Source organism: Sorex araneus, chromosome 9 (genome assembly GCF_027595985.1).
Source record: "Sorex araneus isolate mSorAra2 chromosome 9, mSorAra2.pri, whole genome shotgun sequence".
Taxonomy (NCBI): domain Eukaryota; kingdom Metazoa; phylum Chordata; class Mammalia; order Eulipotyphla; family Soricidae; genus Sorex; species Sorex araneus.
In genome coordinates, this window is record NC_073310.1 from 18,524,380 (window position 1) to 18,592,545 (window position 68,166).

A 68,166-nucleotide genomic window follows, 5' to 3' on the forward strand; every position below is an offset into this window, starting at 1 on the left:
TGCAAACTAAAAAAACAAGCAAAACAAACAAATAAACAAAACCAAACTGGGGCAAAGAGATATAGTAGAGCAGGGAAGGCACTTGATTTGCATAGGTTCAATCCTGGCTCCATATGATCCTGAGTACAGAGCCAGGAGAAAGCCCTGCACACAGCCTGGTATGCCAAACAAACAATCAAAAACAACAATTATATTCCCCTTTGCTTAACATAATCCAGCGAGAATACAGGCATTGCAAACAGAAGTTCTTTTTTTTTTTTTTTTTTTCTTTTTGGGTCACAACCTGGCAATGCACAGGAGTTACTCCTGGCTCTGCACTCAGGAATTACTCCTGGCGGTGCTCAGAGGACCATGTGGGATGCTGGGAATTGAACCCCGGTCAGCTGCGTGCAAGGCAAATGCCCTACCCGCTGTGCTATCGCTCTAGCCCCCAGAAGAGCTTTCTTTATCCCTCTTATTTTGCTCTCAGAGAGGGGAAGAGGGACTTCCTCAGCCCCACCCTTATCTCCCGGACTAGTTTTTCCAGCTCCCAGAATCTGGTTAGACCACCTGCTTCTTAAGGAAACCAGGGCCCTTTGGGAGAGAAGGAATCTTCTAATCAGTTCTCCTTCAACAACACAGAAGAGATCTTCAAACTTCTGCCCTGGGGACTCCTCGGGTCTCTCCATCTTTTCCCAGAAAGAGACCCGAGGCTCTTTTCTGGGCTCCATGCCCTTGTCATCCTCCCAAAACCCTAAATTGTCTTGTACCTCAATTAGCCGGTGAATAATTGCTCCCTAATTACAAACAAGGCTGATCCTTTACCCACTCCACCACACGCTGGGACTGCGCTCATCTCATGTCCTGCAACGGGTCTCGATCCACACACAGATTCTGCTCCAGGCCCCGGCACTCAGGGTAGGTGAGAGAGCTTGTCCCTTCCTGTCCTTTCCTGGGGGCTTACAGTCTAGCAGGCAATACAACAAAGAACTCGTTTTAGAAAATGACTGCTATGGGGGGGAAGGAGGATACTCTGAAGCTGCTCAGAGTTCTAGGGACGTTCCCAGTGGGTCTGTGGGAAACCTAGGGCTCCTGCATGCAAAGCCTGCCACTCTCCGGCCCATGGAGATATCCTCCTGGCTAAATATTAAAGGATAAATAACACAGAAGTGGGCTGGGCAGTTAGAACAGCAGGTAGGACACCTGCCTTGCACGTGGCCGACCTGGGTTCAATCCCCAGAAGCCCCTATCATTAGGAGTGATCCCTGAGAGTAGAGCCAGCAATAAACCCTGAGCACTGGCAGTTGTGACTCCAAAGCCACAACACCCAGCCCCCCCACCGCCCCCAAACACACACACACACACACACACACACACACATACAATACAGAGGAAAGCCTGGAGAGCGCCTGGCCTCCTGGTTGGGAAGGCCTTTTCATCTACAGAGCTGGCACCTGAACTAAGGCCAGAGTTATGGAAGGAGCCGAGTGATAGCAAGGCAGGCCAAGGGCTTGCCTTGCATGCAGCCTTCCCCTGGCACCACATATGGTCTCCTCTGGGGTGATCCCTAATATGTGGTGATCTGAGGTGTGGCCCAAAAAACAAACAAACAAAAAATACCTCAAAAATCTGACTGGCAATTCAGAGTCAGAGAGTGGATGATGAGAAAGAGCCTTCACAAAGAGGGCTCAGAGGGGGCTGGAGCGATAGCACAGCGGGTAGGGCGTTCGCCTTGCATGTGGCCTACTCAGGTTTGATTCCCAGCATCCCATATGGTCCTTGTTTGGTGGTGGGGAGGGAGACGGACCACACCCGCAGTGCTCAGGCCTTACTCCTGACTCTGTGCTCAGGGATCACTCCTGCCAGTGCTCAGGGAACCATATTGGGTGCCAGGGATCAAACCCAGATCAGCTGTGTGCAAAATAAGTCCTAAACCCACTGTACTATCTTTTCAGGCACAGAAGGGTTAATCTTTGCATTCACTCCACCCTAAGGTTCTGTATTGGTACCAAACACCCCTCTCTCCTCAGTTTGCCCTACCCACTAGAAAGTTCTTTTCTGATTGGTCAGTTATTTTCTGATGGGTCTTTGTTTGGGTTTTTGTTGTTGTTCTGTTTTGTTGTTTGGGGCCACACCCAAGCTGTGTTCAGGGCTTACTCCAGGCTCTGCACTCAGATCACTGCAGGCAGCTCTGGGCAGGGTGGAGGGAGTTTGTGGGAAGGCAAGGGTCAAACCTGGGCCCGCCGTGTGCCAGGCAAGCACCCTATCCACTGTAGCGCCCGATCTCTCTGGCCCTTTCCTGATGGGTCTGTGGCCAGAACTAGAGAGGGCCTGAACTCTATAGGCCTTCTGGGGGCTTCAGGCAGGAGCCCCTGGACAAGAGGGCTGCACTTGTCCAAGACCCAGGCCCAGGCTTGAGGTTTTTCGGAGAAATAAAATGCAGACTGCCATGTGCAGTGGCCTGCCTTCCCCAGTGGTAAAGACTAGTTTCTAAAGTTGTTTTGCTTTGTTTTTTTGCTTTTTGGGTCACAATCTGACAATGCACAGGGGTTACTCCTGGCTCTGCACTCAGGAATTACCCCTGGCGGTGCTCAGGGAACCATAGGGAATGCTGGGAATCGAACCCAGGTTGGCTGCATGCAAGGCAAACGCCCTACTCTCTGGGCTACCACTCCAGCCCCCTAGTTTCTAAAGTTTTAACACGCTGTGCAGGCCAAACACAACAAGTCCCTGGGCAGGACCTGGCCCACCGGCACCCCTGGGGTGTGGGGAAGTTGACTGACCGCCTGAGAAATACGGGGTGAGGAAGAAGAGGAGGATCCCAGAAGGACGCTCACTGCACCCTGGGTTCTGGAACCCCACCAGTCCTGGTGGAGAAACTGCCACAGAAAGAACCGCACTGGGGCTGGAGCTATAGCACAGCGGGTAGGGCGTTTGCCTTGCACGCGGCTGACCCGGGTTCGAATCCCAGCATCCCATATGGTCCCCTGAGCACGGCCAGGGGTAATTCCTGAGTGCAGAACCAGGAGTAACCCCTGTGCATTGCCAGGTGTGACCCAAAAAGCAAAAAAAAAAAAAAAAAGAAGAACCGCACTGTGCGTACATTCTGGGGGGACACAAAGCACCCGGAAGGCTGCACCTTCGTGGCGGAGGTGGGCCGACCTCAAGACACTCACGTTCCAGTCCCAGCTTGCCCTTCCGTAACTGCCGAGTCTTTGGGCTGCTTCTGTATCTCTGGGCACAGCCCTTGTTTACAGGAGCCAACCCAGGCCCCCCAGGGGCAGGTTAGGAAGAAGCCTGGGGTGTCTGGCTAAGGAGGCTGGGCGTGGGAACGGGGACAGGAGGGGAGTGACATTTTGAGTGAGATATTAGCGCAAGGAACCAGGCCTACTGTGCAGGGAGGAGAAGGTCACACACCCTCCCGGAGTGGTGAAGCGACTGAGGCTTGTACCAACCACACCTGACCCCTCCTCGCTCTCAGCCTTCTGTCGCTCCCCGGAGTTGTCACAGTAAACGTTCTTTGGCATTTATTTTTGTATTTATAAGCAAATTGTTGTTGTTGTTGTTGTTTTACTTTTGGGCTAGGGCTATAGCTAGTGATTCTCAGGGCTTACTCCGGGCTCTGCACTCAGGGATCACTCCTGGTGGTGCTCGGGGACCAGACGAAGGCCAGGGGTCAGACACATGCAAGGCAAATGCCCTACCTGCTGCACTATCTTTCCGGACCCACCGCTTTCTTTTTAAACTTTTATTTTCAGGTCCACACCTCAGTGGTTCTCGGGGCCTACTTTATTCAGGCATGTTGCTCCCAGCAGGCCTGGGGTTGGGGACAGGGACTGCCTGCTCCATGCTCAGGGGTCACTCCTGGTGGTGACTCTGGGGCTCTGGGGACCAAATGCACAGTGCCAGGGATCGGAAGCACACACACACACACACACACACACACACACACGCACATGCACACGCACACGCACACGCACACACACACACACACGGGCACATACAGTCCACACCCTCCCCTGCAGCTGTGTGCAAGGCCAGTGCATTACCCCTGAGCTCTCTCCCCACCCTGCACTTTGTCTTTCTGTGGCCCTCAGCAGGACCCCCTCCAGGGCGTGAGACGCCACATGGATGCTTTTCTTCTGTCATCTTGAAAATTCTTGATTTGGGGTAAGAGGTCTCACTTTGTTTTGTTTTGGGGCCACACCTGACAATGCTCAGGGCTGACTACTGGCTCTGCACTCAAGAATCACTCCTGGCCGGGCTCCGGGGATGCCAGGGAACGAACCCGGGTCGGCCACAAGTCAAGTGCCCTCCTCGCTGTACTATCACTCCAGCCCCAAGGGGTCTGACTTTTGTTCTGTACCGGACCCCACAAATCACTGCTAGAGCAATTGTGCTCTTTACCCTGGGGGGTCGGGGCTGGAGACTGCTCCCCTGTCAGAGCTGAGCGCGTGCACTAGCCCTGGGAGCCTTTTCTCTGGCCTGGAAACTTGGTTCTTGATTCCTCGAGGATCTGAGAATTATCTCCCGACACTTTCTCTGACCTCCCAGGATTATCTCTTAAAGACAGAACGTTATGGCTAATTTAAAGCAGGCCCCTGCTCTGTGTCCCTGTAGAAGCAGCCGGCTCTGCCCTCACAGAGCTCACTCACCACGTTGCAGAGTGAGAACTTCCTCTGGGGCTCTGTTTGTTGAGTCTGTCTCCCCCTCCAGACTGTGAGCTCCAGGAGGCCTCCCGGGGGCGGGGGGTGGGGGGGTCACAGGAAGCTCATAAAGCTCTGGCTCTAAGGGGGAGGCTCAGAGATACGAGAAATGGGGGAGTGGTGGAGAAATCTTTCCTTGGGGTGGGCAGAAATCTTGCAGAAGGGCCAGACCACACACCCAGCAGGGGGTCTGCTCCAGCCCAGGCCTTTTTCCAGCTGGAGCCCATGAGCTTCCATGGGCTTCCTGCTTCCTTCCCAGAACTGGACAAGTGGAGATCGGGAAGGGGCTATATTTCAGAGCCAAGCTTCAGTCCAAAGGCATCAATAATAGGGGCATTTCAGAACTCTGCCAGAACAGACACGGGTACTTGGGGCTGGTGATGTTCAGGGCTTACTCCTGGCTCTACACTCAGGAATTACCCCTGCCAGTGCATGGGAGTGGGGGGCTGGGAGGGAGACACAGGAGTAGTGGGTGGGGGCTGCATATGGGATCATATGGAATGCCAGGGATCGAACCCAGGTCAGCCACTGCAAGACAAGCCCCAAGGGTGGGGTCGTGGATTTGTGTTTAAAAAGGTTTGTTGGGGCTAGGCTCTGCACTCAGGAATTACTCCTGGCGGTGCTCAGGGGACCATATGGGATGCTTGGAATCGAACCCGGGTCAGCTGCATGTGAGGTAAACACCCTACCTGTTGTGCCATCACTCAGAACCAGGAGTAACCCCTGTGTATCGCCCAGTGTAACCCAATAATAAAATTTAAAAATAATAATAATGATAGCCATGCCACTGGCTCCGCGCCAGGCTGTTTTCACTCGGGGCGACCCAGAGTGAAAAGGGAGGGTGGGTGAAAACCCTTCCCACCCCAAAGGACCCAGCCCTGGCAGCTGACCTCTACTACCCAACTGCCACCACGCTCCAGGCTGCTTTTCAGACTGCGAGGCCGAGCCTCACGCATAAATGAAGTCCCACTTCCTACCCATTTTCTATAATTACCACACCATACTTTATATACATACATACACACACACACACACACACACACACACACACCCCTCTCAGAGAGCCCAGCAAGCTACCGAGAGTATCCTGCCCACAAGGGCAGAGCCTGGCAAGCTACTCGTGGCGTATCCGATATGCCAAAAACAGTAACAATAGGTCTCATTCCCCAAACCCTGAAAGAGCCTCCAATTGTTGGGAAAGATAAGTAAGGAGAGGCTGATAAAATCTCAGGAGGAATGGAGACATTACTGGTGCCCGCTCTAGTAAATCGACGAGCACGGGATGACAGTGATACAGTGACAGTGAATAATAATAAAATAAAATAAAAGGGTTTGTAGAGGGGTAGGGGTAAGACACGCAACTGACCCAAGTTGGATCTTGGGCACCCCTTATGGTTCTCCTGAGAGTAGGGTCTTGAGTAAGCCCTGAGTGTGGTCCCTACACCAAAAGATAACAATAATAAAAGAGGTTTGTTGAGGGACTAGGGGATCAGAAATAGGGGTTCAGGTACTGTCTTGCATGGAACTTACTCCAGATCAATCTCCAACACCACATATAGTCAACTGATCATAGCCAGGAGTGACCCCTGAGCACAGAGCCAAGAGTAACCCCTGAGCACCACAGGGTGTAACCTGTCTTCCCCACTCCAAAACAAAAAAAGCAGGCGGGTTTGCTGAGTGACTAATATGGGATCAAGGAATACATTTTCTTCTCAGGGGGCTGGAGCGATAGCACAGCGGGTAGGGCATTTGCCTTGCACGCGGCTGACCCGGGTTCGATTCCCAGCATCCCATATGGTCCCCTGAGCACCGCCAGGAGTAACCCCTGTGCATTGCCGGGTGTGACCCAAAAAAGCAAAAAAACAAAAAAACAAAAAAACATTTTCTTCTCTTAACCAAATGCCGTAAGTCACCATTTAATGTCCTTAAGAAGTTCCTGGAAACTGCAAGTTGAAGCAAAACATATAATGAAATCAGGTCTTCAAACAACACTAGTCAGACTTTTTCTCATTAATTTCATAACTAAACGACAGTGAATGAAACAACATTATTCAGCAACAACAACAAAAACCACACAAACTATTCACATCAGGGATTGGGGTAAGATTTGCATAAAATATAAGGGCCGCCCCGCCCCGGCCCCTCCCCCCACCCACCACCACTTGGCCAGATATGTTGATCCTTTGATCCTGGCCAGACAAGACCAGAAACAGCACCACCACTGCCAAGGGGCTCACATTCATTGTTTTTGTTTGGGGGCCATACCCAGAGGTGTCAGGGCTTACTCCGGCTCTGCTCTCAGAGATTATTTGGGGGACCATAGTGCCAGAGATTGAATAGGAGTTTGCTGAGTGCAAGGCAAAGGCTTTTCCCCCGTATGATCTCTCCAGCATGGGGTTCAAATTCATTAAACTGGCCTCATGTACCAGGATCTGAGCTAGACATGATCGATTCCAGATCTGTCCTGAGCCCTTCACTTGTACAAGACAGCTAAAGTGGCTCATCCTGGGGCTGGAGCGATCACACAGCGGGTAGGGCTTTTGCCTTGCACATGGCCAACCCGCGTTCGATTCCCGGCATCCCATATGGTCCCCTGAGCACCGCTAGGAGTAATTCCTGAGTGCAGAGCCAGGAGTAGATTGCCTGTGCATTGCTGGGTGTGACCCAAAAAGCAAACAAACAAACACAAAAAGTGGCTCATGCTGTGATTTAGGGGCAAATTCCCCAACTCGCTGAGTCTCAGATTCATTACCTTTAAACTGCCCTTGGATTATGCCACCCTGTGCTAGGTGCTGGAGCTGACTATTTCTTTAGCCTCGGCATTCTCTGCGAGGCCCTTCACGAGAGCCTGGGGAAGGAAGGGCTGTCAGAGGCAATATTCGCTCACCTGTCTCCCGGGCACAAACACAAAGGGCACATTCTTCCCCTCTCATCCTCTAGTCTCCCTTGCAGTTAGCAGAAACGTGTGTTTACGTTTGGCCAATGAAGTCATGACGCCCTTCAGCCTGGGCAGTTAAAAGTGGGCAAGCCTATTTGACTGTTTAGCTCCATTTGGACATGCAGAAAATTCAGGAACAAACTCCAGGCTCGCCCTGGGGAAACCACTGCTTGAAAAATAGTTGTCTTCCAAGAGAGATATGCATGGAGAGCCCTAAAATCTGACTTCATATAGTGAAAACTAAATACTGATTGGGTTAAGCCAATGAGTTTTTTGGTGTCATTAGACCGGTTACCAATAATTGCAGAAGAAAAATGTGTACCAGAGCAGATAGGACAGTTACCTTACACACGCCTGACCTGGGTTTGATCCTTGGTGCCAATTTGGTTCTCTCAAGCCTGCCAGGAGTGATCTCTGAGCCAAGAGCCAGGAGTAAGCCCTGAGTATAATCAGCGTGTCCTCCCCCGAAGAAAGAAAGAAAGAAAGAAAGAAAGAAAGAAAGAAAGAAAGAAAGAAAGAAAGAAAGAAAGAAAGAAAGAAAGAAAGAAAGAAAGAAAGAAAGAAAGAAAGAAAGAAAGAGAGAAAGATGTGTATCAGTTATCAATTATCGTAACAATGCTACATAACAAAGCACCCCAAAGCTTAGTGCCTGAAAACTTAGTGCCTGAAATTTATTTAGCTTATGATTTCACAGACTGATGATTTTAACTCAGATAGGCTGAAGGTTCTAGTCTCTGTTCAGGTTTATTCATCTATTTGCGATCAGCTGTCAGGTGATGACTGAGTAGCAAAGTCAACTGGACAATCTGTATCAGTTCCTGTGGTCTTTCCTCCTGGAGCAAGGCAGTACAGTCTTGTTCACCCGATACCTCAGAGGGTGTCAAGAGAATGAGCAGGAGCTACCAGATCACATAAGGTCCCTCCGGGGTTCTGAATTGGCAGTCTCACCTCTGCTGCATTCTGCTGGAGGAAATAAGGGGCATGATTGAGTCTTTGTAAAGATATGCGGGTCTCAAAGTCACACTGCAAAGGGGTCTGCATACAGGAAGAGGAAGGCAATTTAAAGTAATTTTTGTAAAGAGTCTACTATAGGAGGTGGCCCCCAAATCAAGGAAAGTGAGACTCAGGAAAGTGAAGTCACTGATGAAGGAATGAATCAGATTTAAGCAAAACCTGAAATTCTCTCCAATTCCTAGACTTCCCTCCTTGACCAGAAGGGATCTCCCTACCTCTGCTAGCTGAAACCAGAATCTAATACCTAGGCTTCCTGGGGAAGAGGCTATATATCATCGTCATCATCATCATCATCATCATCATCATCATCATCATCCCGTTGATCATTGATTTTTTCGAGTGGTCTCGCCCTAGCCCTGAGATTTTAGAAGCCTCTCTTTACTCGTCCTTCCCAACAGCACCACACTGTAGGCTCTTTCAAGGTCAGGAGAATGAGACCCATCATGTTACTGGTTTTGGCATCTGAATACGCCACGGGAAGTTTGCCAGGCTCTCCCATGCGGGCAGGAAATTCTTGGTAGCTTGCCAGGTTGTCAGGTTCTCCAAGGCTATAAGAGGCCCAGGCCCAGTCCCAATCTGAGCAGGCTTGGAGATCTCAGCCCCAGGTCCCACACACCTGGGTTCCTCTGCTGGTTCCTTCATGTGTGAGGCTTGTCCAAACGTGTGGAGAGGGGCCTTGAGCATGGCTATGGCTGGGTTCCTGAGGTCTTCGGCCTCGGGGGCTCTGCTCGGGGCAGGGAGGGAAACTCAACCCACCCCCTCCAAGGGGCCCCAGTGAAGACAGCCAGGCGCAGGGGCAAGAGACTCTGCGTGTATGAAGAGTAAGAAGAAGAAACTATACAGATGTAGCACTATAGCACTGTCCTCCCATTGTTCATCAATTTGCTTGAGTGGGAATGAGTAACGTCTCCATTGTGAGACTTGTTACTGTTGTTGGCATGTCGAATACGCCACAGGTAGCTTGCCAGGCTCTGCTGTGCAGGCGGGATATTCTCGGTAGCTTGCTGGGCTCTCTGAGAGGGATAGAGGAATCGAATCTGGGTCAGCCACGTGCAAGGCAAACGCCCTACCCGCTGTGCTATCGCTCCAGCCCAGACAGATGTAACAAAGAAAAATACCTTGGGGCTGGACTGAGAGTACAGGGGGTAGGATACCTGCCTCAGAAGTGGGCTATCCTGGGCTCAATCCCCAGCATCCCAAAGGGTCCCCTGAGTCCCACCAGGAGCAATCCCTGAGAGCAGAGCCCGCTGCACCTAAGCACCTCCAGCTATGTATATATGTACATATATAATACTTAATTAAATGTAAATACACACATTCAAATCTAGGGCTGGAGAGATAGTATAGTTAGTTAAGATATATAGTATAGATAGTATATAACTACCTATATAGTATAGATAGTTAAGATATTTGCCTTGCATCTGGCTGACCCAGGTTTGATCCCTGGCATCACATCTCCCAAGCACTATCAGGAGTGATCCCTGAGCACAGAGCCAGGAGTAAGCCCTGATCACTGCCAAGTGTTGCCCAAATTCCCACCCAAAATCTGGTTCTTATTCTGGCCTTTCAGACAACAGGGTAGTTTTCCAGACAGTCCAGGTGAGGGAACATCTGGAGCTCCAAGATGTAACTGCAGGGCCGTGGGGCTGGCAGACACTAGAAGGGTCAGTGTTGAGACCTACCTTGCTGTGTGACCTCAGCATAGCCCATACCCACCCTGTACTTTAGTACTTGTGAGTTCTGTGCTTGAGAGATAGGAGTTCGGGCTCTGGAACCTCAGCCCAGGGCCCAAGTCCTGACTCACTCGGCTGTTGATCCTGGGCAGAGTCTCATTTTTCTAGAGAACAGAAACAAAAGAAGCCCCACCTTTGGGTACACTGAGTAAGGGAACAGGCATGTGGCAGAGGTGAAGTGCCAAAAACTCACCCCCCCCTCGCCCCCAAGAGGGGCTTACTAGTGGCTGGAGATTTTAGAATTATCACAACCAAACCACTCATCTTTTCAAAGGAGAAAATAAAGTGTTGTGAACTATCAAAGCCGCAGCCAAGAAGCAGGGGAGCCGGCGGCCGGCTCACTTGCATCTCCTTCCTGCCCCTTGCAGGCTTGAAACCTTAGCAAGTCCTTTTTCTCTCTAGGTCTCATTTTTCCCATTTGGGGGCCAAACTCAGTGGTGCTCAGGGGCTACTCCGTGGAACTCCAGTCTCTGTCCCTGCAGTGCTGAGGGACAAGCCCTGACCTAGGTCTCCTCCCCACGTCACCCCCCACTCCACCATCTAATAAATAAGGACCTGGGGTCAGAGCAATAGTACAGTGGGTAGGGTGTTAACGTTGCACATTGCTGAGCTGGGTTCGATACCCTGAGCACCACCAGGAGTGATTCTTGAGTGCAGCACCAGGAATAACCCCTGAGCACTGCTGCGTGTGGCCCAAAGAGCAAAAAAAAAAAAAAAAAAAAAAAAACAACAAAGAAAGCAAAGAAAATGGAAAAAAGTGAATAAATAAGGATCTGGTGGGAGAGCGATAGTAACGGCAGGTAAGCCACTTACCTTGCATGCAGCCAAGCCTGGTTCATTACCTCCAGGTATGGTCTGCCAGCCCCACCAGGTGTGACCTAAAAACAAAAGTAAATAAGGATCCCCTAATCCTGGGGCGGTGAGTGGGAAAATGCATCCAAAGTGCTTATTTAGCACATGGCTCAGGGCAGATATTGTCCAAGCTCAGCAATTAGGGGTGAGTTGCTTAACTCTGCGCCTGCTTTTCTTCTAGCCATCAATCAAACAGGCCTAAGAACAGTTTTGGGGTTCTTTTTGTTTGTTTGTTTTTAGTGTTTGACGCCGCACCTGGCAATGCTCAGGAGTTACTCTTGGCTCTGCACTCAGGAATCACTCCTGGGGGGCCCAGGGGACCATATGGGGTGTCAGGTCAGCCGGGTGCAAGGCAAACACCCTACCCACTGTACTATCATTCTAGGAATGCTTATCACTATCATTATTTTGGTGTTTGGGCATACACCGGGCTGTGCTGGGTTACTCCTGTCCCTGCACTCAGGGATCACTCCTGGTGGGACCCAGGGAAACCTCCTACAGTGCCAGGGATCAAACCCGGGTCGGCCGCATGCAAGGCAAGTGCCCTTCCTGCTGTACTATCTCTTTGTGCCCCCTCCCCCCCAGACTAAGAACAGTCTCATGGGGTGGTTGGGGGTGGGGGTGAAAAGTGCTGCCTGGCACACAGGCATACTCCAGGAAGCGCTCCGGTATTTAGTTCCTGCCAGCACGAGACAATGGCGACCCCAGCCCCCTTCTGCCTGTCGCTTGCTCCAGGCACGGCCTCTGCTGCCACTCAGCTATTATTAGGCCCAGCGTCCTCATCTCAAATCCAGATGGGGAATGAGAGCCGGGTGGGCAGGGCTGGGCCCCGCTGGTGAATGGCTGGGAACCGGGCTGGGAGGCTGGGTTGGGGTTTGGGCCCCACCCCGCCTGCCCGCCCTCGCCGGCAGCGGGTCCAGCCGCCACGTCTACACTTGGCTCTGAGGCCTGCGCCGAGCACTCCCTCCCACCGTGGCCGCCTCCTCTGGGAAGATCCAGAGTGTTTCCACAGCCTCAGCACTTTCCTCTCCGCCTCGGGGAGGCCAGGCCTGCATGGAAATGCTGCACTGGATGCCGCAGCCTCCGGGGCCTGCAAAAGGCCGCCCACCCACTTAGTCACTGAGGCAAGGGTCCACCTGTCTGGGTTCACTCTCGAACTGTGCCACCAACATCGTGTCAGCATGGACAAATGAGCTCCTGCCTCTAAGCCTCAGTGTCTTAATCTGTACAATGGACACAGTCTCGGCACCTGCCACACAGAGCCGTGTTGGTGATTCAGTGGCTGAACCGCACACAGCACACCCTCGTTGTCAGCCACTTTGGGGGGTTGTTTCCTACTTGGACTTGCCAGGCCTTGAGACTGGACTTGGGAGATTGGGGCTATAGGAGACAGGGTGGTCCCACTTAAGCTGGCTCAGTGATTGAGCATCTGCCTCCCATGTGTGAGGTTCTGAGTTCGGTTCCTAGCACTGCCAGAAAAACAAACAAATCCTGCAACTTGCTATCAGCCCTAAAGCCTGACCCTTGCTTACTCTGGGAACCTCCCCAAGACGATGTACTTGGCCCACCATGTGGGCATCTAGAACTCTATGATGCCAAGATTCAGCTGCATGCGGGCAGAGTCCCAAAGGGCAGGCGGAGACTTAAGTGAGTGGGTGAAGCCAAGGTTTCTGGGTTCAGACCCCATGTGAGGCGTGGCCTCTCTGAGCCTGTTTCCGCATCTGTCGAATGATGGTCCCTCTTCTCGAGGCTTATGTTGTAAGGGTCAAAGGCACAGAAAAACTGCCACTCATGGGGCCGGGACCAGGAGATAGTACAGCAGTTAGGACACATGCAGGGCTTGTGTCCAACTTGCATTTGAGTCCTGGCACCACCTGGTCCCGGAGCAACGCTGGGTGCAGCCCTGATGTCTTTAGTACGACCGGGGTGGCCCTGGTCATGGCTGGCAGCACAGGGCCCAGGCCTCAAGGCACCCTCAAGCTCTTTTTTGTTTGCTTATTTTGTCATTGAACCACAACCAGCAGTGCTCAGGGCTTACTTCTGGCTCGGGGCTCAGGGATCACTCCAGGCAGTGCTTGGGGGACCATATGGGGTGCCAGGGACTGAACCCAGGTAGGCTGCACGCAAGGCAAGTGCCCTTCCCACTGTACTATCGCTCCAGCCCACTCTCAAGCTCCTGCACGGAACTGAAGGCCTGCGGGAATTGCCCATGGAGCGCTCAGGCCTCCTAAGCACACTTGGAAGCCGCCCCCCTCAAGTCCCCCAAACCTAAACATAAAACAAAACAAAAGCTAAAACAAATTGCCACTTGTGCATTAAACAAATTGCTACCCATGTATTGTCAGGGTATCTGGAGCCAGACTCCAGCCACGGCAGCAACTACTTGGGTCCTGGCCGAAGTCTAGCCCAGCGTTTCTCATCCTTCTTCCCACCGTCGCCCACTTCTCACCTTGGTTTTTTCCTGTGGCCCCCAAACTTACTACTTAGCCCCCTAGACTTATGCTGTCACCCCTTTCTCCATTTCCATGCTTTCTAGCTGTGGCCCCTGGAAGAGCGTGGGGCTCAGTTGAGAGACTCAGCCTAGACAGCATCAAGCATCTCAGAAGTGACAAGATATCCAGGCCAGTCCCCCCCAGGACCCTTCCCTTTGTCCACGAGGCCGGCGGCCTGTGGCTCCATACAGCCTGAGTGTGTGAGTGCTCTGTCTCCTTCACAAGGAGGGGAGCCCGATCCTTTCTTCCCAGGCCGGAAGTTTATCTGGCACTGTCACTCAGAGGATGCAGCAGCTGGGTGACATCATCAAGGAGCCAGCCTTGCCAAACTGGTTTCCCCGATAGATCCTCAACCCCACTCCAGGGGCTGCTGGTCATGACCTTGGGGGGCCTCCAGTTCTGTCCAGGAGGGGTAAAGCCCTTGGAGCCAACCAACCCTGCAAGAACCAGTTTTTTTCTTCTAGATCCTGTGTGTGCCCTGTCTCCCCTCCCCTGCCTCCATGCCGCCCTCCAGTCCTGCCTGCCTTGCGCTAGACTGTGTTAGGGCACATGCTGTCCTCAGCAGCCACCAGCAGCCACGCAGCAGCAAGCGACATCTCGCTCTCTACAATTTTAGGATCCAGATGCTGCCTCTCCTTCTACACCCCCTGGGGTGTCAGACACTAACAGCATGGCCGTCTCCCATCCATCTCAATCCCCCAATCTCTCTCTCTCCATGTCTGCCAGCCTCGGCTAACCTCAGCTACTCATGTGTCCTAAAGTGGAGTTAGAGAGTCTTGGAATTTTCTGTTGTCACGTCTAGGGATAGAGGGCTTAGCTCAGGCTAAAAATCTCCAGTGATGCAGATGAGGACACCAGGAATCCCAGGGGACTAACACTTGGGTTTTTTTTTTTCTTTTTCTTTTTTTTTTGGGGGGGGGGTACGGGGTGGGGATGGGGAGTCACACCCAGTGGTGCTTAGAGGCAAATCCAGCCTCAGTGCTTAAGGATTAGCCCTGATGCTGTGCACACGGGGTGTGCAAACCCGCTTGCAAAGCCTGAGCTCCCGTGCTCTGAGCTCTCTCCCGGCGCGTGGACCAACACAGCCCGGGGAGAAGCCAGGCTAAGACCCATGGCCCCTTTTTTTCTCCCGACCCCAGATCTGAGTTTTTTTTTTTTTCTGCAGGATCCTGGCTGGTAGAAGTCAGGGTGATTCAGGGCCTGGCACTGCCAGCTTGGTAAACTATTTTCAGACTTAGGCAGTGGAGCAAAATATTACCCTTGGCCCCTGAGCTGCTCTAGCCGCTCCCCGTGCTGCCAGTCACGACAGGACTGGAGGGATGCGGACCCTTCCAGAGACAGTCCCTGGTCCTGAGAGGCCTGACACAGGCCAGCTCAACCCTTCATTGTATAGGCTTTGGCCTCCCCAGGACCCACAAGAGGTTCACCCTACCCTGCTCCAGCACTCTGTACCTTTCCCAGATGAGACCGTCTCCATCTCCTACAGCCCAGCTCACCTCCTTTCCCCACCTCAGAACCTTCCAGACTTTCCTCACACCACACCCTCACCGCCTGTGCCCATCCCCCTCTTCTCCCTGAGGTGGATTTCTCTGCACCCTTCCTTCCTCAAGGATCAGTTTGCCCATCACCTCCTCTGGATTTCCTACCAGGATTTCCTACCCTCCAAGAGACAGCAAGGTCGAGAAAAGGGGCTTTGCGGTGGAATAGAAGTCCTCTCCCGTGTGTATCTGAAGCAATCCAAAGAGCCTTTACCTCCCTGGGCTTCAGCCTCCTGCGTAGAACCTGGGTAATACTTGCCTTTCACACTGGCCAACTTGCACTAGGACCGACCCTCTCGAGCACTCATCACACGCTCAGTGGATCCCAGGCCCTTTCTCGGGATGTTTACTTCTGAGCTGCAGCGGCAAGCTTCCAGCACTGCGGCCTACTGCCCTTTGATCTGTTTTACCACCACCATCTTCCCCGCCCCTTGAAGGAAGGGACAGAGGCAGGCAGTTAGGTCTGGTAGGGGGGCCCAGACCTAAGCAGGGCGGGACCCACGCCTCTCTTCGGTATCCAAAAATTGAGTATTTGAGTCCATTACGCCCCAAAGTAGGCACACCCAGGCCTCCTCAACCTCAGGGGGAGGGGCCAGCACAAGCTGGTTGTTCATTGGAGCACAGAGCTGTCACTCAGGAAGATCCAGGCGTTTAGCTATTCCCATCCTCTGGCGGCTGAGCCCCCAAAGAATGCATGACGTTTGAAGGAGGGCCAAGGTGCCTTGAAAGGTGCTGATCTTTGCTTTACTCATTTTTATTTCTTTGGGGGTGGGGCAGAGAGGGCTCTTGGCCAAACCACGCTGCGTTCAGGGCTTACTACTGGCTCTGTGTTCAGGGATCACTCCTGGCAGTGCTCAGGGGAGCACATATGGTATTCGGGATTGAATCCAGGTTGGCCGCATGAAGGCAAGTTCCTTCACCACTATACTCTCTCTAGCGCTGCTCCTTAGAGATTTTTAGAGATTAAAATTGCATCTAGGTAAAAAAAAAAAAAAAGAGAAAGAGAGAGAGCACCCTGAATGGGACCTACACGAAAGACAGGGACCTCAAACTAGGCTCTGGAAGCCCCTCCTTCCATATGACGTGAGCAAGTCTCTTCCTTCTCCGTGCCTCAGTTTTCCTATGTGCAAAATGGGACTGGCTCTCAGGGACATGGGGTTAAAATAATACATAGAAAAAGTAGGGTGAAAGCCAGAGAGATTGTGCGGGGGTTAAGGCACTGTCTTGCAAGTGGACCCCTGTTCAATCCCCAGCACTACATATGGTTCCTGAGCAGAACCAGGGGTCACTCCTGAGCAGAACCAGGAATAGCTCCTGAGCAACTGCGGTGGCTGGTTCCTGAGGAGACCCATGAGTGGTCCCTGATGACCACCAGATGTGGGAATCCCCTCCCCCCAAATAAAAAGAAAGGGTCTCAGAGTGGGTTCTTGTAATCTCCCTACATGAAAGTGTAGGGGAGAAACTGGGTGGGTGGCCATAAGAACCTGGACAGTGGTGGTGAGGGATTACCCAAAGGCAACAGATTGGAAGTACTTCCCCACAACCCACATCATTGTGGTTAGAATCAGATTTTGGATGCACAGTGCTGCTAAGAAGTAATAATTCCATTATCAGCTGTTGTATCTGTAAAATGGAGCAATAGTTTTGGCTGTGAGAGCATTTAACCTAACTACAAAATCTGGGGCTGGAACAATAGTACAGTGAGTAGGACATTTGCCTTGCACATGGCCAACCCGGGCACCCAATATAGTCCCCTGAGCTCCATCAGAGTAATCCCCAAGTGCAGAGCCAGAAGTAAGCCCTGAACACCACCAGCTGTGGTTCAAAATCCAAGAAAGAAAAAAGAAAAATTAGTTGGTGTTCTTTTTTTTTGCTTTTTGGGTCACACCCGGCAATGCACAGGGGTTACTCCTGGCTCATGCACTCAGGAATTACTCCTGGCGGTGCTCAGGGGGACCATACGGGATGCTGGGAATCAAACCCGGGTTGGCCTCGAGCAAGGCAAACGCCATACCCGCTGTGCTATTGCTCCAGCCCCGAGTTGGTGTTCTTATTATTGTGATGCTGGCTGTTCTTTCGACCACCAGGACCTGGTCCAGACCCCACCCTCTCAGGCCCCATGCCATTTGGTCTCCGGGAAGCCTGTGGAAGGCTCAAGGTACGCAGGTGGGCAAGTGGGGGGATGGTTTTCCCAGGTGAAAAGGAATTCTTAGGTCTTGAGACTCCCTGTCTGGTTTTGAGCACGTTGTTTCTGAATCTCAATTTCTCCCACTTGTGTGAGTATTCCTCTATCTGGGACTTTGACACTCCAAGAAACCCAGCCCCAGTGGCTTGGAAGGGGGAAATATGAGCAGAGGGAGGGCAACGTCTGTGCAAAAGGTGTGTCGTCTGGGGACGGGATGTTGCCTGACGGATCCGACTCTACCTGCGTCAGCCCCTGAAATGCTTCGACATAGGGTTAAGGTGCTGGCAGTGACTCAGTCTCCGCCAGGTGTCCCGAAAGCAGCCGAGGGGCAGCGGCCCAGCCGGGACCCTGACGCCAGGCGGGGGCGGAGTCGAGGGAGGGGACACGATCTCACGAACAAAGAGGAGGACGAAAAGGGGCTGTCCTGAAGGCCTCGGGACGCGATTTCGGGTCTCGAACCCCAGCTCGGGATCCCCTTTCTACTTCAGCACACCGCTCCGTCCTCCAGCCGACCGCCACTGGACCAAGAACCCGGGCGCAGCCACCGCGCGGCTACACTAGCCCTTATAACCTGGGCCCGCAGAGGCGGGGCTAAGCCGGTGGGAGGGCGTGGCAGACAAATTGAATTTTCCCAATGGGACGCGAGGGTGGGCGGGACCCTCTTTTGGATTGGAAGACGCTGCATCCAGAGCGGAGCCGGCCAGACTGCTGGCGGGGCTGGACGGGCGGCGCTTGCAGAATCCCGGGAACGGTTGCTGAACCGCCTGGGCTCCCGGTCGCTGCGCCTTCCGCCTGGCCGTCCGGAGTACGTCTGTCGGATCCCGAGCGAGCTAACCCGAGCCCGCGCCGCACCGGCGCGCCGGACTCAGAGGTGGGTGATCGGGTCGGCTGCGGCACCAGGGTCCCCGACGGATCCCGCACGGGGTGGAGGGCGGAATCCGAATCTCTGAACTGGGCACTCCCCACCCGTCTATGGGAACTCGGAGCCAGACGAAGTTCTGAGACCTCGGGGTGGAGGACGCTCAAGGACCCCCAGGGTGTAAATACCCTAGGGAAGCTCCATGTCCCCCCAGCCTCCCTCCGCGAGCCCCCAAAGGCCTCTCATAATCTCTTGGGACCCCAGACCGTGACAGGGAGGCATGAAACTGGAGGCTAGCAGCAGGAAACCTCGGAGAAAGAGCCCCTTGGATGTCTTAGACTATGCATTAAGCACCCCTGCTCTCCAGAGGCATGGGGCGGGGGATGAGGGGGGCCTGAGTACCTAAAACCTTGTGACTACTCATGGCCATGAGAAGGCAAGGACCCCAACACAAAGGTTGTGAGGTTGACACATGCTTTTGCCTACTAGAATGAGAAAACAAAACAAAACAGTGACTTGGACAAATAGGGTATGAAGAACCCCCTCAAACCCACTCACTGCTGGGGTGACTCGACAAGTGACTGCTCTGGGGACAAGGAGAGGGATGACTGGAGGGTGAATCGAAAGGGGGCCATCCTGGGGCCATTTCAGTCACACCAGACATTAAACATCAATGGCATGTCAGACCGCTGGGCCCTCAGATTGATTCCAAAAAAGACATCAGGTTACAAGAAGAAAAAGCTATGTTGGGAAGTATCGCTGTGCTGGGGCAAGAAATTTCTGGGGCCCCTGGGAGCACTTTGGAAGGAGGCTTCTGAAGCAGAGGTGGCCAGTCATTTTTTTTTTAATCCCTCCATATTTTCGGGGTCTTTGGGATTTCCTCTGATAAATCCCCAGCCCTCTCCAATCCTGTTTGCTTAAATCCAGCGGTTTGATGGCTCAGCTCTGGAGGAGCCGTCCCACCTAGGAAATAAATTCTGTGAGCTGACAGGAGGAGCTGGGTCCTAAACACAGAGGTCATGAGGTCAGGACGAGCAGCATCAAGGGAGGGCAGAGAGCGGCGAGGTGGAGAGGCTGGAAACAGAGGGCTTTCCCCGGGAGTTGAAACAGTGGGTGTAGCTTAAATTGCCTGGGAAGAGGCAGCAAGGCCCCAGACTGGAAGCTGAGCTTTCAGGGTGGATGGGCAGGTGGGCCAGGCAACCATGGAATCCGACGGGCACTCCCCTGGGGGTGGGCACAGCCTGCATGTGTGCACCCAGGTCTTGTCCATGTAGACTCTACCCTCCCTGGGGAGGGCCTCTCTGAGTCTTAAAGAGTTGACTGGATTGGAACCAGCGACTCCTACTCCAGGCTTGGTACTTTTTCTGGCACACCGCGCTGATATAAAGGTCAGTTCCCAGCCAGGAGTCATGTCACAGGAAACCAGGATGGGACTCCAAACGATGATCATCAGGGCTTGGAAACTGAGGCACGGCACCCAAGTGTCTCTGGTCGAGGTCCCAACAGGCCTGATTCCTGTCTATTCCCTGCAGAACCCCCTGAGTTGGTGTCAAGTGCTACGGGCACTTGGAGATCTCACCAGGAGGGGACAGACGGAGCTAGAGGCCAGCATGATGGCAGATGAGGCCTTCGCTGGACTGGATGAGGGAGCCCTGCGGAAGCTGGTAAGTGAGCCTCAGGTTCCCCCATGGAGGGGACAGGCAAGCCACCCAGGCAGGCAGGGCCTGTCCAGCAGTTCATGGGGGAGAGGGCAGGAGGAGGGCTCCGGCTAACAGGACTGGGCTGGTTCTGCGTGACTGGTGCAGAGGCCCCCATGGCATGTGCCTGTCCATGCCAGGTGCTGAGCCTAATTCTTCCCAGCCCCCCACTGCCACCACCTGTTTAAACAGTAACTGCTGAGGACTCGCCCATATGCAGCCACAGGTGTGGGAGGCTGCATTTGCCTCTGCCCGGCAACAGTCTGTGCCTACCCCTGGAGGCCAGGCCCATGATAACAGCAGCCACCGATGATACTGCCAGGGGCTGGACGCTGGGGCTCTCAAGGGGGCCGCGGGGACTGGGTACTTCAAGGCTGTAAGTCCTCATCTAGAAAGGGGCCCCTCTGGGACTCCCGGTTTGTCTTTATCTTACTCTGGAGTCCCTGGGAGGAAAGGAGACTGTGAACATCATTATCCAAGTCCTGGAGTTGCACGAGGATGGAATGAGATGTGGGCAAGGTGGAGGGAGGATACATCGGGCTCCATCCCCTTGCCCCAGCGTCTTCCTGAGTGTACACCCACCCCCTCCCGGCCCACAGTCCTGCACCAAGGCTGAGACCACACACCAGGGCAAGTATGTGCCCACTAGCAAGGCTGGAGTCCGCTGGACTGGAGGCCAGGCTAGGGCACCACTCCACCCCCATCCCGGCCCCTGACCCTTGTCCAGGGGGGAGATTAAAGATTTACCTTTCCCTTTGGGGGGGGGAAGAGTACGTGACGCACCCCACCCCCATATACCATTCTGGCGACTCTGGGTTGCTGCCACCACCACAGCTGGTTGCGTGCTGCCTGGAGGGGCGGGTTGGGTCTGGGTTTCCAAAAGTTCCCACCACGTCAGCTCAGCCTCCTCGCAGGAAATCAGAATCCGAATAGGGGGTGGGGGAGAGGCAAGAGCGTTCCAAAGAGCGCGAGATGGGTTCTCCTCCGCGCCTCGCGCTCTCCCAGGGTCTACCCTGCAGGGCCGGGGTCTCCGGCCGTGCGTCACCCCCGAGCCCCGTGCGGGGGTTCGGGCGCTGGGAAGGTTGATGGTTAAGTGGGCGCCCCACTCGCTCCCCCCGGTAAAGGACTAACGAAGACCCCGCGGCTTCTCCTGTCCGGAACCACTGGGTCGCCCGAGGCGTCCGCGGCCCCGGGCCGGGGGGTCGCTTCCCTCCACCGCCCCGTCTGCGCCCCGGCGTGGCCGAGGGTCCCGCCCCGGCGGCCCTCGTGGCAGGACGGGGGCGTCCCGCGCCGGGCTCCTCCCCGCGGGGGCCGCACCTTATAAGGAGAAGCTGGCCGGCGCCCCAGCATCGGGCCGATTCGGGGACCCGGGCAGCAGCTTCCGGCCGCGGCTCCCGCACATTCCTGAGGATGGGGCGGGGGGCTGCGCGGGATGGGGGCACCTGGGGACAGTCACGCCGACCGCGCGCCCTCGGAGTGCGGGGGCTTCCGTACTCACTGCCTGGCCGGCCCCGGGGGGCTGCTTGAGTTCCGTGGACGTCGCTTCCCCCCGCCCCCTCGGTGGCTGGGGCTGTCGGGGGAAGGGGGAAGGATGTGGGGTGTCCGGCCTGGGTCCCCCGCGGGCGCCTGGCGCGGGGCTGGCGAGGGGCGCGGGGTGGGCGGGGTGACCCTGGCGGCCGTCAGCGCCCCCTGGCGGGGCTGTGCTCCACCGCCGGCCGGTCCCGGCGCTGGGCCACTGGGCAACCCCTCGAAAGTCGCCTCCTCCGTGCTGGTGGGGAAACCGAGGCTCAGACAGATGCCGGCTAGGGCCCTCGACCCCCAGCAGCGAGAGGCAAGAGAACCCGGAGGCTTGGCCCCCCGGGAGGAGGAAGCGCCTTCTTTCCTCCCGGGAGAGTTTCCCTGGGCAGTTTCCGAAACCGCCCCATCCCTTTCCCCTTCCCCGCTGGCGGACAATGGCGCTTTGTACTTCCTTCCCTCCCTCCCACAGCCCCCTCCACCGGCCGCGGAGGGGCCGAGAGGGCGGGGAAGCTGGACACAGCTGACTCTGCGCCGATCATTGTCCCCGGACCCAAAGGGAAGGACTATGGTGGTGGGGGGGTGGTTTACCAGCCCTCAGCCCTGCCCCACCCACAGCGAGTGGGGGGAGTGGGACCAAGGCCCTTTGCAGAAGGGGGACACCAAAGGTCCCGGGTGCAGAGGTGGCGCCTCATGCACTAGCCTTTGTTTCAGGAACCCCCATCTCTGGATCTCTGGGAAGGGGAACCCAGGAGGTAGCGCTGAGTTCTTTACCTTCATCACAGCTGGAGGTGGACCAGCTGCCCTCTGTTTGCTTCTCCCACCCTGTCCTAGCATAACCCCACAGGGCTCGGGTTTGAGGAAGAACAGCGCTGGGGTGCAGTGGGGTAGTGAGTTACTTTCTCTTTTCCTCCTCCATAAGCTCACCTTGGTCCCAGCATATCTATAGTCCAGATAACAGGAGTCCCCACACAGGGGAGGGCTCGCCCCCACCACAGAACTACCCTCAGCCCAGGGCAAACCCAGGGGAGAAACCTGAGCTCAGAAACCGTTTGTGGGTTCCGAGCAATAGTACAGCGGGGAGGGCTGTACTATTGCCTTGCCTGCAGCCAACCCGGATTCTATTCCTGGCACCCCAGAGGGTCCCCCAAGCCCCACCAGGAGTGACCCCTGAGTGCAGAGCCAGGAGTAACCCCTGAGCATTGCTGGGTGTGGCTCCAAAACAAACAAAAAAACCACTTGACAGTGAACGTGTCTAGTAAGTGACCACCAAGGACAGATCACGTCTTCCTGGTTTCAGTTTCCTCATCTGCCAAATGGGCATAACCACAGGATTCCTAGATTAGGATGTGTTGGGGGGATTGGGTGGTTTCAACATAAGCATATTATACCTCATAAATACTCCTGATTCTTCGGGGTAGCTCATCAGCAATTACCTCCCCCCCCACCTCCCGGGTGGCAGGAACCAAGTTCAGGAATGATGCCAATGGCATCTACAACAACAGAGAAGGGGGACCTCCCAAAATCACTGCACCCATCCCTACTCACTGCCCTTTGATAGAGGCAAGTGTCCTATCTGGCAACGGCGAAACTCGACACAAGTTAGAGGGACAAGCCTCACCCCCAGGCCAGAGAGATCGAGTGCAACAGGTAGGGTGCTGGCCTTTCTTGCAGCAGACCTGGATTCAATCCCCGACACCTCATATGTCCCCTGAGCCTGCCCTGAGTGATGCCTGAGCACAGAGCCAGGACTAAGCTCTGAACACTGCTGCGTGTAGCCCAAAACAAAAATAAAAACAAAGAAAAGGAAAAGTCCCTGACCCGGCAGCTAGGACCAAACTGGAACCAGCTGGGGGTTCTGGCTTGACCAGCTCCTCAAGAATGTGGAATCTGAAGGAACAGCAGAGAGCTTAGCCCAGCCCACACTGCCCCCAGCCCCAGGCCTTACCCACTGGGACCAGTGAACTTATAGCTGAGTTGGGCCCACCCACATTCCCTGCTGAAACCTCCTCCCACACAGGCCTGCCCCCAGCAGGCAGGAATGATGGGGGGAGGAGGCCAAAAGCGGGTGGTAGTGGGTGCCTGGGCCCTACCCCCTAATGACTTGGAGGGTGTGGGCAGGGAACTTACCTTGCCCCTACTTGCTCTCCCCTGGCTCAGTCCCACACTGGAGGCTTTATCTTTGCCATTATCTTCCTGGGGGGCCCTGGGCCAACCTTCTCTCCCTGGAGCCCCAGAGACTTCGTGGGGGGTGGTGTGGGGAAAGCCACAGGACTGGCTGGCTCTGCCCAGAGAGGTGCCCTTGCCCGGACCAGCTCAGACCAGCCACCCCCGTTTCTCAGCGACCGAGGGGCTAAGGAGCTGGTAAGAGCGCGGGTCCTCCAAGGACACCCTCTTCTGGGCCCCGTTGGTCGTGGCTGCGGTGAGGTCCGCACGAGAAAGCTCGGACCCCCGAGTCTCTCTGCTCCTGCCTTGTCCATCTTCACCGTTTGGAAGAAGCTGCCACCTGCCAGCACGCTGTGGTGTTTCGGGGCTGGACTGTAGGCATCTCCCTGGTTCATAGGTCCTCCAGTTGTTGTAGAGTGTGTGTGAGTGTGTGTGTGTGTGTGTGTGCTGGACTGTAGGCATCTCCCTGGTTCATAGGACCTCCAGTTGCTGTAGAGTGTGTGTGTGTGTGTGTGTGTGTGTGTATGTGTGTGTGTGTGACCGGAGCTGGTGGATAGTCTTTTCCTCCCTCCTGCTTCATCTCCCTGGCTCATAGAGCCTCCAGTCGCTGTGGTGTGTGTGTGTGTGTGTGTGTGTGTGTGTGTGTGCTGGACTGTAGGCATCTCCCTGGTTCACAGGACCTCCAGTTGCTGTAGGATGTGTGTGTGTGTGTGTATGTGTGTGTGTTGGACCATAGGCATCTCCCTGGTTCATAGGACCTCCGGTTACCAGTGTATGTGTGTCTCTGTGTGGCCATGCACGAGTGTGTGTATGTGTGTGTGTGTGTGTGTGTGTGTGTGTGTGTGTGTGTGTGACCGGAGCTGGTGGATAGTCTTTTCCTCCCTCCTGCTTCATCTCTCTGGTTCATAGGGCCTCCAGTTGCCGTGGGATGTTTGTGTGTGTGTGTGTGTGTGTGTGTGTGTGTGTGAGAGAGAGAGAGAGAGAGAGAGAGAGAGAGAGAGAGAGAGCAGGGCCGGTGGATGGTGTTTCCCTCCCTCCTGCTTCACCTCCCTAGCTCATGGGGGTTTGGTTCGAATCCTGCAGTGCAGGACTAGTATCACTGGAAGGTGTGATGCTTGCCGCCTGGCACAGGTAGGCAGCTGCTGGCCACATGTGCAGTGGGCTGTCCAGAGGTCCTGGCTCCGGGCGCTGGGTCTCGCCCTGAGACCCTGGGTGGGCGGGCAGGCACGTGATGGGCTTGGCGCACAGGCAGGAGAGACAGACCGTTCATTGTGCCCCCAAAGCAGAGCAGTGGGCAGTGGGTGGCTGCCCTCCACCCCTGGCAGCCAGAATGACCTTCCCCTCGCCCCCGCCCGCCCCGCAGTTGGAGGGCACGGCTGATCTGGCCGAGCGGCGCCGCATCCGCTCTGCCATCCGGGAGCTGCAGCGGCAGGAGCTGGAGCGTGAGGAGGAGGCCCTGGCATCCAAGCGCTTCCGCGCGGAGCGGCAAGACAACAAGGAGAACTGGCTGCAGTGAGTGGTCGCAGGGGGTGGGCATGTTCGTGCTGGGTGTGCACGTTCAAGCTGGCTGTACACGTTCGTGCTGGCCATGCACTGGTGCGCCAGCTGCCCAGCTGGAGGTCCAAATGGCAGAACAGTGCCGGCATGCACCAGGAAGCCTGCGGGGCCTGGCTGTGCCCATGTGGTATGAGAGTAGCTAGGCTGAGCATTACTTTATATATTTAGGGGTGTTTTTTGGGGTGGGATGCACAAGCGGGACTCGGTATCTCTCCAAGCAGTGCTTGGGGGTGCTGGAATTGAAAGCAAGCGCCTTACACCCCCACCCCATCCCCACTGTCTCTTCAGTCCTCTATTTTGGGGGGGGTGGTGGCAGGGGTGGGGGATGTTGGATCACACCCAGAGTTTCTCAAGGGGCTACTCCCAACTAGATGCTGGCGGTCACTTACTCAGGGGATCGTGCAGTGCGGGGCTCAAACTGGATCCCCCTATGCAAAGCATGCACACCAGCCCTCTGCACCCTGTCCCCGCCCTCTGAGCCTGTACCAGGGTGTAGCCGGAGGCTTTGCACAGCGCCTCACCCCTCCTCAGGGTTCCGGAAACCCCAGGCCAGCCCCTCCCTCCAGCCACACCCTTTGGGACCAGGCCATTCAGTGCGGGGTGACGGTCCCCATGTCCCCCACAGCTCTCAGCAGCGGGAGGCCGAGCAGCGGGCTGCTCTGGCCCGCCTGGCCGCGCAGCTGGAGTCCATGAGTGATGTGGAGGAGTTAACTGTGCTGGTGAGGCCTGGACCGGGGCGGGAGTGGGGGGGGGCGCGGGGCAGGTGGAGCCCCCACCACCCTGACCGTCTGGCCTGCCTCTCCCGCACAGCTGCGAAGTGCCGGTGAGTACGAGGAGCGCAAACTGATTCGAGCCGCCATCCGCCGAATTCGCGCCCAGGAGATAGAAGGTATCTTCCAGCCTGGCTACCACCCCCGCCCCCCCGCCCCCCGCCCCCGTGCACCCCAGCGCCCCAGCCCTTTCCTGATCCTTTCCCTTCCTTGCAGCCGCCACCTTGGCGGGGAGATTGTGTAGCGGGCATCTGAACAGTGGCTCAAGAGAGGACAGCCAAGGCCGGGCAGCACGCAGGCTGGCACGGTGCGAGGTAAGAGGCATGGGCAGGATGGGAGAGGGTACCCCCGGTGCCAGAGCGCAGACTGCCTGCCTGCCTGTCTTTGCAAGATGGCTACTTGACCAAGGTTCGGAGCGGGGGACCCAGCTAGTGTTAGGCGGACACTGAGGTTCTGTCTCGAACCCTCTGCTCCCTCTCTTGGGCAAGCGCTGACTACTCTGCCCTGCTCCAGACTTAGTCTCTCTCTGCCTTCCACTCAAAGCCAGTGTGTCCACTGCTCCTGAATTTCTGTCAGACTCCCTTTCCCACCCTCGCTCACCTCCCTCCTGGCCTCATCACCTCCATCCCTTTTGGGGGGCTGGAGGGAGATGTTTGGGATCACATCTGGCTCTGTGATCAGGGGACCATGCCCATCAACCCCGGGTCCATTGCTTGTATAGTATGCGCTCCAGCCTGTTTGAATGACATCTGGGGCCCTTACCTCCTCTGTGCCTTGTACCCTAACCTTTACCACCCAGCCTCTGGTGAGCAGAAACGGATTGCTCTGAAATGCAGCCCCCTCCCCCCCCGCCCCAACCTTCCTGGGTTACACCACCCCATGGCATCTCTCCTGCTGCAGAGCGCCACCTCTTAAGCTCCCCCATCAGAAGGGGTCGAAACAGGCGGTGCAGGTTTCCCAAGTGGCCAGCAGGGGTCGCTGGGTCCCCACTCCTGGCAGGACTATCCCTCCATCACCCATCTGCCAGACCGAGGCCAGAGATCAGGGGCCTCCCTTGGCAGGGATCTGTCTCAGGGATCTATTAAGACAGGGATTCCCCCGCCACCCCCACTGGCTGGTTGGGATCTGAACTGCCCTGACAGACAGGGTGGGAAGCCAAGAGGACAAAAAGTGAAGCTTGTGGTGTGCCCACGCCCAGGCCTGTTCAGGTGTGCCCACAGGAAGCCATGCCCAGCCCCTCTCCTTTGCATGCCCTGCCTTGGGCACCTGCCAGCCTGGACCAAGGGCTGCATCCTATATGTCGCCAGCAGGTGCCTGAACGAGAGGAACAGGAGCAACAGCCTGAGGGCCCCAAGCCAAGCCCAGCTGCAGAGAGCACCAGCCAGAATGTGACCACGGTGACAGTCCTGCTACAGGCCCCACACGGGGCCACCCCCAGCCCACCTGCCTCACCCAAAACTTCACCTGCTTCTGCCTCCCCGGAGCCTCCACTGGAGCCCGCTAAGGCCCAGACCCCCGATGCAGAGACTCTGGGCAGCCCTGAGCTGCCCGCCAGCCTGCCCAGTGCCACCAGCCCTGAGTCCCAAGAGCTGCCAGCACCCCCCAGCACTGAGGAGCGGGTGGTCAACACGGTGAGTTTGGAGAAGGGGAGGGAGGCCTGGCCGATGAGCTCTTTGGTCTGGACGTCAGGCCCTAGTCACGCACTGTTCCCCCTGTAGCTCCTGCCTGGTCCCCCGGAGCCCCCTGCTGCCCATGGCCCCACCAGAAGTCTCTTGGACACAAAGAGAACAGGTGAGGGTCCAGCAGCGACAGCCCCCGGCATCTGCCTCCCTGTCCCTTCCTGGAGAAAGGCCTCTGGTGCCTGGCCAGCCCCGGCCTCCAGGTCCACTCCTCCCACTGCCCCTAGGTGTCCCCGCCCCCAGCCTGGCCCAGCCCCCCTCCGCCCACCCCCATGGCCAGAGGCCTCCCCGCAGCCTTGAAAGGCAACAGGCCTCAGGCACATTCTTTGTCCCAATAAGGGAGTGTACCCATCTCCCAGCATGGAGAGGGCAGCCTTGGCCGGGGGGTGTCCCCCAATCACAACGGTAGGGAGGCAGGGAGGCTCACGCCACCGCCACCACATGGCACGTCCTCCAGCTCAAGCCTAGCTCCAGCCCCCAAGAGAGTCCAGGGTACCCGGGCTCTGCCTGAAAAGAAGGCGGGGCGGCTGAATGGGGAGGCCCGGAGGCCGGGGTGGAGGGAGGGGGTGGAGGCTGAGGTGTGGAGGAGAGGACTGTCAACGGTGATTCCCCCCATATCCACTCTCCTTTCTCTTCCCCGCATGGCCCCCACATCCCCCCACCATAGGGCCAGACCTGGCTGGACCCCGTCCTTGCCAACGTTCCCTCTCTGTGCTCAGCCCCCGCCAGCTGCCTCAGAACCAAGGTACTGTCTGTTCTCACTTCCCCACGCTCGGGCAGTCTACTCATGCCCACCCCACCACTGACCGCCCTCCTGTCCCTTCTAGTGCCCACCACGCCTGGCAGCGGACCGTCCCCGTTCCACCGGGCTGGCTCGGTGCGGGACCGCGTGCGCACGTTCACCTCGGACTCTCCCAGGCCAGCTGGGCTCCAGCACGGCCCATCCCGGGTGGCCCCAGGCCCCTTGACCCCTGCCAGGCTCCCGGGCTCCTCCTTCGGCAGCACCACCCCTGCCTCCTCCTCCAGCGGCTCCTCCTCACGGGGAACCACTGATACCTCCTCCCGGTCCAGCAAGGAGAAGCCAGGAACAGCCCAGCCCCTGGCCCAGCTTCAGAGCTGCCCCCGGGAGGAGGGCCCCCGGGGGCGGGGCTTGGCTGCCAGGTCCCTTGAAAACGGAGCAGGGGGGGCCCGGGCCTGCTCAGAGGAGCCCAGTACCCCGCTGCCCGTGGCCGTGGGCACTGCCGAGCCAGGGGGCAGTATGAAGACGACGTTCACCATCGAGATCAAGGATGGCCGAGGCCAGACTGCCCCAAGCCGGGTGCTGCTGCCCACAGGCAGCCAGAGGGCAGGTAGGTCCCCTCACCGCTCGCCACCAGCACGGACACCTGCAGCTGCCAGCTCTGCCCAAGGGACAGGTGCTGTGGCCAGAGCACAGGCTGTCTCCAAAGAGCCCACTGGGAGCAGGGGGCACCGTTTACCTGGAGTGGCATCGCCTGTGACCTGCCCTCCCCATTCTGACCATATTCCTCCCCCTGGCAGAACTGACAATGGGGGTGCGGGCATCCCCCGCCATCCTGAGCACTGGTGGTAAAGGCAAGAGCTCCATCACCCAAACGGGCAACCCTGGGACCCCAAGCCGGCTGGGCAGTGTCACGCATGTCACCAGCTTCAGCCAAGCATCCCCTGGGAACCGGAGAGGCTGCAGCATTAAGGTGAGCCCCTCCCTGCACGGACACCCCTCCCCCCTCCAGCCTCTTCGTCCGTCTGGGGCTTCTAGGACCAACGGATTCCTCTGCTCCATTTCTCCCTCACTGTGCACGGGAGGGGGGCGGGGAGAAACTGAGGCTCAGAGAGAGAAGGTGGCTGCCCAATGCCCACCCCCAAAGGGTGACAGAACTAAGGGCAGACCCCCGCGATGCAGGCACTAGGTATGTGAGAAGTTAGTTGCCCCTGTTTCGTCTGGAAACTTCCCATGGGCTGATCTCTGGTGGTGGCTCCATGTTGGCTTAGCTGGCTCTCAACGCTCAGACTTGAGGTCCCCATGCAGAGAGGGGGGTTGGGTTTCATAGCCCCTCTTCCTGCGGCAGCCGCACTTACCTATTTCTACCCCACCTGGACCTCAGCCCTCAGCCTAGAAGATCAGCCTGGTCCCTTAGGAGATTGGAGATTAGCAATTAGCATCTGCGTCACATTGCAGTGGGAGAGGCAGGGAGGGATGAGCAGGAGTAGGGACACGGGGGGCCGACAGGTGGGGGGCTGACAGGTGGGGGGCTGGGAGGGGCACCAGGCAGGCGAGGCCACAGCTTAGCAGGTGCCACGGGAACTGAATCCTCCGCCTGCTTCCATTATTCATTCCTGAGCCCCATTCAGCCGGCTGGTAGCTCAGCCAGGGAAGGGATCCCAGCCGGCCACCCGGCCGCCCAGGTAATGCCCATCTACTACACCGGGGACCAGACAGGCCTTTGGCCAAGTTGAGATGATTCGGGCCCATGTTGGGGTTTCTTGGGGCGATGAGGAGAGGGGAAGGAAAGCCCCTTCTCCCCATTGCTTAGGACCTAACTGCTCTCTGCCAAGGATGAGTATGGGGGAGGGGAGCCGAGCCCTTGGGTGCACCCTGAGTGTTGGTGCCACCAACGCAGAGTCGGGGGAGGCAGATAAAGTGCCTGCAATGCTCTCCCTGGGTGGGTCTGGGCCCCCACGCCCCGGGCACGATGGAGGACCCTGATCTTGGAGCGAGATCCTGAGATCCTGGGCTCGCTTAGCACCAACCCTGCTTCCCCACATCTCTCTGCGTGTCTTCCATCTGTCCCTGGCCCCAGAGCACGCAGGCTGTGGAGCCTGGCCAGCCTGGCTCCTCACAGCAGACCCATTCGTCTCCCTGCCTCTTTCCCCAGCCCTCAGACAAGGAAGCCGGGCCTCAGTAATCCTTCAGCACCTCTGTAGCCTGGCTGGGCTGTGGGTCTATGATCTGCACAGGGCCAGGGCCAAGGCTAGGTCTGGGCCATCTGCAGGCCTGAGCGGGCCACCCCTCCCCCACGGCCCCTTTGCTGAGAGCCCAGAATAGGTTTCTATTTGGGCTGCAGCCCCAGCTGGCAGCCAGGGCGGGGCAGGCCCACTGCCCTTGCCTTCGCCCTCAGCTGCAAAGACTGACACCGGCAGCCAGAAGCCAGAGTCCCTGTCCCCCCGATCATACAGCCCCCCGCCCCCCGCCAAGCACCATGCCGGGGGTTCCAGGGCCTGGGTCCGAGCTGGCTACAGCCCTTGAGGAGCAGCTGGGCCGGGCACTGGAGGAGCTGCGAGCAGTGGCGGAGGCGGGCCGGGCAGCAGTGACCCAGGCAGCTGAGGCAGCTGCCTCCGCCGTGGAGCCAGTGGCCCGGGCCGCGGAAGAGCTGCGGGCAGAGACGGCCGTGCTGAGCCGGCGGCTGGACGCCCTGGGCAGGCAGGTGGAGGTGCTGAGCATGCGGCTGGGGGTCCCACTGGAGCCTGACCTTGAGCCTGAGCTGGAGCCCAGTGAGCTGCTCCTGGCCGCTGCCGACCCCGAGGCCCTCTTCCAAGCGGCTGAGGATGCCGGGACCCCCGTGGCCCACCCACCTGCCTTTAGCACCCGCCGCTCCTCCTCTGCTGGCCCTGCCCGCAGCAGCAGCCTTGTGAGTCCGTGTGGGGAGACGCGATGGGGTGGGGAGAGCGTCTGGGCCAGGTTCCGACTCGGCTCAGTGATCCGGGATATGCCACCACCTTCTCTGAGCCTCAGTGGCCTGTCTCTACAAGGGACAGGGATTCGAGAGCACCCGGGGCTGAGGCAAGAGGGTGCTAGGTCTCTGGCCCCGAAGCACATGTGACAGCTGCCCGAGCAGGGCCGGTGCCAGCCCAGTGTCACTCCCACCCCACTGGTCCCCCAGCCAGGCCTGGACTTCCCAAGACAGCTGCCTCTTCAGCTCTCCTTACCCTCCCCGCCGGCAGAGAGGCCCCGCCAGGAGGGGCCGGGCTGCGAGCAATGCAGGCAACGGCTCTATGGCTGCATGTCTGCAAGAGGCTGGAGAGATGGGCTGGGAGGGCTGGAGAGGCCTGGCTGGGGTTGTTTGGGGGGCCTTGCAGAGGAGGGCAGAGAGCAGGGGCTGGTGGTGGCATATGAGCTGCAGCTCTAGACAAACACCTGGTCATCAGGACCCTCTGTGTGTGTGTGTGTGTGTGTGTGTGTGTGTGTGTGTGTGTGTGTGTGTGTGTGTGTGAGTAAGGGGGTGCTGGCATAATGTGTGTGTGACCGTATCTCTGTGTGTATAGTCTGTGTGTGTTGAAAGGGATGCTGACCGTGTGTGTGTGTGTGTGCATGCACGTGTGTGCATGTGTGTAAGGGGGTGCTGGCATAATGTATTCTGTGTATAGTCTGTGTGTGTTGAAAGGGATGCTGACCGTGTGTGTGTGTGTGTGTGTGTGTGTGTGTGTGTGTGTGTGTGTTGGAGAGGGACTAAGATAACCCAGGACTTAGCAGAACAGAGCTCTGTCTACCTGGGCGTGGCCTGAGAAGGAAGCGCAGCAGGATCCCAGATACAAGAGTCTGATTACTTACAGCTGGGACCCCAGACTGCATTACACCAAAAGGACTAATGGGCAAGTCTTCCAGACTCTGAGCCTCACTTTTTCCTTCCGTGTAATGGATGCAGAAAACTCCCTGGTACCCCTGCAATGCTGCCCTGTTGGATGAACAGCCCCCACAAGGCCCCCACCCATTATGTCATCAGTCCCTGGATGCAGGGGATGCCCTCCAACAAGGCTAGCAGTGCTCAGAGCCCAGAGTGGCCATCCTGGACAAGCAGTTTGACTCCTGGTCATTTTCCCTGCACCCCCCCAGGGGGCATGTTGGTTTCATCGACACCCCTCCTTTACACTCAGGAACCACTCCTGTGGGTGCTCAGGGGACTATATGGGATGCTGGGAATCGAACCCCGGTTGGCTGCGTGCAAGGCAAATGCCCTACTCACTGGACTATCGCTCCAGCCCCGACACCCCTCCTCAAGGTCCTTGCCCTCTCTCTGCCCTCCAGATGGAGCCAGAGCCAGCAGAGGCCCCCGCCGCGGCAGCAGAAGTCGCCAACGACACTCAGCAGACCCTGGGGGACAAAGCCCCCGGGAGGCCGAGCCCGCTGAGCGCTGAGGAGCTGATGGCCATCGAGGATGAGGGCGTCCTGGACAAGATGGTATGGCAGATCGGGTGTGCACTGGGGCTTGGCAGGGGGCGGAGACCAAGAGCCCCCACCCACAGCCCCCCACCCCTGGGGAGTAACAACCAAGGATCTGTCCGCAGCTGGACCAGGCTACGGACTTCGAGGAGAGGAAGCTCATCCGGGCGGCACTGCGAGAGCTCCGGCAGAGGAAGAGAGGTTAGAGAGCCAGCCGTCCCCAATGGCCTCCATCCGGTGGCTCCATTTCCCCGCCACTCCCCCCAGGCTGGGGCCCTATGGGGAAGCTCCAGCCCACTAACTCCCTTACCCAGTTCTCCTCTAGCCCCAGCTGTTCCCCTGCCTCCTTCCCAGCCGGTCCTCGCTGCTGCTTCCCCTCGATGCTTTTCTCCCTCCTGGCCACCCCGGTTACTGTCCCCAACCAGCCCCTCTTGTCCTTCAGACCCAGTGACTCTCTCTCCCAGCTTCTCCTCCTTGGATCCATCCACTCGTTTCTCCAAGTACTGTCAACTACACCTTCCCGGAAGCCAGACCCTCCAGTTCCAAGGCTTCTCCCTCCTTGAAGTCCGCTGAGGAGCCCCTTAGCCTCCACCCCCACCAGCTTCCCCTTCCCTGGGCACTGCTACACCCTTTCCTAGACAGTTCCTCTCAGGACCCCGCTGACCTTTCCCTCCTGCTCGAGATGCCCTTGGCTTCTCCAGAAGCTCTCCACGTCCCTGTCTCTGAAACTAGCAATTTCCACGATGGCCCTGCCACTATCTTCACCATTCTTTTGTTTGTTTGTTTTGTTTTTGGACCACACCCAGCAGTGCTCAGGGCTTACTCCTGGCTCTGCGCTCCGAGATCACTCCTTGTGGACCCGGGAGAGCATATGGGATGGTGGGGATTGAACCAGGGTTGGCCGCATGCAAGAAAAGCATCCGACCTGCTGTGTTATGACTCTGGCCTGTCTCTACCACCTTCTTCTTTAGGGCCACTTCCCTGCTTAGTCAGCTTCTCTCTCAACTACCTAGATCAAATCCCTCTTCAAGGACCTCCAATTCCTCTCTCTCTTCTTTCTGAATCTAGAGATTCTTCCTCCAGCTGTTCTTGTCCCCACTAAGCCTAAGTGAAGGCCCCCTTGGCCTCTGCCCTCCTCACCCAGCTTCTCTCTGCCCAGAGCCTGCACTTTATCTCTGGATGCAGCCCTCGTTCCCATAGAAATTCCTTTCTGGGGTCGAAACAGCTCCCTTTGAGTCCGGTGCTTCCCTACCCCCTCATTCCTGCCTGCGTGTATTGCTAATCCCAACCCCCGCAGAAGGAGCCTCCTCCCTGCCAAGTTAGGGCTGTCCCCTGCCCCAACCCAGTCTTGCTCCCCCCTCGCCCCGTGTCATCAGTAAAGCTAGGGCTGTCCCCTGCCCCCTCCCCAGTCCTGCTCCTCCCTCCCCCATGTCATCAGTAGTTCTAACGGGTTGCCCTCCACCCCATCCTTGTGTGCCTGTACACCTGTGTTGTGTGGGTACTGGGTGGCCCCTCTGGGCACGCATGGGGCACCCCCTGCACAGACCAGCGAGACAAGGAGCGGGAGCGGCGGCTGCAAGAGGCCCGGGCCCGGCCCGGGGAGAGCCGAGGCAACACGGCGACCGAGACCACCACGCGGCACAGCCAGCGGGCTGCCGACGGCTCGGTCAGCACCATCACCAAGACAGAGCGGCTCGTCCAGTCCAGTAAGGGGCCGGGTGGGGCCGTGGCTGGGCGGAGGGTGCCCCTGTGGGCTTGCGTACCCCTCACCCTTTCCTCTCTCACCCTGCCTCCCTCCAGATGATGGCACTCGGACTGCCCGGTCCACCACAGTGCAGTCGAGCTTCGTGAGGCGCTCAGAGAGTAAGGCCGCCGGCGGTCGCCCTGTGCACGCCTGTCCGCTCAACCTCCTGCAGCTCTTCTCCAACTCTCCAAAGTCTCATCTGCGTGCCTCTGTCCAGCTGTCACTCTTATCTTCTCTGCCTATGGCTCCCACCTTCTTCGTCCCCCCCCCTCACCCCATGCCCCCTCACTGACATCCACCCCAGGCCCGTCTTAACTTCTCCCCGGCCCCTCTCTTTGCAGATGGTGGTGGCAGCACTGTGGTACAAACCAAGACCTTCTCCTCCTCCACTTCTTCCTCCTCAACCTCCTCCAAGAAGATGGGCAGGTGAGCACAGGTACCCACCCCTGTATCACAGAGGAGTTCTTAGAGTGTACCCATTTTATAGAGAGGCAAAACTGAGGCCTAGGAGGTGATAAACCGGCAGGGTGAAGGTCAAACCCCTCTTGTGCTCCTGGGTCCTCACCCTGGATCATCATCACTATGGATTCCGAGAGTTTTTCTCAGATCTCCTCCTGGCCACTTGGGATGGCATAGTCCTGGGGCCACAAGCCTCACATTGAAGCCTTGGTACCTGAGGGCAAGCTCTTTCCCTGTAGCAGGACCTGTCCGTGATTATTTGGGCCAGCTTCTCTGCCAGCTGCCTTGCCTGGTCTCTCCTTGCAGAGAGGCACAGTTACCCCATCCTTGCCCCAGGGAACTCACAGAACCTTCACCCTTGTGCTTGCAGGGCCCACCGATCCTCAGAGAGGACTCACTATCCCCTGGCATCCATTTCCCACTGTCTGTAAACCATGTCCCAGCATCGCAAAGCCCCAGAAGAGAGGGCTGCACCCCCAACTTACAGACAGTTTTTTGGGGGGCTGGAGTAATAGCATAGTGGGTAGGGCATTTGCCTTGCACGCGGCCGACCAGGGTTCGATTCCCAGCATCCCATATGGTCCCCCGAGCACTGCTAGGGGTAATTCCTGAGTGCAGAGCCAGGAGTGACCCCTGTGCATCGCCGGGTGTGATCCCCCCCCAAAAAAAAACCAGACAGTTTTGGGGATGTTGGAAAGTGGGGATAGGATAAGAATTTCGTCCAGGAACCAACAGGGGACTCAGAGCCAGAGAGACTTGAGTCAAGTTCCTGGGCTGTCTGCCCTCTTGCTCCCCATACCCTTGAAATCAGATGCCAGGGGTCTCTGTTCTTCATCAGCAGGATAAAGGGGACACCCCTTCTTTTGTGAAGTTTCAAATGGCACACCAAGAGATAGAAGAGTAGATAGGGTTCTTTTTTTTTTTTTCTGCTTTTTGAGTCACATCCAGCGGTGCTCAGGGGTTACTCCTGGCTTTGCACTCAGGAATTACTCCTGGCGGTGCTCGGGGGACCATATGGGATGGTGAGGATCGAACCCAGGTCGGCTGCGTGCAAGGCAAATGCCCTACCCACTGTGTTATAACTCTAGTCCCCGCAGATAGGATTCTTAACTTGCATGTTGTTCACCTAGGTTTGATCCCCAGCACCACATATGGTCCCCATCACCTGAACACAAAGCCAGGATTAAGTCCTAAACATGACTAGGTGCAACCTCCCCCAAAAAAAACATACAATAAAATGGCATCCTGGGAATACACAATAGAAACGACCTGTTCCTGTTCCTGTTATTCCTAACATGAAGATCATATGCACAGTGTCCAGAGCCTGAATTCACTCTGAACTTGACCCAGACAATGAGCCTGTTTGGAGAGCTCCTTGAGGAAAAGAGCTTGAATCCCAGTTTTTTTTTTTTTTTTGAGACCACACCAAGTGGTGCTGGGTGGGTGGATGGTGGGTGGGGGTGGGCCACATGGTGCAGAGAATGCAACTCTATAACTCTGGCCACCCCGGGGACTCAGCCCATAGCGCTGTCTCTCAATCTCAGCTTTTTGTCCTTTGAGCCTCAGTGTACTCCTCTGTAAAACGGGTGTACAGGCGCCTCCCTTGCAGGCTCTAGAGCTAACACAATGTGTACAGTCTGGAACACAGTACCTGTTCTTGGGGCCTGGAGGGATAGTGCAGCGAGTAAGGTGCTTGCTTTGCACACGGCTGACCAGGGTTCAATTCTCAGAATGCCATATGGTTCCCTGAGCCTCTCCAGTAGTGACCCCAGAGCACCGAGTCAGGAGTAAGCCCTGAAAACACAATACCCGCCCTTTGGGTATTGTTAGGTCTTCTGACCTGACAGCTACCTTCTCCCAACGTTAGTATCTTCGACCGCGAAGACGAGACCAGCCCGCGGCCAGGGAGCCTGGCGGCGCTCGAGAAACGCCAGGCAGAGAAGAAGAAAGAGCTGATGAAGGCACAGAGCCTGCCCAAGACCTCGGCCTCCCAGGCACGCAAGGCCATGATTGAGAAGCTGGAAAAGGAAGGCAACGCGGCTGGGTAAGGGGGAGGCGGGGGTGTAGCCCAATGAGTAAGCGGGACGGGGACCAATGAGCTCAAAGAGGCGGGGCTGAGCGGGGATCGGGGACCAATGAGTTCAAAGGGGGTGGGGCTGAGTGGTGGGAGGCGGGATTAATAAATTCAAGGGGGCAGAACTAAAACCCTTGATAGGGGTCGCGGTGGGTGGGGCCTGAGGGCTGGAGAAGGCGGGTCCCAAAGTGGGGGCGTCTGAGGCTACCAGCTCCTTAGTCTTGTGACCCCGTTCTTGCCCCCCCGCGGCCCCCCCCCACAGAAGCCCCGGCACTCCCCGTGCTGGCGTGCAGCGCTCCACCAGTTTTGGGGTCCCGAACGCCAACAGCATCAAACAGATGTTGCTTGACTGGTGCCGGGCGAAGACGCGTGGCTATGAGGTGAGTTCTACGTGACTCTACGTGGCACTGCTTGGCCGGCTGCCCAGCCACTCCCTTTCCCGCTTCGCGGGGGACACAGCTGGGCACCCCCAAGAGAACAGAACTCTTCTCCACCTTACGGGTTCCACAGCCTCGGTGCTGGGTGGGGAGATGGGAAGCCTTTGCGAATGCGCTCGATTCTAGAATAAGTCATGAGGTTCTAGAGCCTAGTAAGGGGCCCTTGTATGGGTACCTTTCTGTAAGTACGGAGGAGGAATGGGGGCAGGCGTGGGGCTTGACCCTAGGTGGTCTGGGGGCCTCTTGAGCTAACCTACCTAAGTAGCAGGCACAGGACTTGACAGACTTATTAGAGTAGAGTAGGCTCATGTTCTCACTACTCACCTGCTGTGCATTCTTTTTTTCTTTTTTCTTTTTTTTTTTTTTTTTGCTTTCGGGTCATACCTGGCGATGCACAGGGGTCACTCCTGGCTTTGCACTCTGGAATTACCCCTGGCAGTGCTCAGGGGACCATATGGGATGGTGAGGATCGAACCCGGGTCAGCCGCATGCAAGGCAAACTCCCTACCCCTGTGCTGTCACTCCAGCCCCCCTGCTGTGCATTCTTGAGCAAGTTACAGAGCCTCTCTGAGCTCAGTTACCTGCCAAAAGCTCTGGAGAACATGAGGCGGGGAGCAGGGGGGAAGAGAGAGAGGAGCTCAGTGATTTGCTTCCACTGCCGATCCTTTTCCCCACCAGCATGTGGACATTCAGAACTTTTCATCAAGTTGGAGCGATGGCATGGCCTTCTGTGCCCTGGTACACAACTTCTTCCCGGAGGCCTTCGACTACGGGCAGCTCAGCCCACAGAATCGGCGCCAGAACTTCGAGGTGGCCTTCTCATCTGCCGAGTAAGTGTGGCGTCTAGCCTTGATGGAGTCAGCCGAGTCTCTGGGGCCGGGCATCTGGGCCAGGCCCAGCTGCCCCAGGACACCCTGGAGCCGGCCAGCCGCACTGTCAGACTGAGACCCCGGCCCCCAGAAAGCCCCAGTCCTTCTCAGCCCTGCCCACCCGCTGCTGAGCGTGCCAGGCGCCCGCCGGAACGAAGGAGCCGCAGGCCCGCCTGCCAGCCCGGGCCAAGGCCTACCAGGTGGCCCTGTCCCTGTCCCCCTGTTCTCCTGCTCCCTTTTCTCTCTCTCTCTCCTCTTCTCTGTCCTGCTCTCCTCCCACCATCACCAGAGCTTCCTGCTCCCACGGGAATCCCGGCTGGAGATTCCAAAAGGAGGCTCCTGGCTGGCCCCTCCCGGGCCTGCCCCGCCTATATAGGCATTGCCGAGGCTTATATAGGACATCAGCAAGCCTTCCACTTTGGAATCGTTGCCCCGTCTGCTCACGTCACTCTTGGCACCCTCTTCCATCTGTCTTTCCTTTTCTCCCTTTCCCTTTCTAGTTCCCCTCCCCCTCGTCCCCCAGATTTCTACCTCTTCCCTTCTCCCCTCCCCCACCTCCTTTCACGCCTCCCTCACCCCCTCTCCCCGGGGCACAGCCCTCCTCTCCAACCTCGGCACCCATGCCATCGCCCCCCCTGAGTTCCTGCTTGCCCCAAGAGTTCTCTGCACCTGTGACTGGTCTGGCCCCCCCACCCCTGTCTGCATCGCACACCATTAGTGACGGGTAGTGAGCGGCACGTCCACGGTGGGGCGGGGGCATGCGGGGGCGGCTGGCAGACCGCAGCACCGAGGTCATAACTGAACTCATGTCTCTGTGTGTATGTGTGTGTCTCTCTGTTCTCCTCCCCTCTCTCTTCTCTGCCTCTTCCCCCTTCTTCCCCACCCGGGCCCCCACCACCCCCCCCACCTCGCCCCTTCCTGGACCCCCTCCCCTCCCCAGGACCCATGCGGACTGCCCGCAGCTCCTGGACACAGAGGACATGGTGCGGCTGCGAGAGCCTGACTGGAAGTGCGTGTACACGTACATCCAGGAGTTCTACCGCTGTCTGGTCCAGAAGGGGCTGGTAAAAACCAAAAAGTCCTAACCCCTGCTGGGGCCCCACGGTGAGAAACGTCGCCTTGCCTGCCCGCCCTGTTTTGCTGGAAGCTGCTCAGCAATGCACAGAGAGGCCCAGGCGTTGGTGGTGGGGATGCCGGGAGTGGGGGGGGCGGGGGGGACCCTGGGAAGAACCCCAGGGAGCCAGACCTGGCCAGATCCTACAGTTGCGCACAGCAGAGTCAGGGAAACGGTGCCCTAAACTGGCCAAGGTAGACCCAGGTGGGCAGGGCTGAGGTGGAGGAATTGGGGGAGGCCATGGAAACCCAGGAGGAGCACCTGAGCCTGCTGGCAAGGCCATGATGGCTCTCTGGAAAAGTTGCTGACTAAGCTGAATGGCAAGTTGAGGCTCCAGGTGGGCGGGGGGGTGGGGTCAGTCTAAGTCGAAGTATGAGGGTGAGAGAGAGGGAGAACCTGGCCTACACAGGAGGCAAAAGTCTGTGCTGGAGAGGAACGGGCCATGAGGAGATGGTATCCCCTTTCTGAGAACGAGGTGTGAAAGGTTTCCGGAGGTTCATTCCTAGAAGGTTTCTAAACATTCCTTGGATGAGGGATGGGTAGGGAAGGGATGGAGTTGAGTGTTAGAGCGACTTAAGCAGTAGCGGGACTGGCTTCTAGATGGGTCCAGCTTGGGGAGGGTCACAGAAGCCACCCAGACCCCCTGTTTGGGTCCTGAGAACGGTTGGGGAGCTCAGAGGGAGGATCCCCATTTCAACAGGGCCGTAATAGCAACTCTCGATCCTGAGCTGGCTGCCCGAGAAGCTGCGAGGGGGCAGGTGGGCTCAGAGTGTCCCGAAGTTTCCGTTCAAATTGAGGCCAGAACTGTAATTCCCCACTCCCCCTGCTGCCCTCTCAGTGAGTCTTCTCCTTGCGCCATTCGCTTTCCCACTCTTTTTTTGCAGAGATTAAAATAGAGGCCTAGAGGGAGCAACGAGATTACCCAAAGTAGTCAAAGTCAGGGCCAGAGCTTGGGGTGCAGCTCAGATGCCCCGTAGGGCCTGCAGCCAGGCCCTACAGGTGAGGGAGGATGGGCCGGGTGCTGTCTCCAGGTCATATATGGACTTGGAGCCGCTGCCCAGCAGGCCGGTCTGGAGGGAGAAGGGCCGAGCCGGCCCCAATCCAGTTGGAAAGTGTGACTCAACCGTGCTGGGCGCTGATGCTCGAGTTGCTCTAGGATTGCCTGCTGTTTGGCCTGTCACTGGGGCAGCCAGAGCCCAGCGCTGTGAGCCCCAGTGTAAATAATGGCTTTATAAGGTCTCCAGGGAAGACACCAGGGGTGGGAGGAAGCTCCAGATCGTGGGAGGGAGGCCGGCATCCCGGGGGAGATAGCCACGGCTAGAAGAAACAGAGAGAGGAAGAAACAGCAGAGAGAGGCCGATTCTTGGCAGGAGAAACGTGCCCTGGAGGGGAGGGATGCCCGTCAGGGCATGGGTGCATCTGCAGAGTCAAGAGCCTCTTCCTTGGGGCTGGAGCAATAGCACAGCAGGTAGGGAGTTTGCCTTGCACACGGCCGACCCAGGTTCAAATCCCAGCATCCCATATGGTCCCCCGAGCACACTGTGTGGAATTACCAGGAGTAATTCCTGAGTGCATGAGCCAGGAGTAACCCCTGAGCATCACCAGGTGTGACCCAAAAACCCAAAAAAGAAAAAAGAGCCTCTTCCTTGTCTGACGTGTGTCCAAGGTCTCAAAAGAGCAGAGGAGGGCTGGAGCGATAGCACAGCGGGTAGGGTGTTTCCCTTGCAGGAGGCCGACCCAGGTTCGGTCCCCAGCATCCCATATGGTCCCCCAAGCACCACCAGGAGTAATTTCTGAGTGCATGAGCTAAGAGTAACCCCTGTGCATCACCAGGTATGACCCAAAAGGAGAAAAAAAAAACAAAAAACAGAGGATGACTAGGCTGTTGATGGAAGGATGGGGAAACTGAGTCACCAAACAGGGCAGGGCTTTGAGGATGCTTTTGGCATCCATGGAGGTGAAGAGTAGAGTATGGCCTGAAACAGCCCACCTGCTTCCCGCATCTTCTCTGAGGCAGCAGGGATGGGCTGGGAGGAGGCGCCTGCCCGCCTGTCTTCGGGTGTCTTGGGAACAGGAGCAGATCCTGCCTTTCTGTCTTTTCCACCAAAGAAAACTCACCACCTCTGCCAGAGCATTTCCTCAGTGCAGGCAGGCAGATGGCAGCGGAGAGGCAGAAGGGCCTGCTCTGAGACAGGAGGGGAGATGGAGGCAGGGAGCAAACTCCAGTTTTAGGGCTCTGGGCTGGCAGCCACTTAGAAACAGTAGCCACTGACTCCAGTTGGGAAGGGGCTCCAGGCAGGCATCAGGGCCCAGGGCTGGTAGTGGGGGGTCCTTAGGAGGGAGAGGCAGCGAGGCTCGAAACAAATGAACTCCTCTGCTCTGTGACTCAGTTTCCCAATCTTTCAACTGCAGGTCATACTTCTGAAAGCTGGTCGTGCCCAGGGTGTAGATAGCGCCAGTGATTTATTGGGGCCTCTCCTGCATCCCCTGTTGTACTCAAGTGGGGTTATTAGTCTGTGTCCCTCCACCCCCTTACACACATATGCCTCTCCCTCAACTCCTGGAGCAAGGACAAGGGTGCCTGGGCCTTCCCTTTCTCAGGGAGGTACCAGGCAAGGCAGCCGGCTGATGACTTGCAGCCCAGAAAATCACTGATGCAGGAAAGAGCTGCCTGAGCTAAGGGCCCTGCAGGTGCCAAGGTCTAGCCGTGAGCTTTGTGCCATCCAAGATGGCCAGGAGGTGGCGCTCCAGAGAGGTCTGCAGTAAGGACCTTCCCAGGACTTGGAAGAGGTCCTGACCCCTACTTCTGCCATCCCGTCTACACCTGCATGGCCTCCTGCCCCCCCATCCCCAACATGTGCCTCCAGGCTTAGGTGGGGCTTGGGATTTTCTGCCTTCCTGGAAGGTCTTTCCCCCCTGCGGTGGTTCAAGAGAGGAATTTTTGGAAGACCAGCCACTCGCGGCCTTGGAAAGACCTCCGAGTAAAGGGTCACCTCAAGAGGTGGGGCTGGAGCTGACCCCACACTCGTGCCTCCTCCCTGCAGGATGCTGGTGGACTGCGTGCCCCTCGTGGAGGTGGAGGACATGATGATCATGGGCAAGAAGCCCGACCCCAAGTGCGTCTTCACCTATGTGCAGTCGCTCTACAACCACCTGCGGCGCCACGAGCTGCGCTTGCGCGGCAAGAACGTCTAGCCTGCCCGCCCACCCGCCGCAAAATGCCCCCCACCATGCCAGGCACTGGCCCCGCTGTGCGCCTGCCCACCGCCGCCCCGTCCGGCCTGACACTTTCCCTCGCATACACACGCAGCATTTTGATAAATTATTGTTGGTTTTCAATGACCCCGATTTTTTTTATTTTGGCTTCTTCGGCCAAACCGCGTGATGTTCAGGGCCTAGCGCTGGCAAACCCAGGGGACCTTATGGGGTGCCAGGGGTCAACCTCGGCAAGCGCCTTTCCCTCCGTACCATCTTCTCTGTCTCTTGGAGGGCTGAATGAAGAGCAACCCGGCAGAGTGCACATCCACCCCCAGTCCAGCGAGACAGCTGGAGATCTCAGGGTTTGGGCTTTTTTTTTGGCGCGCGGGGGGGGGGGGGGGGGCGGGGAGTGGTATTCATGTTCTCATCAACCGCAGCAAGACAGACACACAGTCACAATGAAAGCATAAAGATTTAATGGAACTGAAGAGGGAAGAAAGAAGTGGAGAGGAATGAGGAATCCCCCAACTCCATCCCTGCTGGCTTGGGGACGGGGCGTCGACCCTCAGCGAGGGAGTGCTCCCGGGACACTGAGGGCTTCATTCTGTCCCCAGGGCTCAGGCAGGAGGTGTATGAAGGGGGGAGGGGGATGCAGGCTCCCCAAGGCCTACAATTCGGAGGAAGGTCGGTCCGAAGCGCCTGGGGTGGACTTAGCAGGAGCCTGCAGGTATTCCGGGGGCACGGGCGCGTCGGGCGCCTCCTTGCGGTAGAAGCCGAGCTCCTGCACCAGCGCGTTGATCTCCTCGCGGGTCATCTCGCTCAGTGGGATTCGCTGCCCACCAAGAGGCAGCCGGTCAGCGTGCCGGCCCCGTGTCTCACCCCGCCGCCTCCCCGGCACCCTCCCCGTCCTCACCTGCAGCTCCTCATGGTGGTGACCCAGCAGCACCAGCTCTGGGTCGGCCCCCGGAAGGTGTTTCATGACCAGGTTGTGGCTGGGAAAGGGTGTTAAGGTGTAGCGCGGTGGACCAAGGAAGGTGGGTGCCCTCAGAGCCTTGCTTGTGTCAACAGCCATACTCGCGTTGGCCAGGTTGGCCAGGGTTGCCCCTTTCCCGGTGGGGGTAACGGGGTTAATGGAAGTAAAGGTTACACAAGCTGGTAACCACTTAAGCAGTCAGCGCCCAGTGCCAAATGGAAACCAGCTGTTGCCTCTGGGTTTAAGTAGAGGATTCTCCCAGAGCCCCTCTTACAGACCGGAAGAAGGATACTACAATGGGATGTCCTCGGTGACGAAGGCCTTGACCTGGGGAGGAACCAGAGCTTCAGTCCCCAGCCAATCAGGTGCAGACTCCGTCCCCCGCCCAAGTATCCCCACCCAATCACTGCTAGGACCACGCTACACACACACACACCACCAACCCCCCTTGCCCAAGAGTTCCGGGAAGACAGATCCAGGCTTTCCTTCTTGGAAACTCACCTCCTTCAGGCGATTCAGCTGTCATCCCCCACAGGTCTGGAGGGAGGAACAAAACGGGTTGTCAGGTCTGCATGGCCCCAAACACCCTCAAGGCTATTCACTGAGTTGGATCAGAAAGTGGATGTCTATTGCCAGAGCAATAGCATAGCGCCGGGCCCGGTTAGATCCCCAGCATCCCATATGGTAATCCCCTCCCAGCACCAGGAATAATTCCTGAGTGCAGAGCCAGAAGTGTAGAGGCAGGAGTAACCCCCAAGCATCACCGGGTGTGGCCCAAACCACAAACCACAGCCCTCCTGCAAAAATACAAAAAAGTGGTGTCGCTGGAACAGCTGTTTCTAAGGCTGGATGGAGACTTAGAGGAACAGCGGTACCCAAGACTGAAAGAGGGGAGGCCACTAGCAGGCCAAAAAGGAAACTGTGCAAATGGGGAAACTGAGGCTAAGGAGCACCAGGAAAAGAAAGGAGAAAGGCCAGAGAGATAAAGGGCACAAACCAGATTTGAGATGCTTGTCTACAGAGCTTACGTTTTATCTACTCCCAATAATCAGACAACAATGGTCACTACTCCCCGCATGCAGCCGAGACCTGGCTCTGGCCTGTGGCCCCTAGAACCTCAGGGTAGAGGCACGGCACAAAGTAATAGCTCACAATTGCCCTGGAGTTCCCCCACGAAGCAGACGTGCCATATGGAGCCTACCCACTCCACGCTTAGCCCATCCCTGCCGTTCATGGCCCTCTGTACCCACCATCTGGCTGCTTCTACTCCAGATGGGAGGATAAGAGGGTCCCTCTCTGCTCTCCCTAGGGGAAACCACGTCCGAGGCAGAAACCTAGACACCCCCCACTCTCTTCCCTTCCGATCCCCCACCCCACACACTTTTTCTTTTTCCGGTCAGACCAAAAACTAAGCGCTGTGTTGTTATAGGGCACACAGCAAGGCAGGAACTCTAGGAGGGAAATTTCATGGCGGCCGGGGGTTGCTGCAAAGAAGCGTTGATAAGGCGGCGATGGCTGACGAAGGTTCATGGGGAGGGGTCGCAATTCCCACCCCAGCCTCCTTCCCTGGCCCCGGCATTGGTGTGGGGGTGCACCCCGAAAAGCCTTCCCTATTTCGAGCAAAGGGAGAGACCGCCCGGAACTGGGTGGGGGAGGAATTCCGGGTAAAAGTGGAGTGATGGGGGATGGGTCGCCGGGCTCCAGCGGGGGCGATCTGGAAGCCCCGCAGCGGGGCCATCTGGGGAGGGATTCGAATTTCCAGGCCCAAGATGGGGCGGCTTGCTCGGGCTTTCATGATGGATGCTCGGGAGGTGAAGGAATACTCTCAAGTTTGCACCGATGGGGACTTGGGAATGGGGGTGGGGGGGGCGTCCTCGGGCCAGAGTGGACGTTCCGATGCAGCTGGGCTCGAAGCTGGTCTCCGGGGGCTAGGGGCCCGCGCACTCACCTCTACCCGGGCTCGGGCTAGGCCGTGCAGACGGCTCCAGTCGGGCCGGAAGGTGGCTGCGGAAGCCGCGAACGCCGCAAAAAGCAGCAGCAGCAGCGGCTGCAGAGGCCTCGAGAGGATCATCGGAACCCGGCGGGAAATGAGGCGCGACGAGAGGATCGCCGCTGCGCCACGTCTGGGTCGGCGGCTCTGGCCGCGGCTGGCCCCGCCTCCACTGGGGCCACGCCCCCCGCGCTGGGTCTCCGCCCCGACTGGCCCCGCCTCCACTGGGACCACGCCCCCCGCACTGGGTCTCGTCCCCTACTAGCCGCGCCTCCACTCGGCTGGCGTCAGCCGGGGTAACTGCTCGGGCCCTTTTCTGACCATCAGTGACCAGTGCTGAATGTCCAGGCTCCCTCTGCTGACCAACAGCAAGGATGCTCTCCGGCTGAAACCAGGCAATACTCGCTCAAGACGGCAGAGGGCGGGATGCGCACGGACACGAGAGTTTCTGCACAAGAAACTCAATTGGAGGACAAGGGAAACTGAGGCGGGGGGGGGGGGTCTTTGTCTTTTATATCACACCGCACAAAACTCTTTTTTTTTCTTTTTTCCCTTTTTATTTTTTTATTGAATCACCGTGAGCTACAGTTACAAAGCTTTCATACTTGAATTTTTGTCATACAGTGAACGCACACCCATCCCACCACCAGTGTACATTTTATTTATTATTATAATGAATCATCGTGAGATACAGTTACAGACTTACACATTTTCGTGATTACATCGTGATTATATTTCAATCAAACAATGTTCGAGTACCCATCCCTCCACCAGTGCCCATTCTCCACCACCAATGTTCCCAGAGTCCCTCCCACCACCCCCATACCTTCCCACCCCCTGCCTCTGTGGCAGACACATTCCCTCTTACTCTCTCTGTCCTTTTGGGTGTTATGGTTTGCAAATAGGCACTAAGCAGCCATCAAGTTTGGTCCATAACCTACTTTCAGCACACATCTAGCATCCCGAGTGATCCTTCCAACCATCATTTGCTTAGTGGTCTCTTCTCCATCCCACCTGCCTTTTTCCCCAGCACATAAGATCAGCTTCTAAGCTGTGGTGCTACCCTCCTGGCCTTTATCTATATCTTTATTCTCCTGTTATGTTACTTCATGTTCTACAAATGGGTACAAATCATTCGTGTCTGTCCCACTTTTTCTGACTCATTTCGCTTAGCATGATACTCTCCATGTTGATCCACTTATATGCAAATTTTATGGTTTCATCTTTTCTAACAGCTGCATAGTATTCCATTGTGTAGATATACCAAAGTTTCTATAACCGGTCATCTGTTCTCAGGCACTCAGATTTTTTCCAGATTCTGGCTATTGTAAATAGTGCACCGCACAAAATTCTGATCAGGTAGTCAGAGGGAGAGGGAGAGACACAGGATGGTGTCTCTCATATCTGGGATATGAAGAAACGTTGTGGGGATGAATAACAAGCCCAAAGGCAACAGTCAGGGATGTTACCTTTGTACATTGTGATATTGGTGGTGAGAAGTGGTCACTCTGGTGGAGGACAGAGTGCTGGGAGGAGGTATAAAGTGCCTACCATAGAGGCAGGTGGGGGCAGGGGACGGGAGGGAAACTGGGGACATTGCTGGAGGGAAATGGACACAGGCAAATAGTACTGAAACATTCATAAAACTCAATCAGGAATAACTTGGTAACTTTGTAGCTCATAGTGATTCAATAAAATAAATTTTTAAAAAGAATTTCTTTTCAGTGGAACACACTTAAAAGGGCTAAGACATAAAGAGCACAATATCCTATCGTAGTGTCAGCTTTGTGATTTCATTCTTTATCTTACAGAGGCCCAGGTTAGGAAACAAGTTTGAGAGTTAAACCAGGGGTCCCAGCAATAGCAGAGAAAGCAGGGCACTTGCCTAGTTTGGGGCCAACCCTGGTTCCATACCTGTCACTATATATGGTATCCCCGAGGCCTGCTCTCAGGAGTGATCACACACAACCAGAAGTAAACACTGACCATCCCTAGATGTGGGCAAAGGAGAAGGGGAGGAGGAGGAGGAGGAAGACGAGGATGAGGAGGAGGAGGAGGAGGAGGAAAAAGAGGAGAAGAAGGAGAATAAGAGGGAAATTAAATGAATATGTATTGGATCTGGAATTTGAACCCAAAACATCTCTGTGCTCATCTTACCAAACCAGATTGTTCCATAAGAATATTTCTCCTCTTCGTGCCTAAGGCAAGTACTGAAAATTGATCCCAAGTGCTTTTGCTTACTGAATCTAGACTGGGTCGAAGAATTCTTCTCAGCATCACAGGAAGACTATTATTAGACTTCAATGAACCCTAGATGTTTTTGGGTTTTGTTTGTTTTGTGATACTTGGCAATGGTCAGGGGTTACTCCTGCCTCTGCAATCAGGACTTACTCCTGACAGTGCTTGGGGTACTATATGGGAAGGCAGGAGTTGAACCCAGGTCAGCCACATGCAAGACGAGTGCCTTATCTGCTATACTATCTTTCCTGCCTCTTCTCTCCAGACTTTCAGTGAGCTAAGTTACGTCTAACAGTGTTTACCCCAGTGGAAGTATGAATTCTTTCAAGGGCAATTCATTTCACTGACTCAATACGTCAGAATACTAAAAACAATTGCTTTTTTTTTCTTTTGGGTCATACTCGGCGGTGCACAGGGGTTACTCCTGGCTTTGCACTCAGGAATTACTCCTGGTGGTGCTCAGGGGACCATATGGGATGCTGGGAATCAAACCCGAGTCGGCTGTGTGCAAGGCAAACGCCCCACCCACTGTACTATTGCTCCAGCTCCAACCAACTGCTTTTTTTTTTATCTAGTTAATTTCTCAATTTTTGATCCAAATAAACAGAGAGGGGACCAATTTTTAGGTCAAGACTATATCCAGGAGGCTGGAGTGATAGCACAGCAGGTAGAGCATTTGCCTTGCACGTGGCCAACCCGGGTTTGATTCCCAGCATCCCATATGGTCCCTCAAGCCCCGCCAGGGGTAATTCCTGAGTGCATGAGCCAGAAGTAACCCCTGTGCATCGGCGGGTATGATCCAAAATGAAAAAAAAAAAAAGACTATATCCAACCACTGCTCATCTTGGTCAAAATCAAAGACAGCACCTAAGCATGTTCCAGAAGTTGATGTGCTAAATGATAATACTTTCAAAGGACAGAAAAGTACAGTTGAGTAAAATGTAACATAGTGTTGAATGACATGGACTATGTTCCTTGATGAGGTATTAAATACTGGGGGAGGGAGGAGGAAAAGCTATGAAATAGTAATTTCAGTTGAGTCTTGTCATGCTATAGGTTGAAAACCACAGAAATTCCAAGTTAAGTTCACATGTGTTGATGTTGTACGTACCACCAGTGATTCACACTTGGTTGTAGTTTAGTTAACACAAATCATAGCTCTGGCATCAATGTGTTAAATACTAAAGGAGTTCTGCTGATTCCAAGAACAAAAATGTCTAATGGCAGGGAGAGCTTCAGGTGAGGTTTGATCCTGTAGAGGAGGATCAAACGACCAAGAGCTGGTGTCTCTCTATTCTGCTTTTCATAGTATCAGTTGTTGGGGTCTCAGCAGCCGGCCTGAGACCCTGGCCACATCCCCTGCCCTTAGAAACAGGAGCAGGCTCTATTCATAGTGACCTAAGGCCCTGTGCCAGCACTCCACCCAGAAAGGCGCCCTGGTTGAGGAGATAAAGGGATGAAACCTGAAAGTCACCATTTGTCTGAGCCAACATACCCGGCCTTGAGAATCGGGAAACATAAATCATTAGCTAACATCTGTAAAGGGCCCAGCAAAGTGTACGTAACGAGTATGATAACCAGGTGTTCACAAATATCTAAGCCACCCTGAAATTGTGTATAAATATCTCATGTGAGAGCTAATAAAATGAGAGCTTCTTGACCTCCAGCTCTATTTCTTTCTTTCTTTCTTTCTCAGTGGCGGCGGTGGGGTGTCCGCAGTGCGCAGAGGGGCTGGGCAGAGGCTTCTCCCCCTCCCACTCCCCCTCCCATAGGGAGTAAGTCCGGTGACTTAGGGGATCATACTCCAGTTTGTCAGGGTCGACTGGCCCTGACCCTGACAATCAGTATCATTAGGCAGGCCGTCTGCATGGTGTTGAGACATCTTTCAGCAGTCATCAGATCTTCATTCATAGCTAAGCAAGAGAAACTCATCATTTTTGGTAACCTCCTCAGGAGACAGCTTTTCCCCAAAAGTCTCTTTATATCTTCTTAGTCTATCAATGATCTGATCATGTGGTTTGGGGAATTGGAATTTCTTATTGGCTTAACCACTTGGGACCATTTCCTGAAGCTTATCAAAAGGAATGTAGGCTCCAACAGACTGCAGAGGGAACAGAAGAGCTCTTGTGTTATTTTTTTTTTCTGCCACTCCCAGCTGTGCTTAGAGCTTAATCTTGGCTCTGTGCTCAGGGATCATTCCTGGCCAGGCTCAGGGGACCATATGCGGCACTGGAGATCAGACGCAGGCTGGCTGCGTGCAAGGCAAGTGCCTTACCCGCTGTGCCATTTTATTGATCCAACTCAACCAATTTTATAAAATATGTATATATAAAGATATATTCCTAGGTCAAAGAGCAAAGTCAAGAAGAAAGCAAGCCAAGAAGTCAAAATGGTCGGTCACCTAATGGTGGATGAAATGAATGGTGAATTTATTTTCTTTTTTTACACAGTTTCTCCCCATACTTTCAATAGTAAGCATGTATTACCTAAACGGAATCAGTAAACTTTACTATAAACTTAGTGGGATATATGACACGAGTTACCTCTCCTACACCCATGCCCCAGCAGGGGCCTCTGAGTGCCTGAGACCAGAAGTCCTATGGAGCCTGTGGTTTTTCTCCTGACAGAGCCAAACCTCAGGGCCCCGTGGGTGCACGTCGTTCACTGGACAGACGCCACCGAACCACTCTCATGCATTAACCCAAATGCAATGGCCAGGAAGGGCCACAGCCTGGGCTGCTGAGGGCTGACTAGCCAGTCAGTGGAACCAGTGGTAGAGACATTGGCCACAATAGTACTGGAACACGATGGCATTAGCAAGCATGGGAGACCCAGAGTCTCCCAGCACCAAGCTCTGCTCACTATCATTGTCACGAAGCAGCTGCCTTATGCGACAGTTCATCATCTGGGCTAATAGTGTTCTCAGGTGCAGCTGGGGTTGGGGATAGCCTTTGATAGGTGAGGCTCAGACAGGGCCCAAGGTCAAGTTGAACACTGAGTGTGCGGCTTCAATAGGGCTCAGGTTGGCCTTTGAGTTCAGGACCAGGATCAAGGTTCAGCCTGTGACTCTGCTCAGGGCGCAGCTTTGACCTGAGTCGGTGCATAGTTCTGAAGTCAGAGGGCAGTGTGTGGCCTGGGGACACAGCCCACTTTGAGGCCATGTCTTAAACAGTGGTTAGGAGCTGGACTTTGGCTGTACTCAGGTCCCACTCAGTCACGAGGTTCAGGGCTAGTAAATATCTAAACTTGAAGCTCAATCTAGACTTAAAGACATGACTAATTTGGGGAGGTGGAGGAGGAAGTTGGGGGGTACAGTTATACGTAGAACTTACTCCTGGTTATGTGCTCAGGGATCCATCCTGGTGGGGCTTGGGGGCCGTACGGGGTGTTGGATATCTAATCTGACTTGTCCGTGTATAACGCAATTGTCTTACCACTGTACCTCTCTGGCCCCTCAGGACTCAGTTTTAAATCAAGGGTTAGGGACCAGGGAACATGCATTCTATGGGGGCCAGGGAACATGCATTCTACAGGCTCAATCCCCAAGGTACCACATGGCCTCTTGGTATCACCAGACATAACCTTGGATGCCTTGAGCACAGCCAGGGTGGTCCCGGTGGTCTCTGGGCCTTGGGTTCTAGCACTGAACAACCAGCCCAGCTGGCTGAGCATCACCAGCGTGACCCTGTGAACCCCGAGCTCCACTCGGGAAGCCCCCCAGTTTAATGAAAAATAAATAACTTATCAAGGGCTAGTTAGGGTCAGTGAGATAGCTCAAAGGGTTGTGGATTCCAGGCTCAATTCCCTGAGACCTGCTGACCCCAGCCCTGCTGCCACCAAAACTTAACAAAACCTCAATTGGAGCAGGGTTCGTCGTGCTAAGTCTATCACTAAGGCCCAGCCACAGGCTGGAGTCAGAGCTTAATCTGGGTCTAGAATGGAGGTCTCCCACTGGCATAAGTTTGCGAGAATGAGGGCTCAGTATACACCTTAGAGTCAGGGCTTCTGTTAGGAGCTCGTTCTAGAATCAGCGTGGAGGTTCCATCTCGGAATGAGATCAGGGCTTGAGTCGAAGCTGGGATCAGAGCGTTGGTCAGAGTTTTGTCGGGCTCTCTGTTCTCTTCTGAGCACCAATAAAGAAGTTTCCAGAGATAAGGGAGCCCAGGGCCGGTGGGCCTGCAAGAAATGAGAGTCTCCAGGTCCACTTAGCAGAGCCTGTGGCAAGTTTCCCTTCGCCCGTGAGGCCAGGCATCCTAGACGCTTCTAACCTACATGGCTCTGCTGCCCGAGATCCCCTCGCACCAGAATATAAATAGCCGCTCGCTTCAGAGCAGCTGACAGCGGGTGCCAGGCTGCCTGGGAGGGGGGAGCCCAGGAGAGAAGGGAGGAGGCAGGCCAGAGCTCAACCCCAGCTGTGTGACCTTGGGGGGACTCACTCCTCCTTGAGCCCATTTCCAGAGGAGCAGAATGGGAGGCAAGGTTGACACCCACCCCCAGAGGCTGCTGAGAACAAGGGGCCAGTGACCTAATCTTTGGCTCTTGTTACCAATAAGGAACCCAGAACAAGTCTCAGGAAGAGAAATGATCCTCCATGTCCCGAATGCTTTCTCCTCCAAGAAGCCCTCCCTGATGATTACCCTGACCATCCCACCCAGGTCTTGTAGCACCCCTTATATTTTGAGACACTGCCCACAATGGCAGCTGTGTAACTTCTCTCACTTTGTGGCCTGGGTTCAAAGGAACAGGGAAGGAATGGAAGGAGGACAGACCTGTTTGCACTATTACCTCCAGGTGCGCCACGGAGGTGATGGAGAAAGACAACAGAGCCAGAGCGATGGTTCCATGAACTGAGCACACACACACTTCGTATGTGAGAGCCCTGAGTGCAGCCCCTGGCACCGCATGGTCCCCACCACTACCATGCCCCAAGCACCACAGTGAGCCGCAAGCAGCCCCCAGCACTGCTGAGTATGGCGTAAAGCCATAATTCAAACATGCATCGACATCACCATAATTTTTAGGTGAATAAAGGAAAGGACAGGTCTTTTCTCCCTTCCCTGCTCATGGTGCACTTACTCTAAGCCAAAGGACTCTGCTGGCACATGCCCAAATCCACCATCCTTTTGTAGTCAGAACCTTCCACATTCCATCTCTGCGTTTCCCTGAGTCTTTCTCCTCTTTTCCCTCGGCAACTCTCCCTCAGAGAAACAGTTCAGTGGCCACCTCTGGGGGGGAGAATTAACAGTGATCTCCCCGGGAACCCTATGCTTTGTTCCCTACTAGGTGATCCCCTGGCCTCAGTTTCTTCTGCCAAATGGGTTTTTATTATTATCATGATTATGGTGGTGGGGGGCAGGCACACACAGCGGTGCTCCTGGGCGGGTCTCGTGGTGCCTGGGATCAAACCCAAGGTCTCTGACATGCAAGGTCTGTGCCATCTCCACAAACCTCCGACACGGACCTTATTGCCAACATCACAGGTTCCTGTGGAGAGTATCTGAGGAGAACTCTGAGCTACCGTCTTCCTTCTTGCCTCTCCCTGACCCAAACAACCTGGTGGAGAGCACTGAGAGTTCCCAGGAGGGGGCCAGACTGGCTGTAGCCATTAACCCCCTTCACCCTCCCACAAGCCCCGAGGGAGGGACGGGAGGGAGGGAGGGAGCCAGGAGGGCCCTCCAGAGACAGCCGCTGTCTCCAGGGGGGCGGTTCTCCCTGGCAGCTGCCCCCGGCCTGCCTGCACCCTGAGCCCCAGAGCCTGTTATCAACTTCCTTAGTCATCACACCAGGAGCTCAAATATAGCTTGTTCCCACTCCTTTTTCAGCCAGGGTCCGCCCCCCACCCCCTTTCCCTAGCAAGGCCATGTCTGGGTCTCTGAGTCCCTTCCCTTTCCACCCCTGCACTGAGCCTCAGTTTCAGCATCCAGCAAATGGGAGGATCAGAGAGAAAAATGATGATGCCAGTGATAATGATGACACCAGAGCAGGTGCCCAGACTGAGAGCTTGCTCGCGCCAGTGTCTGCGCTAAACATGGCATATGTGTTCCCTTCCTGTATCTTCCCAGCAGCCTGCAGACATAACCCCAGTTTTGATCTCTCTTAGACAAATTGAGGGAGACTTTCCCAAGTACGTCAGTGCCAGGGTCAGAAGCAAAGTTCCCCTGAAGGGAGGGCAGGGGTGGGGAGGGGAGGGGGAGCGATGGAGCACAGAAGTTCAATGCCTTTTGGTTTTGTTTTTTGTAGTGCCAGGAATCAAACCCAGGGCCTTATGTATTCGACATATGAGGTCCTTTGCCACTGAGCACAGTGGCACCGTCTGGGGGAGGGTCAGCTTGGTTCTACTGTGCATATTTTGCATGCATGATACTCTAGGGTTGACGCTTGGCACCCAAACAAAAAGCGCCCTGCAAGGTCTGAGCTCAGAGAGGAGAAATGATGGAAAATCCTGGACTGTCCCATTGGGACAGAGTTGCTCTGGGCACTCTCATTTGCATGACATTTGCCTGACTTCTAAAGGACATTGGTGCCCCTGTGGCAGCCCAGATGGCTGGGACACTAGGACTCCTGCCAAGGACCTCAATCTGTCCCTCTCCCCTTCCAGAATGGCACCAGAAGCCAGAAACTCTTGGGGGTGCCTGTTTTCTTATCTGTACAATAAGAGGCTGGGGCAGGCTCCCTTACAGATTCCTCCCCACTCCAGTAGCCTGAGAAGCTCAATCATGTCCCCCTTCATCCCCCCCACCTTCACCTCCAACCCCACAACTACCACTTCTTCCATCAGTATAACAAGGCCCTCCCCACTCCCCCCACACACACCTCTTCAGCCCCTTTTGCTGTCACCCTCATCATCACCAACACCATGCCTTCCTGCTACGACCTTCACCATCCCAGTGAGATCTCAGTCTGGGCACCTGCTCCAGTGTCATCATTATCACTGGCCTCACCATTTTTCTCTCTGCTTCTCCCATGTGGTGGATGCTGAAATGGAGGCTCAGTGCAGGGGTAAGAAGGGAAGGGGCTCAGAGATCCAGGTCAATGTCCCTCCCTCCAGCATTGCTACTGCCTCCAGCATCACCCTTCTCCACACCACTGCCATCTCCTACAGCCTGTCCCTTTGTCTGAACCGACACTGTCACCTCCACCTTTGCCAATGCCATCACCTCCACCGTCTCTTCCACCCTCGGATCCATCCTCTGCCTCCATCCTCGTCATCCTGCGCAGAAGCATCTCCGTCCCGCTCTACCTTCTCCGTCGTCATTACCTTCTCCACTGCCATCACATGCCCATCACTGCCCAACAATCTTTCTCCCTCAGGACCTTCACAGGGCCCGGGTCCCTGCCCAGGCCAGTCCAAGCCTCGGAGGGATGCAGGCCTAGAAACACAGCGGTTCAGAGACAGTTAAGTGTCTGTGCCAGGAGGCCCACCCAGGAGAGGTGAAGGAGGAGTCGATCCCCCTGACTCTCAGGAGGAAACAATTCCGGTCCCTGAGCTGTAGAAGCCACTGTTGATGGACAAAGAACTCTGCCCAACAGGGTGAGACCGTGTCTAACAGTTCTGGAGGGTCAGGATTTTAGGGAGATGACTGAGCAGATGACTGAGAGGAGGAAGGAAGCAAAGAGCTTGCCCGCGGCCATCCCTGGCTAAATCCAAACCTCATCATTCATTCCATCTTATGGCTCATTCATTCATTCAACTCCTCCCGAGCCTCTCGGAGATCTGGCTGTATGCCAGATCCTGGTTCCCTGGTCTGTTTTTCAGTTTTGTGGGGGCTGTGCCCAGCAGTGCTCAGGGACATTTTCTCTCTGTGCTTTGGAGTGACCCTGGAAGGTGCTCAGGATTCGAACCGGGGGCATGGCTGACAGGGCCACAGGCGAGTCCCTTACTTCTCGTGCTCTCTCTTCACCCCTCAGGTGTTTTTGACCCTCCTACTAATCTATCCTCCGCTGCTGCATCCTTCTCCACGGGACTCCTGCCAGAGACCCTGATTGGCTCCTGCTCCTCTTGGGTCACTGAGGGGGTCCCATTTACTCACCGAAACTCAGGTGACCCCGGGCCAGGCCCGTTCCCAAGACACCAGGCACACTGGGGAGAGGAAACAGGAGGCAGCTGGCCTGGGATGGGCCTGGCACCCGAGGGCAGGTATCTCTGAGAAAGGAGGAGGGGCCAGGGAGACAGGCAAGGGCATGGACTCGGGTGGCTGGAGCCTGAGTGTCTGGCTCTGGGATGGGAAGCAGAGAGCCAGGGCGGGGTGTGGGGGGGTAGTAGGCACCAAGGCCTGAAAATGGGGCAAAGGTGGGGGCCAGGGCAGGGCCTGAGTTGGCAGGGAGTCAGCAAGGTGGCAGGAGCAGGGCTGGGACTCTGGTGTCTCTGAGGCCCTGGAGAGGACCCTGACTTCTGTCCTACCTGTCTCTACCTTCCCCTCAGGTGTGCCAGTGCCCCTCCCTTAGGCAAAGGCTAGCCGGGCTAATTGGTGGGAGGGAGGGGACAGGTGGCCTTGTCTCGGTGCCAGCCAGGGCCCGGGCCAGGCGAATAGACATGCTCTCCCACCCTGCCCTGCCTGTTCCAATCCTGGCAGACAACCCGGAAGGGTTCCTCAAGGCCAGGTCCCGGTGCCCAGGCCACCTCTAGGTTGAGAAGTGGGTGCCTGTGCCTTTAAATTCTCAGCAGGTTGAATCGGCTGATGACATCACTGGTTCCCGGGAGCAGCGGAGGAGCTGGATCTGGAGCCTGAGGGAGCCCGGGCTGCTGCCGCCGCTGCCTGCTGGGGCTGCAGACATGGAGGGCCAGAGCGGCCGAGGCAGCAGGAAGCCAGGGTCCCAGGCAGGCCTGGGCTCCCTGGCTATACCCCAAGGAGTTTCCCAAACTGATGCCTCCCCCAAGGTAAGACCCCCCCTCAACCTAGCTCCCCCATTCCTGATCCTGGTCACACACACACTGCAGACACCCCGGTGCTCCTGGCCCAGGGGGCAGTACTCTTCCCTGTCCACCAAGCAAGGGCTGGGTGCACAGGACCGGCAGGGGGCTAGGGAGCATCAATGGGACACCCAGAAAGAAAAGGAGTTAGCCATTTCCAGGAATGACCCCCCAGCCCTACCCGCAGCCTTGGACTCTGTGTCAGGAGACCCAGCTGTGCTCCAGCTTGGCTGTGTGACCTTGGGCAAGTTGCTTTTCCTCTCTGAGCCAATGCAACATGAGGAGGCTTGTCCCTGAAGACTAAAACTGTGACATCTGGGATGTCTAAGTTGTTAGTGCTGGAGGCGTGTGGGGGCTGGGGGCGGGGGGGGGTGTTGTAGAGAGTGGGACACTTGGAACCAAGGAGGATGTCCAAAACGCAACCTCCCAAAACTGAGTTTGGGGACAGAGATGGAAGCTGTGTGTCGGGTTCTCTGAACCGAGAAGGACGCGGGACGCAGCTAGAACTGCGTGTCTCAGGAGGCAGGGATGGGGCCACCCAAGGGCCAGTGAGGACCTTCTTTTGCCCTCCCTGGCAAAGGACACTTTATCCTGTCCTCTGGAGACAGCGGACATCAGAGACTGGGGATGGATGGGAAAGGGAGAGCAAGTTCCTATCCTACTGCCCCTGCTGAACAAAGGGGGGATTCCCACTTGCTTGCTTGTCCCCACAGGTGGGGAAGAAGGTGGAGGGCAGGAGGGCACAGTTGGCACCGTGTGGTGTGGCACCAGGATGGGCCAAGTCCTGGACTTTCTCAGAGCCACGGACTCACACTTGGGGATGATGGCCACATACCACAGGGAGTATCGGCAAGAAACTGCAGGCCCAGAGACCAAGAATTTCCAGAATCGCTGTGTCGGGGAGCCCTTCATCCAGTTCCCTTGTTGGACAGCCAGGGAAACTGAGGCTCTGGACAGAGAGACTTCCCAAAGGTCCCACAGATCTGGGCTTGGAATTCTCAGAAGGTCGCAGCCCTGTTCTCTCTCTCTCCTTTATGGATCACTAGGAATGGATACTGGAGACAGGTGGGGGCGGAAGACAAGAGTTGAGGATCTTTGTCATTTAGGATGGCTACAGTAGGGGGTCTGGAACTAACCCAATGTTTCCTGGATACTGTGAAGGAAGGGAGGAGGCGTGTAGCAGTGGGAATTGGGATGTCTGGGGTAGGCTGATCAGGGGTGCCAGGTCAGTTGCCCTTGGCCAGGGAGCACCAGGGACTGCAGGAGGGCTGCCCTGGCAAGCTGGCTATGGTTAGGGTGAGGTGCCAGCCAGAAAGGCAAGGGGAGCCCTGGGGCTCAGGCTCACCCTCTCCTGTGTGGAGTCAGGGCTCTAAAGTTTCCCACCTATGAAAGAAGGGGCAGGTGTAGGGGGGTTCTGTGTCCTTTGACCCCCAAGATAGAAGCTGGCCGATAGAAGAGACTGAGGCGAGAAAGCTGGAAGAAGCCCCTTGGAAAGTGCTGTCTTTCTTAGCTAGGAGGACTTCGCAGGGTTGGAGCTGGTCGTGGGGTGTATCCCACCTTCTGGTAAGGATTACCCTGAGTCTCTGGTTTGTCTTCTCCAAGGTGGACTCAACTTTTCAGCTCCCAGCGAAGGAGACGACAGCCCCAGTGTCCCTGGAGCCCCGGTTGGCTCTGGCTCCCGTGGGGCCACGAGCCACTCTGCCCCCTTCTCCGGAGGGGTCCAGGACGCCTCTGGCATCCCCCCGGCCCATTCTGTTGCCACTGTCTATCCCCGGGGGTCAGAAAACCGCTCCTGCCCCCCGAAACTCCAGCCTGGCTCCGACATCGGTAGGCCAGCTGGTGATGTCTGCCTCGGCCGGGCCAAAGCCACCCACAGCGACCTCGGGCTCAGCCCTGACTCCCAAGGCACTGGGGCAGCTGGTGATGTCGGCCTCAGCCGGCCCGAGGTCTCCCCCAGCCACCCTGGGGCCCGGGCCAACGGCAACATCCAGGAACCCAAAGCAGGTGCCACCTGCCACCATGGGACCCAAGCCAGCACAGCCAGCTCCTGGCCTGAGCCTGGCCTTGACTCCGGAGGAGCAGCCCCCAAAGTCCCCCTCCAACACTCCCTTAGTGTCCAGTCCGGTTCTTTCCCCTTCCCAAGAACAGGCTCTGTCCCCGACTCCCATGCCATCAGTCCCAGCCTCCGTGGGACATAAACCACCGAAACAGAGAGAGGCCCTCAGACCCCTCCATCCTTCAGAGGGTCATCTGCAGCCTCCAGAACAGGCCTCTGGTCCTGTGGGGTCCCCACCCTTGATCCAGAGTCCCCCAGACCCCCGACTCTCCCCTTCCTTCAGAGCCCGGCCCGAAGTTCCCCGCTGCAACCCCGAGGAGTCTGGCCTCCCCCGGCCACCCCAGACCCTGGCCCTGGATGGAGGTCAGGGCCCTCTTGACCCTGGCTCCCGCTCCCCTGGACTTCTGTCCCCCACCTTCCGGCCAGGGGCCTCCGCGTTCCAGACTGTGCCCCCACCTCTGCCTAAGCCTCCTCGGTCTCCCAGCCGCTCCCCCAGCCGCTCCCCCAACCGCTCCCCCTGTGTCCCTCCGACCGCTGAGACGACTGTCCCCAGGCCTGGAGCTCAGGGTGCAAGTCCTGCCCCAGCGCGTCTGAGCCCCAGCCTTCAGCCTCGAGAAATCCCAGTGCCTGTCACCAGCACCCCTTCTACAACCACCGCCACCTCCTCCACTTCCTCCTCTTCCTCTGCCTCCTCCTCCTGGTCGGCTCACCCTACCTGCAAGAATGACCCCGGCTTCTGGTGAGGCAACCCCTCCCCTCTCCCAAGAGAGTTGGGGCTGGGAGAGGAGGTGGCCCCCTGGTCCCCTCCCAGAGGAAGAGTCTCTTTGGGGCCCCCAGGGAATTTCACATCTGACTGGAGACTGCCCAGCCCTGCCTCCGTGGAGCCTGCCCCAGGGAAAGCTTGGGAGGAGAGAGCCAACAGGATGAGAGGCCTTTGGAGGCTGGTCACCCACCCTGCCTCAGCCTTTCCCCAGTAAAAGAGCCTGTGGGAGTGAAGTGTGAACGAGGGGACCCAAGAACACAACCTCGGGGGCTGGAGAGATAGCACAGCGGGTAGGGCGTTTGCCTTGCACGCAGCCGACCTGGGTTCAGTTCCCAGCATCCCATATGGTCCCCTGAGCACTGCCAGAAGTAATTTCTGAGTGCAGAGCCAGGAGTAACCCCTATGCATGGCCGGGTGTGACCCAAAAAGAAAAAAAAAACCCTCCTCTACCCCAACGTCCAGGATCACTGTGGTCACGTGGAACGTGGGCACCGCCATGCCCCCCGACGACGTCACCTCCCTCCTGCACCTGGGCTGCCACGGCGACGACACTGACACCGAGGGGGCCGACATGATCGCCATCGGGTGAGCGGGGAGGGCCGGGCACCCCCTCCCGGCACCCTCCTGACCGCCAGACTCGCGCCCCAGAGGGGACTGCTAGGGCGGCCTCCAAGCCAAAGGGCCACCTCCGCTGCCCCCTCCCCCAGATTGCAAGAAGTGAATTCCATGATCAACAAGCGGCTCAAGGACGCGCTCTTCACGGACCAGTGGAGCGAGCTCTTCATGGACGCGCTGGCGCCCTTCAACTTCGTGCTGGTAACGCTGCCGTCCGCGCCGGGACCCGCCGGGACCCCCGCGCCCCGCCCCCCGGATTCCGTGCCCTTGGCGCAGAGTCTCGGGGTCTGGGCCGCGGGGACTGTAAAACGGGAGGACGGAGGAGGGCGAGGGCTGGAGGGCCGGGCCCGGGGCTGACCGCCTCGCCTCCCGCCCAGGTGAGCACTGTGCGGATGCAGGGCGTCATCCTGCTGCTGTTCGCCAAGTACTACCACCTGCCCTTCTTGAGGGACGTGCAGACGGACTGCACGCGCACGGGACTGGGGGGCTACTGGGTGAGCGCGGCGCCGCCCCCCCGTCGGGAGGGGAGCGCACCCCGCAAAGGGGACTGGAGCAGAGCCCCCCCCCCACTCGCCCGCCCGCGTTCCTCTCCGCCCTCCACCCCTTATCGCTGAGATTTGCATGCTCCCCATTCCGCCCTCCACCCAACCCCGGTTTCCTCGACCCCGCCCTTTCTGGCCACGCCCCTCCAGACCCCCACCCCACCCCCTCTGGCCGCGAGGCCGGTCCCCGCCCGTGACCCGCGCCGTCTCCCCTCAAGGGCAATAAAGGTGGAGTGAGCGTGAGACTGGCAGCTTTCGGGCACATGCTCTGCTTCCTGAACTGCCACCTGCCGGCGCACATGGACAAGGCGGAGCAGCGCAAGGACAATTTCCAGACCATCCTCAGCCTCCAGCAGTTCCCAGGACCGGGGGCCCACGGCATCCTGGATCACGAGTACGCGGGGGGCGGGGCGGGGCGGAGGGGCGGGAGGAGCGGGGCCCCAGAAGTGATCACCCCGCCCCGCCCCCGCCCGCCCCGTTCCCACCCCCACCGCGCTCGCGACAAGCTAGCGGCAAGGAATGATACCGACTTAGGCAGGTCTTGTGGGGACAGGCGGAGGCTGTGGCGGTGGGTGTCCAAACGACATCTAGAGCAGAAACGCTGCTAAGTTTGGTGCGGGTGAGGATGGGGGTGCTGGGCAGGGCCTTGCGGAGGGTCGGGACCCACTTTTCTCTCCATCCACGTGCCCTGGCTTCCGAGGGGTGGGCCGCAGGCTCTGCGCCCCCCACGCAGCTTCCCGCCGGGCTGTCGCTAGGACAGCCAGTGCGGTCAGATTCCTCGCGGCTGGAACAGATCTGGTCTGGGCTCACCACTCCTGCTCCCCCAACAGCCTCGTGTTCTGGTTCGGGGACCTGAATTTCCGCATCGAGAGCTTCGATCTCCACTTCGTCAAACTTGCCATTGACAAAAACCAGCTCCAGCAGCTCTGGGAGAAGGACCAGGTGTGGACTCAGCCCACACCCCGGGCCCCCCAAGCGCACAGCGTACTCCGACACACGCTTGTACCCTAGCTTTTGGCCCTTGCCCTCACTTTCCCTGCCCCAGCTAGCGTCCAATTCTGCCCTTCTGGACCCTCACAGCTCAACATGGCCAAGAGCACCTGGCCCATACTGAAGGGCTTCCAGGAGGGGCCCCTCAACTTTGCACCCACCTTCAAGTTTGACGTGGGTACTAACAAATATGATACCAGGTGAGCCGAGTTCTGGGGCAAAGTGGGTTGTGAGGAGATGTTCTGGGTAGGGGAGGCCGGGGAGAAGGGCAGGAGGCAAGACTGAGGTCTTTACCTTGACCCCCGGCTCCTGATACTCTGCTACGGTTGCCCACCACAGTGCCAAGAAGCGGAAGCCGGCCTGGACAGACCGTATCCTGTGGAAGGTCAAGACGCCAAGTGGGGGTCCCAGCCCCTCAGGTCGAGAGAGCCACCGGCTCCTGGTGACCCAGCATAGCTACCGTAGCCACATGGAATACACAGTCAGTGACCACAAGCCTGTGGCAGCCCAGTTTGTCCTGCGGGTGAGTCTGGTCTCTCCCTCCGCTCACAGTACCCCCACCCCCAGCCTAGCATTCCACTGTTCCCGTCTACCCACCCTTGGCTGCAGCCACCTGTAGCAGGATAGGACTAACATAGTTGATTTCCGTTCTCAGATGAGAAGTCTTAGGTTGAGGGACATGGCTGGTGAAAGGAAGACTCGGGATTTAAACCTGGGCTAGTCTGGACCTCATTTTCTTTTTCTTTTTTGAAGGAGCGGGGGGGGGGCACACCCGATGGTGCTCAGGGGTTGCTCCTGGCTCTGTGCTCAGAGATCACTCCTGGCAGGTTCAGAGACCCTATGGGGTGCCAGGGATCCAACCTGGCATGGCCGTATGCAAGGCAATTGCCCTACCCACCATGTATCACTCCAGCCCTGGTCCTCATTTTCAAGGTCCCTGCCTTTCCCATTCATCTCAACTTCCTCTTGGGAGAAGGGTTTAGGGCAAGTTATTAAAAGTCACATATAGAATAAGACTAGCTCACTCAGTGTTGACTCTGGCTCACAGAGCATTCATTGTTAATGTCTATTCATTGTGTACTTGCCACGGGGCGTGCACTAAAGTGTGAGGTAGTGGGAGAAGAGATATAAAAAGATACAAAGCTAGAACCAGGAGATAACTCAAAGGGCTAGTGCATATGCATTGCGTGTGGGGAACCCAGGTTGGATCCGGGTACCACATGGTCCCTGAGCACTGCCAGGAGTGATCCTCAGCAATCCTCCAAGAGTAGCCCCTGGGCACCATCAAAGTAGCCCTCAAACAAAACCAAAACAGGGGGCTGGAGCGATAGCACTGCGGGTAGGGCGTTTGCCTTGCATGCGGCCGACCTGGGTTCGATTCCCAGCATCTCATAGGGTCCCCTGAGCACCACCAGGAGTAATTCCTGAGTGCAGAGCCAGGAGTAACCCCTGAGCATCTCCAGGTGTGACCCAAAAGAAAAAAAAAAGCTCCACTCCAGATAATAACTATAATTGAGCATAATATTTAGGATTAAGGTCTCTAATTACCCAAGTAGAAAAGGGGAAAAAAATCCTAGAATATCAAAACTGGACCATGTGGTCCAATTGTTTCTCTTCTTCCTCCTCTTCTTCTGGAAGTCCCACTCGGGCCTCACATATGAGGTCAGTGCTCTGCCACTGAGCCACGTCTCGCCTCACGTAGGGAAGCGGAGGCCGGGGTAGGGTAGGGGGTAGGCTTATGAGTTCAGCTGTACACAGGCTCCATGGCAGAATGGGTTGGATCCCACCTCTGTAACCCTGAAACTCAACTCCGAGCTCGCCTTTTCTCTTGATCTGATAAGAGAGAGCCCTGCCAGCTGCAGAATGCTTGCACTGGGAACTTAGTCATGTGATCAGTCCATGGGTCATTGGTTCTGAAACTCAGCTGGGAATGATACTTTTCTTATATGGTCCAGGTTACCATTTTACTGATGGCCCCAGCCTTTTGGGACCTTCAGTAGAAGTCTTAGGTGTATGGTCTAACCTCCCTCGGGGACCTTCCTTCCCTTGAGAGCCATCCCCTTTTTTAGTGCCCTGCTCTCACTCTCATCTCTTTTGTTTGTTTTGGAGTTACACTTGGAAGTTCTCAGAGCTTACTCCTGCTCCGGGCTTGGGGTTCACTCCTGGCAGGGCTTTGGGGACCATATGTGGTGCCAGGGATTGAACTAGTCAGCTCTATGCAAGGCAAGCGCCCTTCTCACTGTGCTCTCTTGCCAACCCAGGACTCTTGTCTCTTACACACTGTTACCTGGTGTGGGCGCCTGCTACGTGCCAGACCTGCTAGAGGCCACTTGAGGGTTTTTTGAAGGCCCTGAGCTGTCTAAATTCTCCTTTTAGCTCTAATGGCAGGGGAAAAGGAACTCCAGAGAGCTGAAATCTCTCACCCAAGGCCACACAGTCAACTGGGCTCAGTGGGGTGGGGGGGGCTTCCCTGCCAGGTCTGAGAGGGCATGTCCCAGTTCCCAGTGGACAGACCTGCCATGGGGAGCCCAGGGCTAGGGAGAGCAGCATGGCACACACCCAGGAGCGAGGGAAACCTGAAACCAAATAAACAGGGGAGCAGACCAAGCTTCAGGCTGCCACTACCTGCATTCTTTAAGGGCCACCTGGCCACCTGCCACCTCAGCAAGTGCACCATTGGGTAACCCCCTCTTTGGCTTGGACTAACCCTGGCGGGAGGGTCCTCATCACCATCATTTGTCTCTGTGGACTTAGGACAAAGTCCTAAGTAGTTGTCATTTTGTGGTCACGGGAACTGAGTCTGGGGGTGGCTTGGGCTTTACCAGAGTTTCCACAGCAGGTTAGTGGCAGAGCCTGGTAATAAACTGAGGCCTCCACCCTGCGATCCAGGACTCTCCTTGCTGGGCAGGGATTCCCCCATAACAGCCAGTGTCTCCTTAGTGAGCAGGAGTCATTCATGGCTGACCTACCATCTATTGGGAAGCTCGCGAGACTCTCCTTAAATCTGCAGAATTGCTCCAAGACTTAAGCAAGATCATCCAACTTGGCGAGAGCACGGGGCTTAAGGCACTGGCCTTGTACATGACCAACCCTAGCTGGACTCCTGGCACCACATATGGTCCCTGAGCCCCACCAGGAATGATCCCTGAGCCCAGAGTCAGGAGCAAGTTCTTGAAACAATATTGGGTATGGCCCCAAGCCCAAAACATCATTGAGCTTAGAGATAAGATCCCTAGCATTCAGAGAGGTCAAGACATTCACGCAGGGTCACACAGCCCAACTTTGGCTCTGCCAGGGTCCCCTTATGGCTTGCTAATTCCAAGCTGTGTTCTCACTCCCTCCCTAGGGAGGCGGTGGACAGGAAGTGCCAGTGCTGCCTGGCACTTATTTATTTATTTATTTATTTAATTTATTTTTTTTTTGCTTTTTTTTGGGGGGGGTCACACCCGGCGATGCACAGGGGTCACTCCTGGCTCTGCACTCAGGAATTACCCCTGGCGGTGCTCAGGGGACCATATGGGATGCTGGGAATCGAACCCCGGTCAGCCGCATGCAAGGCAAATGCCCTACCCACTGTGCTATCACTCCAGCCCCCATTTATTTATTTTTTGCTGTTTGGGTCTACCTGGCAATGCTCAGGGGTTACTCCTAACTCTGAACTCAGTAATTACCTCTGGCAGTGCTCAGGGGACCATCTGGGATGCCAGAGATCGAACCCAGGTCGGCCACATGCAAGGCAAACACCCTATCCACTGTACTATTGCTCCTGCCTGGCATTTTGCCCCAACCTGCTCTGCCTCAGTTCCTCAGTTTGTGAAATGGCTTCAAAGACCCTTGATTCCAACTGAAATGTGCTGACACTACCTCCAGGGTCCTGGGTGCAGGGGTGCTGGAACATGTGCCCTGGTATCCCCCTCCCCTGCAGTTTGCCTTCAGGGATGATGTGCCGTTGGTGCGGCTGGAAGTGGCAGACGAGTGGGTGCGGCCCGAGCAGGCTGTGGTGAGGTACCGCATGGAAACCGTGTTCTCTCGCAGTTCCTGGGACTGGATCGGCTTGTACCGGGTGAGAAGGGCAGGGCTGGGCTGGGCTGTGACTTGGAGGACGGGCAGGGGTGTCCAGGTGGGATCACTAGCTTCTATAGATGTTGATGTTGCCCAGGTCAGGTGACGGGCGGTCACGTGTTTCATTCCTCTCACCCCAGGTGGGCTTCCGCCACTGCAAGGACTATGTGGCTTATGTCTGGGCCAAACACGAGGACGTGGATGGGAGTGTTTACCAGGTACTGATGGGAAGCGGAACAGGGCGAGAATCTCTCTGGGGCCCAGGGGGCCGGGGTGAGGTGGTCCTGAGGTGACCTGCTCCTCCAGTCTCAAATTGGGCTATTTCCTGGGCCTACCAGGTGACATTCAGTGAGGAGTCTTTGCCCAAGGGCCACGGAGACTTCATTCTGGGCTATTACAGTCACACGCACAGCATACTCATCGGGGTCACCGAACCTTTCCAGGTGCGTGAGTCGGGCCCCGGGTGGGGGTGACAAATGCCACAGCCCCGTCGGTACTCGGCTCTGTGACCTGACTCCTTGGGCCTGCCCACTGGGAGGGTTGGGGCCAATTCGAGAGGTTTCAAAAGGTCTGGAGAGCTAATGCGGGGGTTAAGGGGCTTGACTTGTGCATGGCCGATCCCAGTTTAATCCCTACTACTGAGCACTGCTGGGAGGGATCACTGAATTTAGAGCATGAGCAAACCCTGAGCACTGCCGGGTAAAAAGAAAACACACCAACCCCCCCCCCCCCAAAGCAGCCAAGAGGCCTCAAAGGCGGGCCCCCAAGTGACCAACCTCTGCCACGCTCCAGATCTCGCTGCCAACCTCGGAGTCGGCCAGCAGCAGCACGGACAGCTCAGGGGCCAGCTCGGATGAGGAGGATGACAGCACCCTGGAGCTGCTCGCACCCAAGTCCCGCAGCCCGAGCCCCGGCAAGTCCAAGCGGCACCGGAGCCGCAGCCCGGGCCTGGCCCGCTTCCCCAGCCTTGCCCTGCGGCCCTCATCCCGAGAACGCCGCGGGGCCAGCCGCAGCCCCTCGCCCCAGAGCCGCCGCCTGCCCCGGGTGGCCCCCAACAAAAGCAATGAAGGCAGCAGCCAGGGCAGTGGGGAAGAGGGGTCCTCTGGCCCCCCTGGGCCCTGGGCCTTCCAGCCATCTGTGCCTCGAAACCTGCGCTTGCTGCCCGCCTTTCGCCTGGAGACGGCGGCTCCTACCGGTAGCAGCTCCTGGGAATCTGATCCGGAACCCCCGGCCCCTAACAGCCTCTCTCCCAGCCCCCAGGGCCGACAGGGGCTAGAGGAAGGGGGCCTGGGGCCCTGAGGGTAGCTGGGCAGGTGGACCCAGGTGGCCCCCATCTGCCCCCATCTTCTGCAAACCCTCCTGCCTCCCTCCTGCTGTTGTTCCAGCTTTATCTGCACCTGCCACTCTCTCCTGATCAGGGGTAGCCAACTGGGCTCCCCATCATACACACACAGACACACACTCACACTCATATACACACACTCACACACAAACACACACACACACACACACACACACACACACGGTCCTGGCATTCCACTGTGAAAATCAGCAAAGCCCTATATGGGCCCCCACCACTCCGGAGTGGGAGAGGGGCAGTCCTGAAAGGCACTGATTAGGAATTAAGTTCTCTCGCCTCACTCTAACTCGTTTCTGAACGCGTTAGCCACCTGGGGGAGGAGGTGGTTGGAGGAAGAGACTGAAGAGGCAGGAAGTTGACAGGTGTGACAATGATCAGGCACTAGCTGTATACATTTCACATGCTATCTCCTTTAATCTGCACCGCCACCCTGAGTGGCGGTGTCGGGAGCAGTGCAGTCCTTAGACCCATTTCACAGGTGAGCAAACTGAGGTCTCTCACAAACTCAAACCCAGCGGCACAGTTTGGCTGTGATTATGAGGGACTGAGTGTTGCGCGTGAACTGGTCGGCTAAGTCCTCCACATCCCTAAGAGGTAGGTTCTGCTTACCCTCCCCTTGGCCAGAGGAGGAGACTAAGGCTCAGGGTGGCTGAGGGAGGGCCCTTGTTCAAGGGCCTGGGGGAGGTTTAAATTTAGGTTTCAGGCAGAAAAGCGTAAGCCCCTCCGGTCAGGGCAGGAAGGGCGCAGCGACTGTTAAGAATAGGGGTGCCGGGGCTGGAGCGATAGCACAGCGGGTAGGGCGTTTGCCTTGCACGCAGCCGACCCGGGTTCTAATCCCAGCATCCCATATGGTCCCCTGAGCACCGCCAGGGGTAATTCCTGAGTGAAGAGCCAGGAGTAACCCCTGTGCATCGC

At 56.6% G+C, this 68,166-nt stretch overlaps 3 protein-coding genes across 10 annotated transcripts; 2 read left to right on the top strand and 1 right to left on the bottom strand.

Annotated features, from left to right (window-relative positions):
• The first annotated feature begins 18,167 nt into the window (after nt 1-18,167).
• Nucleotides 18,168-42,885, top strand: SMTN (smoothelin). Of its 8 annotated transcripts, XM_055147552.1 has the most exons (21): nt 18,178-18,308; nt 19,829-19,960; nt 25,038-25,186; nt 25,857-25,950; nt 26,042-26,120; nt 26,218-26,315; nt 27,309-27,632; nt 27,720-27,792; nt 28,348-28,425; nt 28,508-29,029; nt 29,220-29,392; nt 32,722-32,874; nt 32,982-33,057; nt 34,401-34,562; nt 34,657-34,719; nt 34,942-35,026; nt 36,927-37,103; nt 37,396-37,513; nt 38,249-38,400; nt 39,380-39,543; nt 42,598-42,728. In XM_055147552.1, exons 2-20 carry the CDS (start codon nt 19,907-19,909, stop codon nt 39,522-39,524), a joined length of 2,775 nt encoding a protein of 924 aa, XP_055003527.1. In that variant the 5' UTR covers nt 18,178-18,308; nt 19,829-19,906; the 3' UTR covers nt 39,525-39,543; nt 42,598-42,728. The 8 variants fall into 8 exon arrangements, with proteins under 8 accessions (XP_055003530.1, XP_055003531.1, XP_055003527.1 ...); XM_055147555.1 differs by lacking the exon at nt 39,380-39,543 and having other exon boundaries at nt 18,168-18,308; nt 42,598-42,885; XM_055147556.1 differs by lacking the exon at nt 39,380-39,543 and having other exon boundaries at nt 18,168-18,308; nt 27,312-27,632; nt 42,598-42,885.
• A 319-nt stretch (nt 42,886-43,204) lies between these two features.
• SELENOM (selenoprotein M) lies at nt 43,205-45,901 on the bottom strand. The gene is made up of 5 exons (XM_012934278.2): nt 45,673-45,901; nt 44,226-44,261; nt 44,017-44,051; nt 43,665-43,743; nt 43,205-43,583 (listed from the first exon to the last, which is right to left on the bottom strand). The coding sequence occupies exons 1-5, from the start codon at nt 45,793-45,795 to the stop codon at nt 43,419-43,421; spliced, it is 438 nt and encodes a 145-aa protein (XP_012789732.2). The 5' UTR covers nt 45,796-45,901; the 3' UTR covers nt 43,205-43,418.
• Nucleotides 45,902-56,624: 10,723 nt separating this feature from the next.
• On the top strand, nt 56,625-68,025 carry INPP5J (inositol polyphosphate-5-phosphatase J). The gene is made up of 13 exons (XM_012934291.2): nt 56,625-56,830; nt 58,466-59,658; nt 60,145-60,267; nt 60,390-60,498; nt 60,675-60,791; nt 61,058-61,233; nt 61,670-61,781; nt 61,920-62,029; nt 62,169-62,352; nt 65,755-65,892; nt 66,032-66,109; nt 66,230-66,334; nt 66,684-68,025. The coding sequence occupies exons 1-13, from the start codon at nt 56,726-56,728 to the stop codon at nt 67,188-67,190; spliced, it is 3,057 nt and encodes a 1,018-aa protein (XP_012789745.2). The 5' UTR covers nt 56,625-56,725; the 3' UTR covers nt 67,191-68,025.
• Nucleotides 68,026-68,166: the final 141 nt, after the last annotated feature.

Coding starts and splice junctions, on each gene's coding strand:
- INPP5J (XM_012934291.2), top strand. CDS start 56,726: ATGGAGGGCCAGAGCGGCCGAGGCAGCAGGAAGCCAGGGTCCCAGGCA. Junction 60,268..60,389: donor GCCGACATGATCGCCATCGG/GTGAGCGGGGAG, acceptor CCCCTCCCCCAG/ATTGCAAGAAGTGAATTCCA. Junction 61,782..61,919: donor AGCTCTGGGAGAAGGACCAG/GTGTGGACTCAG, acceptor GGACCCTCACAG/CTCAACATGGCCAAGAGCAC.
- SMTN (XM_055147557.1), top strand. CDS start 19,907: ATGATGGCAGATGAGGCCTTCGCTGGACTGGATGAGGGAGCCCTGCGG. Junction 25,951..26,041: donor TGGAGGAGTTAACTGTGCTG/GTGAGGCCTGGA, acceptor TCTCCCGCACAG/CTGCGAAGTGCCGGTGAGTA. Junction 28,426..28,507: donor CCAGCTGCCTCAGAACCAAG/GTACTGTCTGTT, acceptor TGTCCCTTCTAG/TGCCCACCACGCCTGGCAGC.